The sequence below is a fragment of the Glycine max genome, chromosome 8 (assembly GCF_000004515.6).
Source record: "Glycine max cultivar Williams 82 chromosome 8, Glycine_max_v4.0, whole genome shotgun sequence".
NCBI classification, from domain to species: Eukaryota; Viridiplantae; Streptophyta; class Magnoliopsida; order Fabales; family Fabaceae; genus Glycine; species Glycine max.
This window is the reverse complement of record NC_038244.2, coordinates 33,923,306-33,992,319: the sequence shown is the minus strand read 5'-3', so window position 1 is coordinate 33,992,319 and position 69,014 is coordinate 33,923,306. Positions and strand designations below refer to the sequence as shown.

At 34.8% G+C, this 69,014-nt stretch overlaps 1 long non-coding RNA gene and 1 pseudogene across 1 annotated transcript; one reads left to right on the top strand and one right to left on the bottom strand.

The window, feature by feature from the left end:
* The first annotated feature begins 27,480 nt into the window (after window positions 1-27,480).
* On the top strand, window positions 27,481-65,799 carry LOC100803359 (probable isoprenylcysteine alpha-carbonyl methylesterase ICMEL1; annotated as a pseudogene).
* Window positions 43,321-43,580, bottom strand: LOC121175327 (uncharacterized). The gene is made up of 2 exons (XR_005892658.1): window positions 43,518-43,580; window positions 43,321-43,420 (listed from the first exon to the last, which is right to left on the bottom strand). It is a non-coding gene; the product is annotated as an uncharacterized lncRNA (long non-coding RNA).
* Window positions 65,800-69,014: the final 3,215 nt, after the last annotated feature.

Genomic DNA, 69,014 nt, shown 5'->3' with positions numbered 1-69,014 from the left:
TTGTTGCAGGTCTTCACATTGAAGATAATGAGTTGAAGGAGCTTTGTCTTATAGAAATTGAGAAGCTACTCAATTCGAATGGAAGATATTTAAAAGATTATATTTCCCTAACATGTCCAAATAGTTCTAACTTTGATTTCTATGGAAAAAAATTCATTGTAGAACAACTCAATTACGACACAAATGAGTTAACTGAGCTTCATGCTACTCTATTGAAGTTATTGACAGAGGAGTAGTTAGATGTCTACAGTCAGATCATTGAAGTCATGTTTTCTGATCATGGCCAGTTTTTCTTCCTTTATGGCTATGGTGGGACTAGGAACACCTTCCTTTGGAATACATTGTCAACTGCTATTAGAGCACAAAAGAAAATTGTTTTGAATGTTGCATCCAGTGATATTGCCAATTTGCTTCTCCCTGGTGGAATGATAACTCATTCTAGTTTTTCAATTCCATTGTTAATGATAGAGGAATCAACATGCAACATAGCTCAAGGTAATCTTTATGCAAAGTTTCTTATTTAAACCAAATTAATTATTTGGGATGAAGTACTAATGTTGAATAGATATTGTTTTGAGGCTTTGGACTGCACTTTGCGAGATTTGATGCGTTGTAAGTGTGAAGAAAACTAATACAAGCCATTTGGTGGAAAATTTATTATTTTAGGAGATGATTTTATATAAATTCTACCATTTGTTAGAAAGGGATCAAAACAAGATATCCTTAATGTAGTAATTAACTCATCAGATTTATGGAATCATTGCAAAGCGTTGAAATTGACAAAAACCATGAGATTGACCACTGCCAAGACAAATCAGACAACTAATAAGATCAGGAACTTTGTTGATTGGATTCTTCAAATTAGTAATGGTGACATGGATTCATATGACAAAGGTGAAGGTGACATTGAAATACCAACTGATCTTTTGGTTTTAGACAATGATAAACCACTACTTTCATTGGTTGATTTTGTGTATTCAAACATATTGGAAAATTTGAATTTTCCAAATTTCTTTGAAGAGAGAGCAATCCTCGCTCCAACATTAGAAATGTTGAAGAAGTAAATGAATTTATACTATCTTTAATTCTATGGGGTAAAAAACAGTATTTAAGTTCAGACTCTCCTTGCCATTTTGATGAAGATTATGAAATACAAGGTGATTGGTTTACACCAGAATTTCTGAATGAGATCAAGTGTTCAGGAATTCCAAATCATAAGTTACAACTTAAAGTTGGAGTTCTTGTGATGTTGTTAAGAAACTTGGATCAGACCAATGGATTATGTAGACTACAGGTCAAACAGTTAGGCAAAAATGTCATCATAGCTACAATACTAATTAGCAAAAATTATGGTGATACAATTTTTATTGCAAGAATGGATTTGGTACCCTCTGATCCTAGCTTCCCATTCAAATTCCAACATCGACAATTCCCTCTAACTTTGTGTTTTGTAATGACTATAAACAAAAGTAAAGGAAAATCATTATTTAAGGTTGGATTGTATCTTCCAAAGCCAATGTTCACTCATGGTCAACTATATGTGGCAATATCTAGAGTAAAATCAAAGGATGGGTAAAAGATGTTGGTTTTGGATGAAGAGAGAAAAGTTTGTACGTCATCCAAAAATGTTGTACACAAAGAAGTTTTTGAAAACCTATAGTCAATATATATAATAAGTTATACACTTTTTTTTTGGTAGAGATGAACGTATATTCATGCATTGTGTGTAGTATGATTATTATTGGTATATGTGTAACTAAGTTGAACAGACATGCAACTATATGCTTATTGATTTTTTTTTTTGCAGAACTTCATAAAAAATTACTACATTTCTTTGTCAAAAGAAAATAAAGGAACTATGCATCACTAATAATTATGGGCAGAATAGTTATGGCCATGATTGGCAATCTTTATCCTTAAGTAGGAGTCATTATAAATATCATCAAAAGCAAATAACAAAGCAAGGAAACTTTCAATAAAAATCCTTCTAGTACGTTCTTAGCAGTAGAATTTTGTACCTTTCTCTATGAGAATCTGATGACAAAATGTTGACAGTAATACATAATTTTTATTCAATGACAAAACTATTGGTATACACAGCCATATACATGATAATACCTACATACATAGTGAAAAAATACTAACTAATTGGCGGTATGAAATTATGTACAATTAATAATACTGCACACTTCCTAATATAGGTATTATGTCACTAATTTGCAGAACAAAAAGTTCCAAGTACAAACTATTTTCAGTATTTTGAACAATCATATGCTAACATCCTTTATTTCTAGGGAGACCTTTAGTAATTTGGCTTCACTCGGGTCTGTAGTACAACAATTGGTTGATCCTACAACCAAAAAACAAAAAGTTTTTGAAAACCTATAGTCACTACCATGATTATCAAACTCTCGACTTAACTCGCTAATTCTTACGAGTTTACGAGTCCACTTACCCTCTGTGAACTAACTCGTGTGTAAACTCTTTTTTTTAGTAGACTCTGGGTAGACTCAATAAACTCTAAGTAAACTCAGTAAACTCTCGAGTTTACCACCAAGTCAACAAGTCAGCAAGTTAAAAAAATTAGACCATAATGTAAGTCATTTTGGGTATTTTTTTGTCTGTTTAGTGTCCAACATACCTCCATTTAGTTTGTTGTTCCTGAATTGAAAAATTCTCATCTCTAATAACATCTGTAACATTCCAATTTTTGTAATCTAGATTAAAAAGGATTGTTATTTATAAATAAATAGAGTTTTAGAAAAATGATGAGATTTTATAAATAAATAAATAAGGAGATATAATTATTAATTAAAATAATGATTTGAGAGAAAATAAAAAGGGTATTTCATTTATTTATTTGATAGAAAATAAAATAGAGTTTGTTTTTACAAAATAAATAAATATAGAGCAAATAATAGGCTGAGTACCCTAGGTATAAATAATTATGTTAAGTCAGGTGCCTCTTTTTGGCCTCATTTTCGTTTTTCCCCTTCTCCTCTCCAAAACCCTTTCTTTTTCCCGCAGCCCACAAAACCCGTCTCAGAAAAACGATGATCTCGAACTCATTCACTGTTGGATCGTCGTGAAATTTGAGTACCACGTTCGCAACCCAATTTTAAGCATTCTCATCGTTGGGAATTGCAAAAACATGTTAGAGATAAGAGAAATACCCTTCGCATCGTAGCTTTCTCTTTTCCTGCAGAAACCCAAAATGGTCTCAGTAAAACTATGATCCCGATTTCGTTAACCGTTGGATTTTCATGAAATTTGGATATGTATTCGAAATTCAATTGCGCACACTTCCACCGTTGGGATTTTTGAGATAATATTTGTGGAGGGAGAAAAAGGAATCGAATGAAGACAGTACAAGTGGAGGTTTCAATCTCTTCTCCATCTCTCTGACGTTTGGGAATTCTATCGGAGCAGTCGGAGGAATAACTGAAGGAATCTCAGGGAACCGCTAGAGATGTTACTATCGCTGGCTGAAGACACGTGAGTCCGCTCAGAGGTAAGGGATGAGTTTATCGCAATTGGGGGTTAGAATGAACATGTGTAGGAACCCTTAGAGAACTAAATTTAGGTTTATTTTGGGATGTTTATTGAATTATAATTTTTCCTTTATGATTATAAATACAATATTATTGTGTTCTATGTACCAATTGATGTCCTGATGAGAATTGATTGATAAACTTGAGTGCTCTTGATGTCTTTGTGTTTAACCCATGATTTTGATTAATTGATTTTGATACAATTGTGAGAAACTATTTAAGAGGTTTTACACCCCATGTCGTGATAAAATCTTTTGTATAAATTGTTATGTTTAGGTTATGAAATGATGATTCAAACTGTGCGTATGTGATAAATTGAACATGTGATGGATGATGAAATACATGTGCATTGAGATGAGATGTATGTATTGAATTGTGAACTATGAACTGTGCAATCACACAATTGTAAGACCCTGTAAGGGCGACGAGTATTGTGATGGGATCCACTGTGGGAACCCGATGAGTTAAAATGATTTTGAAAACAATTGAGTAAATGTGTGTATTGCATAGTTCATAAGTAAAGTGTATATGATTCAGGAGGTGTGATAACATGTTAAATTGAGATTATACCATGGTGATTGGGATTAAGTGTATGTGATAAATTGAGTATATATATGATTGAGATATATATGTGCATTGAGGTGTTGTGTACATTGAGTTGTGAACTATGAATTGTACAATCACACAACCATAAGTCCCTTTAAGGGCGACGAGTTAATGTTAAGTTCCTTTTAGGGCGATGAGTTGATGCTAAGTCCCTTTTTGGGTGACGAGTTAATGTTAAGTCCCTTTAAGGGCGACGAGTTAATGATAAGACCCTTAAAGGGCGACGAGTTAAAATTATTTTGAGAACAATTGAGGAGTCGTGTGTTTTGTACAGTTCATAGATAGAGTCTGTGTGCTAAAATGTTTTATGGGTTGGACCTAAATCAGGAGGGAGAGGCCCTGACGGACTCTTCGAAGTGTAGGCCTTGGGGGTCACACGATTTGAGTTCTCCTTTAAGCCTATGTTGATCCCATATGGTTTGAGCATTCTCGCAAAACACTGTGACCCTGACTGGTCTCCCTATGATATTACCTTGTGAGAGTGACTTGACTTACTATTGTGTGGCTTGTCTTGTCATGTACTCCTAGGCGCTCGACGAGGTTTTTCACTGACATGGTACCACATTGCATATAGGCTTGAGTCTTAGCATAACTGTTGCATACGCTTGCTAATTGTTTATTATGAAATTGATGTGTTATTATGTCTTGATCGGAGTGTGTGATTCCTGTGTATTATGATTGATGATTGAAAAGTGTGATTGATGAATGACAAAGTGATGAAATAATGTGAGATATGCTAAGTAAATTGTATTTGGCTACTATATGTTGTGTTGTTTATCTCTAGTAGTTAGAAATGTGATACCTCACTCCCGGTTTGCTGTTTGTGTTTGGATCCTGTGATGATCTTGAACTTTGTGTTCGGGGGAGCAGATGAATAGGTGGATGACTAGGAAGAACCTCATGCTAGAGGACACGGGAACACCACGCTCTGATAGGATGTGACATTAGGATATAGGTTCTATATTAATTGTATGAAACTTAGATGGCCTTGTTTGAGCCGAGATGACTTTATTATTTATTTGGACAAGTTTGAATATGATGTAGAAGAAAGTGAATGTGAGCCTTTTACCTATTTGAAAGGCTTGTATTTAAAAATGTTTGAAAAATACTTTTAATTAATATTTGAATTTTTATTCCTTTATTAATATATATGTGAGGGGTAGAGGGTGTCACAACATCAAACCCTTGTTCTCTAATAACATTAAACCATCAATGAGAATGCTCAACCATTACTATAACATCTTCAAGTTATTATCTAATAGTTATGCATTGCTAGAATTGGTTATTTAAGTATTGTGAAATTTATGTTTTACTATTTTGCTTTATTATATTGCTGAAATGTTTAATTGGTATGTTATTTACAGATATTTTGTTATTATTTTTATATGGAATGGACTTTTATGAGTTTACAAATTGAGTCCACGAGTGGAGTCTATGAAATTCTCACGAGTCTGTGTAAACTCTCAAGTTTGATTAACGTGACTCACTACATTTAATAGGTTATACATTTTTTTTTGTAGAGATGAATGTATCTTCATGCATTGTGTGTAGTCTGATTATTATTGTTATATGTGTAGTAGTTGTGCCATGAAAAGCAACACATCATGTTCATTTTAGGCATACAAAGGATTGACATGTCCACTTTTGAGAGGGCATGGACTAAAGGATTTTTTTTATGGTTATGCTTATGTACTTTTGGAATTTGATTGCCAAAGAATCAATTACTTATTAACCCTTACATATAGATTGATTGACAAATTAATATATTTTTAATGCAATCACTATCCTTCAATATCAACATGTATTAATTTAATATTGTATTTTTTAGTATGACTTATTATTATTATTATTATTATATCAGACTTAAAAAAATATAGTTTGAATACTTTTAAATATTTAGTTGTTAGATTTTGGAGTTATTGTATGAAAGTTTTGATTAATTTATCTATTATCTATAATCAACAAAAATGTAACTGAAATAATTTTATTAGATTAATTTAAAAGATGCAAAAAAATGCGTTGATCCTTTATAAAGGAAAACTGAATATGAATGGTCATCACTCTTTGTACAATCTCTCCTATATTCTCAAACTCACGCACGCATGAGAACACGAAGGAGCAACAATGGACCACGAAGCATTCAGCAGGGACCATGACAACACCATAAGTTTGTCATGTATCCTTTGAACCACATTGATGACTTACTCAAACGGCCACCGAAAGAAACATTTTCAACCATTGATTTCGCATATGAGGTATTTTTTCTCCTGAACCCATATTTGCTTCATCATTATATGATTAGTAATTTTAGGGTTCATTCATGTAAGCTGCGATTGAAACTTTTGATTCGAACTTCATTTTAATACATATTTTTTGTTACATTGTCATTGTAATACCCAAATATTTAACATGCATCCATTCTTTACTAGACATCATAGTCCTCTGAAGAAGGATAGGAGAATATAGTGAGGAGTTTTCGATATTTATTGTTTGGATTCACTATTAAGTAGTTTCTTTTTTCTTGTTTAATCTTTTTGTATATGATGATAGTTGGTTAAAAAGGTTATAAATTATAATGAAACAAGACTTTGTTCAAATTCCAATAATGTTCTGGTTAAAATTTAAGGAAGAACTTTCAGATGTCTGGAAGTTAATTGATAATTATAAGAATGTAGAAGAGGTAAATGTTGTAAAGACTAAGAGAGAGACCCTGATCCTCGAAAATGGATGGCGTCAGGTTAAAGTCAACAATGAAGTGATGGAGGATAAAGAGGTGTATTTTAGATATCTAGGTGACTCATATTTTCACATTAGTTTCAACAAAATAGATGAAGAAGAGGCTGCAAAGAAAGTAGAATTGGAACCCAAAAAACCTAAAAACTTGGGAAATAGTTCTAATGTTCCCAAAACTGGGCATCATTCTAAGGGAAAAACTCCTGCTTTGTTTGTTCCACCTAAAAGAAGAAGTGCAAAGTCCTTATAGCATAAAGGATCCACAAGCCATTTTGTAAATTTAGATTATTTATTATAATGAAGTGGTTCCAGTTATTTTACTTATGTTCCACATTAAGCAATTTAGTGAGTTTGAGTTTAATTCAAAAAATCTGGTGTTGCTTAGATGACAGAATTCAAAGGAACTTTGACTAAAGATACAGTAACCAGTAGCAAAAGTCCACATCCTTAACTTTAGTAATGTTATTAATTTTGTGGTTGTTGTTGCTGCAAATCATGCATTTCTACATATTGTACTAGCTTTCACAACAACAATTTGGATGCGTATTTTCAAATTCTCCAAAACCTGCGTAAAAATTTTGCTACATTTGTTCATCAAAAGAAGATCAATTGACTACACCTGACGAATGGTTATGGAAGGGTGCATAAGTGTAGGGTTAAAAGAAGGGGATGAGCTTGCATTTGTCTTTGACATTGAAGAAAAGGAAGATTATGTTGATGTAACTGTGGAAGCAATGACTTCCAAGATTATTTTGATGATGCCAAAGAATCAAGAGTTAAGAAAATTCCAAAGATTCAAGAATCAAGTTTCAAGAATCAAGATTCGAGATTCAAGAATCAAGATTCAAGGATAATTAAGATCAATATTCAAGAATCAAGAGAAGACTCAATTAAGATAAGTACTAAAAAAGTTTATCAAAACATTGAGTAGCACAAGAAGTTTTCACAAAATCATTACCAAAGAGTTTTACTCTCTGGTAATCAATTACCAAAAGGTAGTAATCGATTACCAGTAGCCAGCATTGTTTTCAAAACTGATTTACAAAGTTGTAATCGATTACTATGAGTATGTAATCGATTACCAATGTTTTAAAATGTTAGATTTCAAATTTCAAGAGTCACAACTAGAGATAAAACATTTTCAAATCATTTTAAACTTGTGTAATCGATTACACAATACTTGTAATTGATTACCAGTATTTCTAAACGTTTTGATTTTCAAATTTAAACATGAAGAGTCATATCTGTTGATGTGTAATCGATTACACCTTGATGGTAATCAATTACCAGTGACTGATTTCGAAAAATAAATTTCCAAAAGTCACAATTCTTAAAGTGACTTGTTTCTGAAGATTTTTTCAAAAGTCACTACTTTCTAAGTGACTAGTTTTCAAAAGAGTCACAATTTTTAAAAGGTGACTAGTTTTAAAGAAATTGCCAAGAGTCACAAACTTTAACTTGAGTCATCAAGAGATTATAAATATGTGACCATGGCATGAATTTCATAACAATCTTTCAACAAGTTTCATCAAAACCTTCTGATTCATTTCTCTTCATCTTTCTAAGAGTTTTTGTTCAATACTTTTTCTTTCAAGAAAAATTCATTGTTCAAAAACTTGTGCTACTCTTCTTCTTCATTCACTTCCCTCTTTGCCAAAAGAATAGAAGGACTAACCGCCTGAGAATTCTTTTGATTCTTCTCTTCTCCTTAAACAAAAGATCTCAAAGGACTAACCGCCTAAGATATCTTTTGTTTCCCCTTACAAAGATTCAAAGGATTAACTGCCTGAGAATTCTTTGTCTCAACACATTGGAGGGTACATCCTTTGTGGTACAAGTAGATGGTACATCTACTTGGGGGTTTTTATACTGAGAACAAGAGAGGGTACATCTCTTGTGGATCAGTTCAAGTGGAGGGTACATCCACTTGGTTATTCAAAGAGAACAAGGGAGGGTACATCCCTTGTGGATCTTTGGCTTGTAAAAGATTTTACAAGGTTGAAAGAAATCTTAAGAACCGGTTGATTGCTTGGGGACTGGACGTAGGCACGGATTATGGTCGAATTAGTATAAATCTTGTGTTTGTCTTCTTCTTCCCTACACTCTTTAATTTCCGCTGTGTACTTTTAATTACCACTTTACTTTTGGTTAAGTTATTGTTCTTTACTTTCTTAACTTAGTAGTAAAAGCCTAATTGAATCTAGTAACATTAAGAAGGATAAATTTTAATTAGTCAAGGCACATTAATAATTAATTCAACCCCCCTTTTTAATTATTCCGAGGCCACTTGATCCAACAGTAACAAAAGTTTAACTACATTTAGTAGAGTTTTTATTTATTTATTTATGTACATATTTCTGACAGCGTGTGGTTACATATTGAAATGTGTAGTATTAGGAGAAGTAAATATCATGGTTTGTTAAAACCAATGACAACAAACACTTATTATATTGGTATAATATATTTTAATTATATATTATAAATTGTATGCATGAAATCTAATGGTTATTTTTATTTCTGTTATCTAGATTATTTCAAGATGATTTTTTTAAGTTTCATTTTATTTATCAATATTTTCAAACAACTTACATTTGGTATAAACAAATTTTCCAAACACTATACACAAAATTTAAAAATCATTATAATAAATTTTATTGATCTAATAATTTTTTTTCAAAATATATAAAATTTGGCTAAAAATCATATAACGATATTTCAATATGTATACCTCATGCGGATTGACATGTGTATAGGCAATACGTAAAAGTATTTTTGTTTTTTTTTGTGTCACTGTTGGGTGTATAAAATCGTATGATTGGGTGCAGGAAGAAAATCTCTTAACCAAACTGCAAATCTATATAGCCAATTTGTAAGTGTATTTTTTATTTTTTACTTTCACTGTTGGGGGTATAAAATCAAATGATGGGTGCATGAAGAAAATATCTTATCTAAGATAAATAATTGTTACCAAAGCCCATGACTACACCATGGTGTGTCAAAACACATTGATGATCTGTATCAGCAATCTGTAAGTGTATTTTCAATTTTTGCCTTTGGCTGCAGGGTGTATAAAATGCTATGGTGGGTGCAAGAAGAAAATCTATTAATCAATATAAATAATTGCTACTAGAGTCCATAACTACACAATTTTGTGCCAAAACAGCTTGCCAATCTATCTGAAAGGGCATTTCTGATATTTGGTGTATTAGAGCTAGGTGTATCAAGTAATTTGGTGGTGTAGCTAGAAAATGGCTCAAACAGATAATATCACTAATATATTTTGGCCCAAAATGTAACTGAACAACTGAACACTTCAAACTTCTGAAAACTTCTCAAAACATGTAGCATATTGAGAATATGAACCATATTCTCAAAAGCACACCAAAAAAACGTACAGGAAGAAGACCAACAAAGAACAACAAGAACACCATGGCTGATACTCCAGGAAATGACGACTTTCTAAGAGACGCGATGATAGTCACGACATTTGATTTCTTCCTTTGGGCATGTGTTCTTCCTCATAATGTAATCCATTTCATGTAGTTTTTTTACTATAAAAGTGAACCAACTATTGTTTCATTGTTTCATTTCAGAAGTATACACAAATTTTCTTTTAAGGAATATAGTAAGAAATTTTGCAATGAGAAATTAGGGTCTCAAAATTGGTTTCAATAAGTTGTTTTTCACTATAAAATATTATGCCAACCATAAACTGAGTATAATCATTACCATTTTTGTATTGTTCAAATGTAATCAATCAATGGTATAGTCGATTATATTGCATCCCTTAAACTCTAACAGTGTAAGAGTCTGAAATTAGGAGTATATTATGTTGAAATGTATTATTTGTCAAATAGTAATAAAGCCTAAAACAGAGTACTAATGAAGTAAAAAAATTCAAGTTTGTTTATTTATAGGAAAGTATAAACTTGAATTGGAAAACAGTTAATTAAAGTTATGGAACTGACTGGGATTGTTGGATGAGTTGAGTGATCAGTACTAATAGTGATTAAGACTGAAACAAATTAATTTCTTTTATTTTGGAATATGCTGAGATAACTAAAGATCCACACAATGGCACAATGTAGTTTTTACTCATGTATTTGTCCTAATATAACCTATTATATTGCTTTTGATTAAGTTCATTATATTGCATGTCTTGACTGTATACAGATTAAGCAAAAAATAAAGTCATTTTCCAAGATGTCATTAGTATTAAATTATCATTCTACATAACCCTTTAAACATACTAAGATAAAAGTTACAAAAATGAAATGTATAATATTTGGTTCTGGTGCATATGAAACAAGATACTCTACATTTCTGTTTGGTTATAATTTAGCTACTCAAATGCTTATCATGAATGTGAATAGTCTCTTGAGTTGTTTCTGTACTTGTTATTTTTGTTTTTCAAAAATTGTATACATTGTTCAAAAACCTATACAAAATACATTACTATGTAAATGACATTTTTGATATATCGATTTTTGAACATACTTTCCAATGTCAATGAAATAGGTCTCTCTCTTTGTTTGTCCAAAGTTTTGGAAAACATTTAAGAATGAAGTTTTTATAGACTAGGAGTTGATTGATAAGCAAGGGAGGGTATTAATGGTCAAAGTGCTTGAATATGATAAAGATTCAATTCTCATCTACAAAGGTTAGCCTAAATTTAGAAGACTAAATGAAATTTACAGTGAAAGGGAGATAATGTTTACTTATGTGGGTGACCATAAATTCCATGTTAGGTTCTTCAAACAAGATCTAAAGCTTGCAAGAGTTAATGAGCAATTCAATAAAAAAACTGAGTTGTTGACATTAATTATCAAAGACTATCAACGTACCAATGAGGAAGGAGGAATTGTGAAGACATGCTCAATTCAAGCAAGGAAATGATATTTATTCCCTATCTGTAATAGAAAACAGATTTTGTTGTGGTCATATTTTGATGGTTTAGATGTGGATGTTTATACAACTTCTAATTAGTTCTCAACTTTTGTGTTATCTATTATTAGTATCTTTTGTGAACAAATATTGTTTTATATTGATAATTATTATAAATGTTCAACTATTTGCATTTTGTTAATTTTCTATGAAAGATTGAATGTGATAGCAGCAGAACCCAAATGGGTAGCATGCCCAATATAATGCAACAAATAAAAGCTTATGTAAGCAATTATACGTAATCCCAGCCAAGGGGATATTCCATGCTTTGTCAGCAAACCTACAACAAACTTACAATATTTTCCAATCCTTTTATTTTTGTCCTTTATGTTGTTGGCCATGATTAGCAATCTTTGTCCTTAAGTAGGAATCATTATAAATACCATGGAAAGGAAATAATAGAGCAAATAAAATTTTAGTAAAAATCCTTTTAGTATGTTCTTAGTAGTAGAAATTTTCTACCTTTTTCTATCAAAATATGTTGCCAAAATGATGGTGTTGCAACCTACCCTTCGGCGGGAGGGCGACGCGGGGCTCACGGGTGCATCTTCTAAGGGAAGAAGGCGCGCAGAGTCGCCACCAACATTTATTCGAGGAAAACGTCGGAAAAACTGGAATGTGTGGTCACAAGGGACGTAGAGTCGCCACCAACGTTTATTCGTGAAAGGTTCGGGAGTTGTTTTTACGCACAGGAAAGGTATTAGCATCCCACGTGTCCGTCACAAGGGACGACAACCTTCAATCAAGTGTGCAAATATGACTTCAAAATTATGTATTTTTCCCTTTTTATGTTTTTTAGCTTTTTATGGGCCTCTTTTTATTTTTTTGTGGTCGACAAGGGTGTTTCCCTTGCTCCTACGTATTCCTCAATTGCGATGAGGAAATAAAACCTACGTAGTTCTTTTAAAACTAAATGTTGGTTAAGTTGTTTTTATCCCACGTGTCCGTCACAAGGGACGACAACCTTCAATCAAGTGTGCAAATATGACTTCAAAATTATGTATTTTTCCCTTTTTATGTTTTTTAGCTTTTTATGGGCCTCTTTTTATTTTTTTGTGGTCGACAAGGGTGTTTCCCTTGCTCCTACGTATTCCTCAATTGCGATGAGGAAATAAAACCTACGTAGTTCTTTTAAAACTAAATGTTGGTTAAGTTGTTTTTATCTTTTTTCAAAAGATATATTTTAACCGAACAAAAGGTCATTTAAGGCGTTGGACCATTAAACGATCTTTTGATTTTTGAAAGGAGAGAAACGTTAAGGAGTTGGACCATTAACGATCTCATATTTTTGAAAGAAGAGAAACGTTAAGGCATTGGACCATTAACGATCTCTTGGTTTGTATGAAAAGGGGTGGTCGACAAAAGCGAGGCTTTGGCTCCTATGTATCCTCGATTTGTGATGAGGAACTCAAACCTATGTAGTTCTTGCAAAAGCGATAAAGTTATGTGTTGATTTTATACTTTGAATGGTCCATTTTAACCAATAAAAGCAAAGAGAACCGTTTTAAGGCGTTGGACCTTAAAACGGTTTTGAGTGACTTTTGGGGACAAAACTTGGTTTATAAGTTGATTTTAACCTTAGTTTCACTTTGATTATTAGTTAATTCATTCAAGGAAACTTTCAAAGAAAAACGTCTGATTCATTTTTTTGATTATTTTTTTATTATTTTTTTCTAGATATTTTGGTTATTTTATTATTATTTTTTTAAAGATATTTTGATTATTTTATTATTATTTTGCTTTTTTTTTATTTAACCAAAGTTACAACGTGAACGATCGGTTGGATTTTATTTTAATAGTGATTAAACGAGATTACAACACAAATGATCGGTTGAAATTCATTTTATCAATTATTAGGCGAGATAACGACTTAAATAAACAGTTAAAAGCTCGTTAAAAGCGGAAGAAAAGACAATCGAAAGTGAACAAGATGAAGATGAAAGCAAACAAAACAAGAAATGAAAGCAAACTTACCGGATGAAGACCAAAGAACGGACGAAGAACGGTGAAGAACGACATAAAATCTTCATGGATTTGCTCACGGAAACGTCTTGGAAGCACCTAGACTTGGATTTTCTTCATGAAAACATGTTTTTTCACCAAAAAACACCTAAAATGCATAGCATAGGGGTCAGGAATCCTTGAAACTCAGCCTCATCCCCCTATTTATAGGATAAATGGGGATGTGCTTGCTGCCCAGAGGCTTTTTAAGGAAGATTTCTGAGCGCACCCTAATTACTAAGTTCACCCCCTTTTTCGTACTTTATGGAAAAGCTACGAAAGCCTTACGAGAGCGTTTCAGACTTGATTTTCCTCTTTTTTTCTCTTCCTTTTCACCAATATTAAGTGAAATATGCTAACCCAAGGTTTTTAGAAATTTAATAGAAGTATTACGAAAGCCCCAGATTCCATTTTTTAACAACATAGAGGTGGTTGTCGCTCAGAGGCTTTTTGAGGAAGATTCCTGAATGCACCCTGTAATTGATAAGTTCACCCCCACTTCTAGAGTGTTCTGGATGAAGTTTCCTAAGTGCACCCCCATGTTTGATAAGTTCACCCTTCACTTTTGTGTTTTTGGCTGTTTTCTTTTCGAAACGTCCCAGAACTTTACGGATTCCATGGCAATGGGTATTAAACATTTTGAAGTGGTCAAACAAAGGTCGCATGCCGACAAACAATGGTCCTCGGATGAAATTAGGGTATGACAGTTGGCAGTAATAGATATTTTTTATTCAAAGACGTATTTATATACACAACCATATACATGATAATACCTACATACATATTGAAAAAAATACTAAATGATTGGCAGTATGAAATTCTGTACAATTTATAATACTGTACATGTCCTAATACAAGTATTATTACACTAATTTGCATAACTGAAAGTTGCAAGGACAACCTATATTCAATATTTTGAACAATAACTTGCAACCATCTTCTATTTCTAGGGAGACCTTTCGCCAGTTGGCTTCACTGAGGTCTGTAGTAATCATAATAGGTTGATTCTGCAACCAAAAAGAAAATATGTGTTGGACAGACATGCAATTATATGCTTATTGGATTCTTTTTTTTGTAGAACTTCATAAAAAAAATGCTGCATTTGTTGGTCAAAAGAAAATGAAGGAACTACACATCACTAATAGTTATGGTGAGAATCGATATGGCCATGATTGGTAATCTGTATCCTTAAGTCGGAGTCATTAAAAACACCATCAAAAGGAAATAACAAAGCAAGGAAAATTTTAGTAAAAATCCTTTTAGTATGTTTTTAGCAGTAGAATTTTGTACTTTTCTCTATGAGAATCTAATGACAAAATGTTGGCAGTAATACATATTTTTTATTCAAAGACAAAACTATTGGTGTACACAACCATATACATGATAATACCTACATGCACAGTGAAAAAATACTAACTAATTGGCTGTATGAAATTTTGTACAATTAATAACAATGCATAGTCCTAATACAGGTATTATGACACTAATTTGCAGAACAAAAAGTTCCAAGTACAACCTATTTTCAATATTTTTAACAATTACATGCTAACATCCTCTGTTTCTAGGGAGACCTTTAGTAATTTGGCTTTACTCGGGTCTGTAGTAACAGCAATACATTGATCCTGCAACTAAAAGAAAATAAGTTTTGTACAAACATGCAATTATTTACTTATTGGATTCATTTTTTTTTTTGTAGAAAAAGGTTATTCTATTGGTAGACTTTCTTATATTCCTAATGGTGTAGGCGATTTATACTACATGAGAATACATCTCACAATGTAGGGGGCTGACTTGATTACCACAATATCACAACTGTAAATGGAAAAATTTATGCCAGTTTTGAATGTTATTCATGAATACAATGACAGAACCAGATGTGGTATGGACTACCACTTGGAATTTGTTAGCAAATGGGATTGTCTATCAAAAGAGAACACAACTAAATATTCCACGTAAAGTTCATGACATTTTTAGTTTTATATATCTTAAATCTATAAATTGTTTATGTGGAGTTTTAATGTAGAGTTTATTGTTTGAGCTGAATATAGTACATAGATATCCACATAAGTCATTATGTTATAAACTGCTTATGTGGACTGTATTTGGAAGACAAATACCTACATAGCCTAAAAACATGAAAGGTGTAGCATGAAAGGGAAGACACTTGGTCTTGGTAGGGATGTTGAACCTTTCCACAATCAATCAAAAATTCATTTTCCACTGAAATCTTTGAGAAAATTTGATGGCTATTTAGTAGTCTGTACTTGCTGAAGAAGTGGAGTTATGTAGGGAGGGCTCTTATGTTTTGTTTGTGTTTGTCTATTGTTCTTTGATAACAAACAAAAATCATTATGCAATGAATATTTGGACAATGGTTGAAACAACAAGTTGCAAATAAAATTTATTGATGGTTGACACTAATGTACTCTAAACAGGTTGCATTGGAAACTCAGCAAGATGTGCAATATCAACAATTCAATCCTCCTCAGCCCATTTAGTAGTACCTTCAGTTTGTAAACATAGAAAGTTTATAACCATAAAAGCTATTCTATATAGACGCAATGCAAATGTATTGAAAAAACATGTTTAGAACCAACAATATTAGTCTTTGAAAAAAAGCAACAATAAAATGTTAATAATATAAAATCAGTTTGCTCGTGCATTGCTCGGGATCTAATTTTAGAGTTATAGATTTGGGAATGAGTTGGGTATTTTTTAACGGTCGCAAAAACCTGCCACAATGTTATACTTTTTTTATAGTGAGACTCTTATTTTTGAAAAATACTATTACATATAGGGGTGGTTTTTAGTTGTCCCTATATTAAATAAATTATTTTAACATTTAAATGTTAATAGAAGACTAACATTTTAAACGAAAAATGTGAAAAAAGAATAAAATGATACATTTTAAAAACATAAAGAATCAAAATGAGACTTTTAAAACATAATGTACCAAAGCGAAATAATTGTGAAATATAATGAACCAAAAGTAACATTGTTGTGCTTTAGACATAATAGGCAAGTGAATCTAGTCTAATTATAAAAAGAAATAGTGAGCATTATCGTATCCACAAAGACTATGTGTAACATAAAGGGAATTAACAAATGATTTTTTACACACATTCACTAAAGAAAGTTGTCAATTTGTTGTGGTGAACAGGTTGAGTTTTAGTGTTTCAGAAAAGAAAGTTTTAGTGAGCCGTCAATTCGCTATGGCGAAACTAAACTATTTTTGGTTTTCAAACACAATTTTTTGAGCAAAAATGAAATCAAACAGAGAAAAGTGTTGCTAAGATGAAATCATAGAATTCTTCATATGAAACTCGTTCTTAATCAATCTCCTAGTTCAATGCAATCAAGATCCAAACTACAATGATAAATCATAACTCCTTAGTGATTGATCTTTGAGTTCCAAGACAAATTCTTAACTCCTTCGATGATTTAAACCTAGAAACTTAGAGCTATATCAATGGATCTCTACAAATGAAAATATTCGATCCATTCCTAGCATCAAAGCCTTATACAATTTCAATTCAAATATAGGATTTGAACTTGTTTTCACATAATCCAAATCCCTAAAAGCTAAATTAATCACTCCTAATGTGAATTTAAGCATAGAACTGAAATAAGATCACATTAACTACGAGAATTGATTAGAAAAGCATAAATGACATACTTGAATTCTACTTCAATCACTCAGCAATTGTGAAATTTAACTCATTTGGATCATGAAGGATCCTAATAGAGCCTCAAAATGGAAAAATGGAGGAAAAAAGATAAAGATAGAGAGAGACGAAAAGAGAAAAGGAAAAATAGAGAGGAAGAGTTCAAGATTCTATTTCTCAGAATTCATAAATGAATTAAAAGTTTTTACAAAGGATGTTACAAGCTCTTTAGATAGAGCTGAGGTTACATTATTTTTGTGCCTCAAAGGATTTTCATTGCAACGAAAACATAATTTACTGCAGTGAAACTACACTTAGGAACTAAAGACTCTGCACTTGATCTTCATGCCTTTGGACCTTATTCATTAGGGCAAATAGACAACTCTCTGTTGCAAGTTTTTCATGCTTCCAAGGTCTTCAGCTTTGTATTGCTATGGCGAATCTTAACTATTTCCAACAAATAAAGGGTTATGTTTTGCTGAGGCAAAATCTTATCTCACTATGGCGAGATCATCTTTACAGTTTATCATTCTATAATGATCCTAATCTATTTTTGTAATATTCAAATTTACACAAAAACACCATAAGCTATCTTTTTAGTTTATAAAATCTATTTATGCACTTTATTAACAAAACAACAATTATGTACAAAAATTCTAAAGAAAAGTTAAGATAATTGCTCACAAAATAAAGTGTGAGAAGTAATTATCAAACATTAAGCCTTTTTTTTAGCCAAAATGAATATATTTAAAAAACACCAAAGTCCTAATACTCTAAAATATTTCTAAATTATAAATATCAATTAAAATTAAAGTTTCATAATTGAATAATAATAATAATCAAAATTATAATAGAAAAAAGTTAATTAGATGTAACATCTTTAAACATAAAGTTTTGGAATGCAAACCATGATAACTTATATGTTAAAATACTTTTTTCAAAATAAATAAATTTTTATTTTTTTTAAAACCTAAGACATAACACGTTTGTTGATTCTATTTGTAGGACTAGGATCTATTGTTACAATGCAATTCTAAAATCTCTTTTCAAAATATTATTAATGAAATTAATAAAATATACACATTGTTTCCTCGTATTTAGGGTCTGCTTAATTTGATAAAATTTATGGTACCGAACAGGATAAATGTTTTTGTTTGTTTGATTTGAAAAGGATAATGGGACAACATAAATTAAATTGATGAACACATAATAAAAACTCAAGTTCTTGTTACTTAGAAAATCATGTGACAACTTTTTGTCTCAGATACAAAGTATTCAAAAGAAACATATACCTCTCTCTCTTAGCTAATAGTTACAATACTTTTATCATGCTATATATTTTGAATTAACATTATCTACTAGCTAGCTTACTTATCACTACAAAAAAAAATCACTTTTTACGACATTGATTTTACATCGGTTGATCAAAAACCGACTTAGAAAAAATACGGTGGCATTTTTATAAATAAATGCAATAGATTTACGATAGTTTTGCGAAAACCGTCTTAGAATATTTTCCACTATTTTTAATATTTCATTTCTCCATCTACTCTCTCGTGCTTTCACTCTTCAACTTCCCTTCTCACTATTCGACTCCCCCTCTAGGGTTCCCAAGCCGTCATTGCCAGCACCCTCCTCCCCCATGGCATCCACCCCACCGTTGTCTCCAATGCCCTCCACAAGGTTGCCGTCAAGGCCTTCGATGTTCTCACCGCCATGGTCGTCCCCATCGAGCTCTTCGACTGCGACTCCCTCGTGAAGTCCGCCAACACTTCCCTCAATAGCAAGGTCGTCAGCCAATACTCCACGCCCATCGCTCCCCTTTATGCCAACGATGTTCTCTTCATCATGGATGTCGCCAAGCCTGACATGGTCAATCTCTGCGATGTCAAGATCGTGAAGAAGCTCGATGACACCGTCAATGACATTGAGCTCGTGAAAGATCTTATCTTTGACAAGGTCAGCCATGCCGCTGGGGGATCCACCTGCATGGAGAACGCCAAGATCGTCGTCATCTAGTTCCAAATTTTGCCGCCCAAAACTGACATCGAATAGAGCATTATGGTGAGTGAAGAGCGTAGTTATATTCTCAACATGATTTTAGATCTATATATATGTCATGCCTCTTCATAGTTTCCATGGTTATCTAGTATACCATTTGAGATTTTGAATACTATTTGGGTTTTGAGTGTCATTTAATAGGAGTGAGGACTAATCCTTTTTCTTATGTATCAAATTTTGCAAAATACTACCTAAGTGAGATACTTCGATTTAACTCCCTCTGTTCATGGCTGAAACTCAATTGAAGTGATTCACTGGAATACTTTGTCCTCTTAGTATGAGGTTGAAGCTATTTAATTTCTGAATTTTTGCGAGTTTCTTAATCCCTGAGTATGGCGGGGAGCCAAGATCAGTTAGAAGTCAAGTTTTAGTGGAGTGATGGTACGAATATTGGCCCCAAAAGTTATTTTGGTGCTACTAGTATTGTAACCCTAAAAGAAAGTGTTCATTCTCACAGGCCAAAAGGTTAGTCGTGTGTCTTATTTCTTTTTTGGAATCTCTTTTGGTCCTCCTATTAATACTAAGATGTCAATGTCAGAAAGTGTTATGTTGTTCCTATTTGTTAGTGTTTTTTTTGTTGTTTGTCACTGTTTGTTGTAATGAACTCTACACTGCATAGTAAGAAAGACTAGCGGTTGGACAAAGTGAAAAGCATGAAGGTGTAGGACTATTGGTGTGATACGATTCATAGAAAGAAAATGTTGATGTAGTAGAAAGATATGTTGTCTTGTAGATCCTTGTGCACATGTATATTGAGCATATCTTTTTTTTTTTGTGCCATGGTTTACTGATATCCCTTTTTTCCTTTCAGAAATTGAGGAGGGTTTGCATTAATAGCATTAGCGAGACATTTGCTTCATAGCAAGGAACTCTTTCGGAGCATGTAATTTTCATAGAAAGGCTTTAACAATAGAAGTCTCATATAACTGTTCCATTTTTCTCAGTGAGTAGTTTGTTAAATTTAAACTCCACCTCTCTGGAGCTCTTTTATTCCATGTTGTGTTTGCTTGTTCGTCCTTACAACGACATTGTTTATGTCATAATATTTTATCAAAACCATAAACTAATTTTTTTTAAAAATAAATTAAGGTGGTTTTAATTCCTTTGTAATTTCTCTAGAGTATGCTTGTAGCTAAGGGTTCATGCCATGTGATTTTTCATGTGTTCACGTACTATTGACAACTAAGCTTACCAGTCCCAAATTTACTACAACCTTCTACCTTGCTGGTAGATAGGATACAAAGAAAATCACATGCATTAGCCGAAGAAATGTTATGATATTTTAACTAGAGATTGTGTTGTCATGCATTCAATGATCTTTGTTTTTATTTTTAGAGATATATATGAGATCTGTAAGTTTTTGTTTCTGTTTTGAAGATAAGGAGTATGGACCAAGAACTGTAAAAGATTTAAAGTTAATTAGTGCTGGAAAAGTATTGGAGAACAACTAAACAGTGGGAGACTGTCAGAGTCCATTGTGTGATCTACCTGGTGGAGTTACAACAATGCATATGGTTGTGCAGCCACCTTCTATGGAGAAAGGTTTAGTATCACTAAATATTATTTATTTTAAAGGCATGCCAAAAGTTTGTTTTACTTGTATATACAGTTTCAAGATATAATGTTATTCTTTTAAAGTATGATTGGATTGAGTTCAGGTTCTTTTCATAGCTTCTAGCTAAACATATTCTTTTCAAATTGTGAGTAGTGGTCTAATAACTGATCGGTTTACATTGGAAAAACACTTTGCTTGTAACACCAATAGCAGTGCAAATTACTCCCAAGTGCAAACTAATAAGTAAAAACTAAAAACTAAGTATGTGTGTGTAAGTAGTTGAGAGAGCTTATAAAAATAACTTATAATGTGTTCACAAGTTGTTTTCAACTAGTGTCTGAAAATAGTTTAACCTAATTTCCTCTTTAATTGTTGAAACAACTTATAAAAAAGAGCTTTTATGGTAAGCACTTAATCAATAAGCACTCTAATTAAGTTGTTTATCCAAACAGACCATAGATATAAAACTTCTACACGTATGTGCGACTAAACAATTTTAAGTTCATTTGGTTGTGGTGTTTTATCTCATCCTTTTTTTGACATTCTGGTTTTTTGTTTCTTTTGAAACAAATGTTAGACCCTAATTTCGTCCGGGGACTATCATTCACTGATATTTTGATTCTCGCTAGTCGAATTACGATGTTCGACACCAATTACCGTACAAAGCAAGGAATCACTTAGTGTTTTGATCAAGAATACAAAAAGATACCAAGGAAGGGGGCAAAAGGGTCTTTTTTTGGATTTTCTTAGACCTAAGCTCGCCCAGGCTAGCATCTAGCTCGCCTGGGTCATGAAATAGCTTCAAGGCTAAGCTTCAGCTCGCCTAGGCGAGCTTCAACCGCCCCAAAATGGTTTTTTCTCTATAAATAGCCATGATGAGGGGGGGGGGGAGGGGGGTTAAGGGGTTGGAAGGTTCAACACTTGAGGGAATGAGAGAATTGAGAGAGAAGAAGAAGAAAGAAGAGGAAATGAAGCTGAGGCGCTATCGAATCGCGACCATGATCATTCCCTACGTCATTTCTTGTTATGTGTTCTTCGTGCGACAGTCGGTTAGTTTTATTTTTAAGGATTGAATGTGATCTATGTACCCTTAGGGGTCCCCTTTGTTATTATGTGTACATTCATCTTCTCCATCTATCATCGGTAATCTCATTTTTTTGTAAAGTTTAATCTTAACAGATCACTAGTTTCGTAAAGTTATATTTAAAGAGATTGAAAGTTAATAAACAAAACCAAAATAAAACTAACTCATAATTGAATTTCTCTCCATCAAAAGTCACTTGAGATTGTTAAAGGTCCAATGCCTTAACGACCTTTTTGTTTTTGTTAATTAAAATGAATCTTTCAAAAGCATAAAACCAATTCAACATACATACTTTCTCACTTTAAAGAACTACGTAGGTCTGAATTCCTCATCGCACCTGAGGATACGTAGGAGCAAGGGCACCCCTTGTCGACCCCAAAAAATAAAGAAACATAAAAAGAGAAAATACATAATTTTGAAGTCACGTTACGCACACTCGATTAAAGGTTTTCGTCCCTTGTGACAGGTGCGCAAGGTGCTAATACCTTCCCTGTGTGTAAACAACTCCCGAGCCCTTATTTTCAAAATTCGCACATCTTTTTGGTTTTTTTTAACGTTTTCCTTAAATAAATGTTGGTGGCGACTCCTACGCGTTTTCTTTTTGGAAGACACACCTTTTCTTTTCGCCTTTCGCACCTCCGTCGTAGGGTAGGTTGCGATAGATGACGACTCCACGAGAGACTTGTTAGAGAGTTAAGCGATTCGATCAGTGTGCAATGTTTTATCGTGATTTCTTCTTTATTTATGTTCCCTTTTTCTCTTTTATCTTTCATTTTGTCCATATTTGTATATAACCTTTGCTATGTTATTGTGTTTGGTGTGTGTCTGCTTATCTATTACATTCGCAGTCATAAATATTTTTGTTCTATGCACATATGGCACTACACCTTTGCACAAATGTTGAGATATTAGGCCCTATACCGAGTTTGTGTGAGACATAGGGAGTGGAGGTCGATCTGTGGTCATGCTAGGTCTCCGACTCGCTTGATAATAGTGAAGCCTCATATACAGTTTTCCTCTTTTGGTGATGCATTGTCGCTGGTAGTCCCTACCGCCACAATGTTGTTACCAAAGAGGATGATATCTCTAGAAGCCATTGAAAGTTACATACAACCACCCTTGGGAGTTGTCACTGCATAGCGAACTTTTTGATCGTTTCCATTAGGTTCATGAATTAGGGACATAGAATAAACTCATTATGTTTTGTTTCCTTGATCAAATCATGTATATCTTTATAATGTCATAATAGTATATATCATTCCTATATTTACCATTTTATTATGTTCACACGCATTTTGCATAAATCATTACATTGTCATACTAAAACTAAAATCATACACATCAACAAGATTAAAACTCAATGTAAACATCAACAATCATAGCAAAATTATCCAAACTATACAAAGCATTCTCAAAATCAAAATTAAATTGTTCAAACTTAACAAGGATTAGAGAGAGCAAGAATAGATGAATCATTTTGTTTTCCTCCTTTCATTTATCATTTTTTTCTTATTCTTATTTTTTTTTCAAAATTATTCAATAATTTAAAATTAAAAAAATTAAACACAAATAAACATACACGTACCTCAATCGCTTTTATCATTTGTTGTAATGCGAATTAAGAGGCCTGCTATCTTTGAAATGCTTGCTGAATTAAAAAAAAAAGTTCTTTATATGATTAGAATATGACTCCCAGCAATGTAAAAAAACATATTAAACTATCATAGTACCATAAATAATTGAGACAAAAGAAGTAAAAAAAAGTTAAACTACAATTTCGGTCCCCCTAGTTTCCTAAATACATGATTTTGGTCTCCATGATTTTTAATTGTGACATTTGGTTCCTCTAGTTTTATAAATTGGTAATTTTGGTGTCTCTGGTAGTTTTTTAATTAATAATTGCGATTAATAGAGTTATTAATTAATTATAAATTAAATAAAAAATTTAATTTTTAATTTTTAATTTTTAATTTTTTTAATAGAAGACTTATTATCCTAATATGGTGTTGTTGTCAATAGAGTCACATGTGGCAGAGGAGGTGGAAGAGGTGTTTGCGGAGAAAAGGGTGAACATAGTGTTGTGGAGGATTAGGGTTAATAATATTTTATTGAAGTTTTTAATAATTAATGATTTCTTGATTAATTTATAATTAACTTAGTAATTATATTAATCAAAATGATTTGTTAATCATCTTCTAGGGGGACCAAAATCTTAAATTTATAAAGCTAGGAAGACCAAATGTTACAATAAGGGGGACTAAAATTATAGATTTGAAAAAATAAGGACCAAAATTATAATTTAGCCTAATATATATATATATATATATATATATATATATATATATATATATATACACATATATTTGGGAAAAATAATAAACTAAAATTAATACATACATCAATACATAATAACATAAATTTATAATTATTAAATTTAATGAAATAAATATATGAATATGCATGCGCGACAATTATCACACATGCATTTTCGTTAGTGATAAAAAAAGGTTAAATTAGTTTTTTAATCCTCTAATTTATTTTTTATATTCAATATCACCATCTAATTTTTTAAATTGATTCAATTTGATTTTCTAAGTATTTAAATTGATTCTGTTTGGTAATTATTTTTAAATTGTAAAAAATCTCATTTTTTTGTCATTCAAAACTATCACTAAATGATTTAAATTGCTATAAAATGCATATTTTTTAAAAAAGAATTAATTTTAAAAATTAGATGATCAACTAAATGATTTAAAAGATCAAATTGAATTGATTTTAAAAGTTAGAGGATTAAATTGAAAAAAAAACAAATTATAACTTAAATAATAAATTAAAGAAGTAAAAAAACCAATTTAACCTAAAGAAAAATAGTAAATTGAAAGAAAGAAAAAAACAATACAAATGCATCGTTGCGAAAACTTTATTACGAAGTATTTGAACTGGACTTATGTGTTGTAGTGTTGTAGTTGTAGACAGTAGACACCTCATTTGACAAACTCAAAAAACCCACTTGGGCCCCACATTTTGCCAACCTAAGCCAATCAAGACTTTTCGTTCCGTCTCCAATTTTCAAATTTTCAATTTCGAACCCAGCCACCTTCTCACGTTTCTGCCAATTGTGACACCCTCTACCTCTCACATATATACTAATAAATGAATAAAAATTCAAATATTAATTAAAAGTATTTTTAAAACATTTTTAAATACAAGCCTTTCAAAGGGGTAAAAGACTCACATTCACTTTCTTCTACATCATATTCAAACTTGTCCAAATAAATAATAAAGTCATCTCGGCTCAAACAAGGACGTCTAAGTTTCATACAATTAACATAGAACTTATATCCTAATGTCACATCCTATCAGAGCGTTGTGTTCCCGTGCCCTCTAGCATGATGTTCTTCATAGTCATCCACCTATTCATCTGCTCCCCCGAACACAAAGTTCAAGATCATCACAGGATCCAAACACAAATAGCAAACCGGGAGTGAATTATCACATTCCTAACTACTAGAGAAAAACAAGACAACATATAGTAGCAAAATACAATTTACTTAGCATATCTCACATTATTTCATCACTTTGTCATTCAAAATTCACTTTTCAATCATCAATCACACCTTTAAATCATCAATCATAATACACAAGAATCACACACTCCGATCAAGACATAATAACACATCAATTTCATAATAAACAATTAGCAAGCATATGCAACAGTTATGCTAAGACTCAAGCCTATATGCAATGTGGTACCATGTCAGTGAAAAACCTCATTGGGTGCCTAGGAGTACATGACAAGACAAACCACACATTAGCAAGTCAAGTCACTCTCACTAGGTAATATCATAGGGAGACCAGTTAGGGTCACAGTGTTTTGCGAGAATGCTCCAACCATATGGGATCAACATAGGCTTAAAGGAGCACTCAAACCGTGTGACCCCCAAGGCCTACACTCCGAAGAGTCCGTCAGGGCCTCTCCCTCCTGATTCAGGTCCAACCCAGAAAATATTTTAGCACACAGACTCTATCTATGAACTGTACAAAACACACGAATCCTCAATTGTTCTCAAAATAGTTTTAACTCGTTGCCCTAAAAGGGACTTAACATTAACTCGTCGCCCTTAAAGGGACTTAACATTAACTCGTCGCCCAAAAAGGGACTTAACATTAACTCGTCGCCCTTAAAGGGACTTATAGTCGTGTGATTGTACAATTAATAATTAATACTCAATGCACACAACATCTCAATCACATACATACGCAATTTATCACATACACTCGATCTCAATCACAATGGTATAATCTCAAAATAGCATGTTATCACATCTCATGAATCATATTCACTTTACCTATGAACTATGCAATATACACAACTACTCAATTATTTTCAAAATCATTTTAACTCGTCAGGTTCCCACAATGGATCCCATCACAATACTCGTTGCCCTTAAAGGGTCTTACAATTGTGTGATTGCACAGTTCATAGTTCACAACTCAATACACACATCTCATCTCAATACACATGTATTTCATCATCTGTCACATGTTCAATTTATCACATAATCACAGTTTGAATCATCATTTCATAACCTCAACATAACAATTTATACAAAAGATTTTATCACAACATGGGGTGTAAAATTCCTAAAATAGTTTCTCACAATTATATCAAAATCAATTAATCAAATTTATGGGTTAAACACAAAGACATCAAGAGCACTCAAGTTTATCAATCAATTCTCATTAGAACATCAATTGGTACATAGAACACAATAATATTGTATTTATAATCATAAAGAGAAAATTATAATTCAATAAACATCCCAAAATAAACCCAAATTTAGTTCTCTAAGGATCCCTAAACATGTTCATTCTAACCCCTAATTGCGATAAACTCATCTTTTACCTCTAAGTGGACTCACGTGTCTTCCAATAGCGACAGCGGCATCTCTAGCGGTTTCCTGAGATTCGTCCAATTTTTCTTCCGACTGCTCTGATAGAGTTCGCAAACATTAGAGAGACGGAGAAGGGATTGAAGTCTCCACTTGTACTGTCTTCATGAGATTCCTTTTTCTCCCTCCACAAATATTATCTCACAAATCCCAACGGTGAAAGTATGCGCAATTGAATTTCGAACAACATATCCAACTACTTGTGATCCATTCCAATGAAACCTATGATCTTTTCCTCCCATCTTTCCCCTTTTACCATCCAACCAATCTTATAGCTCCTTTCGACAATGGTGACGATTGATCCATTCCAATTCCAATTCATAAAAAAATGCCATGTCAGATCCTTCATACACCCAACTACCACCACCGTGCCTTAGATTCGGCGATTCTGAGTCATCTTCCTTCGATATTGCTCAGAGCCAAAGAATACAATGACGATGACATCGACAATGACCATTCCGTGAGTCTCTTGCAACACTCTCTCCCTTCCTTCAAAGAAATTTCCTTCAACAAGCCAACATTGCCCAGGGCCTCCAGCTTCGCCATAACCCGCAACAAAGCCTCCCGAACCCGCCATTGTTTCTACCAGAAACAGCTCAGGCGTGTCGCCTGACAAGATTCATTGCCCTCCGTCTCTGTTGACACTGCCTCCACCACCACCACCGCCACCGCCACCACCACTAGGTCTTCCCTCGGCCGTGAGGTTGCCTCTGAGACCTTTCTCTTGACTCGCCTCGGCTTCAAGATGCTCCGATATCTCGAGTACTAACTTTATGTTTTTTGTTAATTGTTTTGTTGGAGATCTTGAATCTACTAGTGTTGGGAAAAACTCGATGGGAGGAAATACCAGGGAGATTCCTGTGGACCACGAGCCACCACATAAAAAAACCTGATACCACACTCTAACCCAAAACCTTAAGGCTTAGGTTTATGAGTCTTCTCTTCACTTATATGGTGCTCAGCCTTTCCACTTCTACCCGATGTGGGATTTCACCTCACACTTGTACTCCAACACATCTCTCCCTCAAGTGTGAGTCTCTTCCACATGGTAGCCTCCCCCCTCGAGCGAAAGTCATCATCCACGAGTATAGCCATTAAAGCCTACATGCTCTAGCTACCTACGGTACTTGCACCGCCGCTCCATCTGCGGGACACGTTGCCTAGATTCACCGCCAGGAAGACTTTCGATACAAGGGATACCCAAGGCTGAGATCCATCACCGCCATCTTACTCGTCTGAGTCGGTCACCAAGTTGAACCATCTAGCTCTGATACCACTGTTGGTGTTTACAAATTTGAAAAGTGGAGAAGAGCCATGCAAGAAGAGATGCAATCCTTGCATGAGAATAACACTTATGAATTGGTGGAGCTGCGAAAAGGGAGAAGAGCCTTGAAGAATAAGTGGGTGTATCAAATCAAGACCGAAGGTAGTAAATCAAAGCCTCGTTATAGAGCTCGGTTGGTTGTCAAAGGATTAGGTCAAGAAAAAGGCATTGACTTTGAAGAAATATTCTCTCCCTTGGTAAAGATGTCATCCACCGAGTTGTCCTTGGCCTAATAGCAGTGCAAGATTTGGAGATTGAACAACTCGATGTCAAGACGACGTTCCTTTATGGTGATCTAGAAGAATAAATCTACATGGAGCAGCTCGAGGGATTCAAAGTTCCGGGCAAGGAAAACTTAGTGTGTCGCCTCACGAAGAGTTTATATGGCCTTAAGGAAGCACCAAGGCGATGGTATAAGAAGTTTGAAGCTTTCATGGAAGAACATGATTTCAAAAGGACGAAAAGTGATCATTGTGTCTTCATAAAGAGGTATGCAAGTGGTGACTTTCTCATACTTCTACTCTATGTGGATGATATGTTGATTGTTGGACAAGATCGCATAAAGATAGGTTCTTTGAAGAAAGATCTAAGCAAGAGTTTCACCATGAAAGATTTGGGATCGACTAAACAAATCCTTGGGATGAGAATAACTCGTGATAGGACAAAAAGACTGTTATGGCTATCCCAAGAGAGGTATGTTGAGAAGGTGTTGGAAAGATTCAACATGCACAAATCAAAGTCGGTTATCACACCACTTGCTGGACACTTCAAGCTGAGTTCGAAGCAAAGTCCCACAAGTGAGAAAGAAATGGAGGAAATGAAGAAGATTTCATATTCATTTGTAGTAGGCAGTCTCATGTATGCAATGATATGCACAAGACCAGGTATCGCCTATGCAGTTGGAGTCGTCAGTCGCTTCTTAGCCAACCCGAGGAATGAACATTAGGTTGTTGTCAAATGAATCCTCCAATATCTACGTGGAACTTCCAAAAGATGTCTATGCTTTGGAAAAGGAAAACCTGTGTTAGAAGGATACACAGATGCAGACTTGGCCGGTGGTATTGATTCAAGGAAATCAACATCAGGATACCTAACTACTTTTGCAGGGGGAGCTATTTCCTGGCAATCAAAGCTGCAAAAGTGTGTTGCATTATCCACCACTGAAGCTTGCAAGGAGATGTTGTGGATGAAGAACATGTTGCAGGAGCTGGGAACAGATCAAGATAGGTATGTGTTGAAGTGCGATAATCAAAATGTAATTTACTTGGCAAAGAACTCATCATTTCATTCCCGCACAAAGCACATTGACATAAGGTATCATTGGATCCGAGATGTCCTCAAGGAAAAGAAAGTACATCTTGACAAGGTTCACACAGACGAGAACTGGTCAGACATGATGACCAAAGTACTAGCGACAAAGAAGTTTGAAGATTGCTGTCAAGGTGCCGGTTTGCTACTACACCCCAATTAAGTCGGGAGGGGGAGATTTGTTGGGATCCCTCCTTAATTGGAGAGGTTCTAGAAAATTCTAGAGCTTTCTAGAAAAGTGTAGAATTTTCTAGAACGTTCCGGAGAACTCTAGAGTAATGTAGAACTCTCTAGAAGCTTGTGGAAGAATGTTGAAACCTCTAGAATATTCTGGAGATGTGTGGAACCTTCTGGAACCTTATGGAAGGATATGGAAGGGAGTAGAAGAGTGTAGAGACTCCTAGAATGTGTGGAGCATTCTAGAGAATTAATCTCCACCCTAAGATACAAGTAATCTCCACCATTCATTGTGGAGGTGGAGTAGTATAAATAAGGGTAGAAGCCTTCATTCCTAACCATCCAAGTAGAGAGCCTCTCTAAGAGAGTAGATAAATAGCTTGGGAAGTCTCTATCCTCAAGCTTGAGTGAGCCACCGTAGAGTGAGTCGATCCAAGAGACAAGAGTGAATCCACTCCTTGGAGTGAGAAAGCTAGAAAGTTAGAGAGCCTCTTTGAGAGAGAAGATAAATAGCTTGGGAAGTCTCTATCCTCAAGCTTGAGTGAGCCACCATAGAGTGAGTCAATTTTGTAAACACATCCTTGTAATCCTACTATCATTTTGTATAGTGGAAGAATCTTCATATTGGAGAATTATAATTGTGTGCTCTCATTACTACCTTTAATTATTAAGTGTCTATCTTAAACTTCACGAAGCAGGAAAGTTCGAGTTTTCCCAACAACTAGTAATATGACAACCAAAGTAGAGTATACAAGTGAGAGGATGGGCCCAATAGGAAGTGAGGTCTAAAACAAAAGTTGAGGCCTTTTAGTCAACATGTGAATTTAAAGCTCAAGTTTTAGTTGTTTTACTCTTGAGTTGGCCTTGGTTTGAGGTTTATTTACTATAACTTGATCCAACTGATCTGAATTGGTAATGCAATTAATATGAAATCTTGCTATCTCTCTTATTGGAAATACAAATTATATATGTACACATAATTCTATAATGTTTGGTTAAATACTAAATTGATAGCGTTTAAAAAAAAAACTTAAGCAAATATTTCACAAACTAAAAAAAAGTTATAAATGAGCTAAACAAGCCAAACTCAAGCTTTAATTTTTTTTAAACAAGTCAAGTCCAAGCTTTTAGTTAGTTAGGTTTGTTTCAATAAATGAGTAAAGATTGAGGCACAAATTTTTTTCACAAGCTAAGCCTAGATTTCTAGTGCGTGGCTTGATTTGACTTATTTTCACTCTTATAAGGCACCTTTACTCAATGTCAAATGGTTTAAGTTGAAATTTAACATCCTGCTGTTTGTTTGTTTTACACGAATATCTTCGCATGTACCAGTTATGGACGCTTTCTGATCATTTATTTCTGTTCAGGGTAGGCTATAAATGGATTACAAGATTTCTTGCCCTTGGTTGTTATGCAGTACTGCTTTTCCCAGGCTTTATTCAAGGTCTGAATTCAGTGGTCTATAACATGATTCTGATACGTATAATTATGTATGTCTAGATTCTGATTTGAAATGCATTAGTATCACACATCAATATCACATATCCATTGCTCTTCTGTTTTATAGTTGGATATTACTATTTCTTCTCCAATCAGATACGCAGAAGCATAGTTTATGGAGATAAACCACGAAATAGGTATGCTTTATCTATATTGTCAATTTGTCATTTGTCTCTCCATATTTATAAATTCCTACAAGTGTTGTAATTTTGATTAATAGCTTATTTTCTTTTGCAGGCTTGACTTGTATTTACCTAAAAATAGCAATGGTACCAAACCAGTTGTTGCTTTTGTTACTGGTGGGGCCAGGATTATTGGGTAAGTGATGCCTGTGATTAATTTCAAATTAATGATTTAATGGAATTAGGTGTTAGAAGGCTTTGATGTTGTTTTTTGATTGAGAGGATATTCCTTAGCCATGGAGTTATTATCTGTTGGTATATGAGCTTCAATTCTTATTTTTATCACCTATTAGAAAGAGAAGTTCATTTATATGTATACTCAGCATTAAACTTTGTTAAAGATGATGCATTGTCGATGTTCTACTACATCATGGTGGTGGCAAAAAGGTTTTCATTTATTGAGATGCATCAGGATATTGGTTGAACTAATTAGGTTTGGTAATTGTGTGTCAAATATTGACCACATACACGAGTATTTATATTGACAACTGTAATTGTACAATGATATCCCTAATAAAGGCTAATTGTAATAAAATCTTACACATTAACATGATCTAGAACTAGTATTTACATGTGCTATATTTAATACTCCCATTCAAACTGGAGCATATAGATCATGTGCACCAAGCTATTCAACCTGGGACCCTTTGTGGGATTTGTTGAACATGCCAACAAAATTGATCACTGGAATTGATAAAGCCAGTTGTAATTTTGCCTGCAAGAGCCTTTTTTCGAATGAAGTCAATCAATTTTTATGTGCTTGATTGTCTCGTGAAACGCTAGATTAGAAGCAATGTAGACAGTGACTTGGTTATCTCAAATCAACTTCATTTCCTTGACATCTCCTAACTTTAATTTTGGAGTTAATTGTCAAAGCCACGTTATTTTACATGCTATACCTGCCATAGCACGGTATTTAGCATTCATATTGGAAATACAAATTATGTTTTGTTTCTTGCTTCTTCATGAGATTAAGTTTCCCCCATGCCAGTAGCCTAACGTGGATCTTCTATCATATGGAAATATTGCCCAATCACCATAAGAGTAGCTTACAATCTTGGTATCACCTTTGTACACACAAAGCAAACCTTTTCTGGATGCATTTTTAATGTATTTGAGGATGCAAACATGACATCCTAATAAGCACGACAAGGAGCATTCAAGAATTCACTAACCACATTTGCAGCGAAGGCAATATCAAGTCTAGCTATTGTAAGGTAGTTAAACTAGGTGCCAATATTTTCCTGGGTTCTTTCCATTCCTCCTGACCTGGGTTTAGCTTGACATTGGGATCTATAACTATAATCATATCAAAGTTTGCAATCAATCAGTCTTGTTTCCTCAAAAATGTAAAAAGCATATTTGCTTTGACTAAGGATAATGCTAGAAGCAGATTGGGATACTTCAATACCCAAGAAGTATTTGAGAGGACTCAAGTCCTTGGTTTGAAACTGAAGGATCAGATGTTGTTGGAAACAAAGAATGCCCATGATCATTTCCAGTGATGACAATGTTGTCAATGTAAATCACAAGATAAATGCAAGTACAAAGTGCATGTTTGGTTCTCCGTTACAAAATTACTTTTGAGGCAAAAGTAATTTTGCCAATGGATCAGGACCCTTGTTTTTGTGTTCATTTTGTTTTTATCCTTTTGATTTACATTGAAATGTTCGCCGCAATATTTTCAACTGCAAACCAAACATGCGCTAAGACACCAAAATTGTGTAAAGGAGGTTAAGGTTAAGGCAGACTGGATCAAACCCTAAACTACTAATACCATATTAGTTTTGGTAACTGTGTCTAATGTTGACCACACACGTATATTTATATTGACAATAGTAACTTTGCAATGATATCCCTAATAATACTAATTGTAGTAAAGTCATACAGATAATAATGTGCTAAAATTACACTTGCTGCATGAGCTATATAAATATTTAATATAACTGTATAATGTCTTATTAAGTGGGTAGTTTCAACCTGAGGACTTTCTAATTCTATACCATGTTTTTCTTTTTTGAAATTTATCTTACCCCATGCAATCGGATGCCATTAATTTTATTATTGAAGTATTTGATGTGTTTGTGTGTGTCTAGTGTACGCAAACACACATTCACTATTTACCAATTCTGTTCTTACTAGTTTTGAAGTATTTGCATTGTATTTGTGCAGTTACAAAGCATGGGGTTCTCTTTTAGGTCAACAGTTATCAGACAGAGATATCATTGTGGCATGCATAGATTACAGGTGATATTTTCTTCCCCAATTCTCATTAGTATTTTGCTCTAGGTAATAGATATACTATCTGGCAGCATTAAATTTGTTATGGAGACAAATCCTTATCTGTACTACTAATGAAGAAAACTCTTTATTCCTGGGTTCTATTTCAACTGTATCATCAATTCTCTATCTTTTTTCTGTTTTAATTTAGGCTTTAGGCCAGGTCCTCATGTTTTTAGATTGTACTGTCGGTTTCTTCTTGTTATATTATATATTGATGATAAAATAAAAATTCTTTGATGAGGAGTGCTAGCAACACACTCTTTAACACTCTATATCATTGGTTAAAAACTTAAATTTTATTGAAACTACAAAATCATGAGTCATTAAATAATGTCACACCATTAACTTTTATAATTTCTAATAAATTTCAACCAATAAGAGTCTGTTTAAAAGGATGTGTTAAAGTGGGTGTTGCTTGCATTTCTCACTCTTTGATGGTTTTCCTTCTTCTCTTTTTGTTTCGAAAATTCTTTTGAGAAATATAAAATATTGTTATATAATTAGGAAAGTCTTATGTTTAAGCAAACCATTATTTGTAGTGAACCCCCTGAATAGCCAACTTTTCCTAGAGTTTTATGGCGACTCCTGAATGGCTCTAATATCTCTAATGTGCCTCTTTATGCAAGTCCTCTTTGAGTTTTAAAGCACAGACAAATAGGCAATGCACATTGCACTGGCCCATCTTGTGCTGAAATTCAACTTTCATGTAGAAGAATGGATGTGGCAAGAATCTAGCACTTGCACTTGATCATAGAAGCCTGATATCATGTCAACGACCAATTATCTTAAAAGCTTTAGCTTGTTAGATGAAGGGTCATTAATAGCGATATATATATATATATATATATATAGCTTACCCGAAGTAGAGTGTATAATTTTCTTTTGGTTTTATTAATATAAAGAGTAGTATAAGGTCATTATTTTGTATCACAACTATCCAAATTGAATTAGTGAACATAGTTGTTTGTGTTGATTCTCTATCTCATTCTTGCCTTTTCATCTCCTCCTAAAAGTTGAACATATTAGTCATACCACCCGTATGACCAGTGTGTCAGCTGTTGGTTTCATCTTGTAGCGTTCCTAGCATATGGATAATGGAACTCCTTTATTAGCGACTTTTCATACTGTTGTTAGAGTTGATCATTCAAAGTTCACTATTCACTATTATCTGAATTTCATTTCCTTTTTCTGGTTTCAAAACCCTTGGGAATTTGAGATTGAAAAATCGTCATTACGATTAAATTGTTTCCCAACAATGCCAGAATAACATCATTTATTGCAAGAAAACTTTCCCATATCCATTATCAGAATTGCTAAATAAATTAATTAAAATATATAAACAGTGTTTTAGATGATTTGAATCATATTTTTGTCTACTTCCTCCATTTCTATATGTTAAGATATATAATATTGGCTAGGAATATGACCAGAATATTCCTTATAGGACTCGAGCAGATACCTCTTCTCTTGAGCTAATTTTGGAAAGTAAATTAGGCTCAGTTAGTTTCTATGACAGCTTATCTAGTCTTGACATTGGGCCACTCAGATAAGTTTTACAAGTTTCATGCTCCAAATGTCCAGTCCTTTTCATGGGGAATGTGTTCTTAAGATGTCCCACTTTAAAAGACTTGAGCAACCCTCCTCCCTTTAGCTAGTGTTTAGGAGTGAGTCTACTTCTAATACTGTCATTTTTACCTCTGCGTTCTTCTGTTCTAACCCGCTTGATGCCTCCACTCTCAAATTGTTTATTCATTTATTTTAACTCAATAAATTGCTCTCAAAAAATTACTAATGCTGGGTCTTTTTTGTAACATGGTTTTGACTTTTGAGTGTTAGTGATGGCCACGAAGACCAACAGAACAAACAGAGAATGTACTGTTTTTTACAGTATAGGGTGCAAAACATGGTCGGAGTCCTAAAGATCCACTAAATTCTATCCTATTTAGTGCAAATAGTAAACAGGGGGATTGTTGAAATGGAAAAGTCCAAGCCAAAATGAAAACTGGTAGTGAAAACAGTAATGAAGAAAACCAACACGAGGAAATCAGTGGCTTTTATTAACCTCATCACAAACTACTAAAAGCACATGTAATTCAAATTGGCTCTGTCAAGCTGCATGAGATTCACCTAATGATAAATAGTCTACTAAATTGAGTGTTACTTGCTCTGTTGCTGTGTTATATAACATCTCTTTTCTTGCAGAAATTTTCCCCAGGGAACCATCAGTGATGATATATGATGCTTCTCAAGGCATCTCATTTGTGTGCAACAATATTGCAGAATATGGAGGTGACCCTAACAGGTAAATAATCATTCCCTTAACTCCAAAGTTTTCTCATTTCGACATCCAACATGTTCACTTGCTTTAAGGGTAATTGCTTCTCGTGATCAATAATGATGCCTTTTTCATAGAATTTACCTAATGGCCTGGGGCAGTCAGCTGGGGCACATATTGCTGCATGTGCAATTGTGGAGCAGGCAATCAAAGAGGCAGGTGAAGGAGAGAGTACTTCTTGGAGTCTTTCCCAAATTAAGACTTATTTTGGTTTATCTGGAGGGTAAGTACTTGCAGAAAACCTCTTTCAATCTTGGTATGCTATGCTGCGTTAAAAAAAAAAAAAAAATCTATACTTTCTCTAAAGTCAAAACATAAAAAAAAAAATTGTCTTATACGAAGAATTTAAATATAAGTAAATTTTACTAATTTCATCTTATTTAATTGTGATTTTATTTTTAATGATTTTTTTTATTCATGATATTAACGGATATTTTAAAAATAATATTATTTTTTAATTGAGATTTATAATAATTAGTGTGAAATTAATTATTTTTGTATATATTTAAATTTTGATAATGATGCAATGACCGGTTAAGAAAACTCATTAGTGGAAAAAAAACTCATAAACCTTAGGGTTGTGGTTAAAAATGTGATTTCTAGCCCACAAGTGCACTTTGCTAAGTCCATTGATGGCGTTGTTTCCGGCCAAGCCCTGCGTCTTTTGTCGGGGCATACCCACTTTTCTATTTTGCAAGTACTTTGTTGGGATATGCTAGGTGCACCCAGCAATATTGCTGGTGCACCCAGCAATTCAATGAAAGGTCAATTTTGCCCTTCATTTAAAAAAATAAAAAGCATTTTTTTCCCTCTTTCGGAAGCATTCTCTCTTTTTCACTGTGTCTCTTCCGCAAAAGCTTATTCTCTTCTCTCTTCCCCGACAAGCTTCTTCTCCGCGAGCTTCTCCGACAGCCCTTGGACCCATTTGCTTTCGAGGTAGGTGGCCTTCTTCTTAGCTTTGGTTTTGTTATGCACTACATTAGGGTAGGTTAGTGTAACGTTAGGTTAGTGGAACCTTAGGGTAGAAGACGGAACCTTAGGGTAGAAGACGAAACCTAGGGTAGAAGACGAGAGGGGAGAAGACGAGAGGACGCCGGAAAAAATGGCACAAAAGGCTGACGACGGCGTCTTCCGGAAGACCCGTTAGGGGTTCTTCCGGAAGTTCCGGAAGAACCTTTTCCGGAAAGTTTCCGAAAGAAGTGTTCTTCCGGAAGTAACCAAACGTCTTCCGGAAGAACACTTCTTCCGGAAGACTTCCGGAAAACCTCTTCCGGGAACTTTCCGGAAGAAGTGGTTCATCCGGAAGAATTCCGGAAGACGCGCACTTCCGGAAGAACTTTCAAAGTTCCGGAAGACCTTTCCGGAAGAACCCCTTCTTCCGGAATGTTTCCGGAAGAACCACTTCTTCCGGAAGTGGTTTTTTTGTTTTTTTTTTGTGTTTTTTTTTTAAAATTTTTTTTAAACAGAAATTGTTTTGTTTTTTTTTAAATGAATTATTTTATTTATTTTGGTTATTTTGTTTTTTAGATTTTATGAAAAATGAAGTTTGGGTTTTTGATGTCATATTTTTTTTATAATTTAAATTGTGTATTTTTACTAAATATTAATTTGTAAATTAATTTTTTTTTATAAAAGTAGTTGTGTTTGTTTTTGTTTATTGTTTTTTTTTAAATTAGTGTTTTTTCTTTAAAAATGAAGTTGTCTATTTTTATAATTAAAGTTGTGTGTTTTGGAAGTTTTATAAAAATACTAATTTTTTATAATTAATTAGTTTATTTTATTATAAATGAAGTATTTTATTTACTAAAAAAATTGTGGATGTTTACTAAATAATTTTTTTTTACATTAGTTGTTTAATTTTTTTTAAAAATTAAGTTGTGGATGTTTAGTAATGAATTATTTTTATATTAGTTGTGTTTTGTTTTTATAAATGAAGTTGTTTATTTTTTTTTTAAAAAAATTAACTTGTTGATGTTTACTAAGTAATTTAGTTGTGTTTTTTTTAGAAATGAAGTTTCTTATTTTTTTTTAAATTAAGAGTTGGATGTTTACTAATTAATTTTTTTTACATTAGTTGTGTTTTTTTTTATAAATGAAGTTGTTTAATTTTTTTTAAAAATTAAGTTGTGGATGTTTAGTAATGAATTATTTTTATATTAGTTGTGTTTTTTTTTTATAAATGAAGTTGTTTAATTTTTTAAAAAAAAATTAAGTTGTGCATGTTTATTAATAATTTTATTTTACATTAGTTGTTTTTTTTTATATAAATGAAGTTGTTTAATTTTTTTTTTAAAATTAGGTCGTGTATGTGTGAAAATAATTTGATTTAAGTTAGTCTTATTTGTTTATAAATAAAGTTGATTTTTTATAAAGAAAATTGTGTATATTTTGACCGAAAAAAATACGTGTTCGACATGATTTACAGATCATGGCCAGAACACGAGGTTTAGGTCGTGCCATAGGTAGAGTTGTAGGCAGAGATAGAGCTGCTGACGAGGATGCTGGCGATGTTCCCGAGAGGCGTAGGCCTACTGCCTCAGCCCGTAGGCTACGCGTTCATCAGATGACTACGGAGGGACGTGATATGGCTGAGGACGTCGCTGACATGACTGATGATGTCCCTGAGCAGCCTACGGAGGCACCTGAGATGCGTGCGGACGCACAGGATGCTGATAGTGGTGAGGGGTCAGATGGTGATGATGCTGCAGAGGGATTCCCTGGTGGTCCACGTGACCCGTCAGTGCTCACATCATTTGCCGAGCATGTTGCACATGCCGTGTGGAGTGGACAGGTATTTTAATTTGTTAATCATTTGTCATTGTTTATTTATTTGTTTATGATTAATTTTTTTTAATAATTGTATAATTTGTACTTCAAATCAGGAACGTCCTGATTTGAAGTTAGTGTCACATGGGAGGAAGCTGACACTGATTGGGAGGCCAGTGCCTGAGATTGAAGGCCTGGTGGCTGCCACAGGATTAAGTCCACTGATAGATTGTTCAGTTATTACTGGCGATCCTGGACTTATATCCGCATTTGTGGAGAGGTGGCACAATGAGACTAGCACCTTCCACCTTCCAGTAGGAGAGCTGACGATCACATTGGATGATGTGTCGTCCATTCTACATTTGCCCATCACTGGCGCCTTGCACAGTTTCCACGCTCTTTCTACGGAGGAGGCCAGATTCTTGCTCACGGAGTTGCTGGAAGTGTCTGCGGAGGAGGCCAGAGCCGAGACAGCACTCACACGTGGAGCATATGTACGATTAGGATGGGTTCGTGACATTTATGAGACCAGATGTCAGGCCCGGCGGTGGATTGTCGCAGCTCGCGCTTATTTGCTGCACCTTGTCGGTTGCACTCTTTTTGCTAATAAGAGTGCAACATACGTGCATGTGGTCCACCTTGACGCTTTCCGGGACCTCGCTCATAGTGGTGGTTACGCTTGGGGGGTTACCGCGCTTGTTCATATGTACGACCAGTTAGATGAGGCTTGTAGGACCACCACCCGACAGCTTGCGGGGTACTTGACGCTATTTCAGGTAAATTTTGTGTTTATTAATATGTTAGGTTCGATTATGATTTAAACATGTTTTTATGTTATTTTAACCTCAATTATTGTGTAGTGCTGGATCTATGAGCACTTCCCTAGTGTGCATCAGTGCGTGACTGACGATACATACCAGGAGACGTCCCCACATGCTTCCCGGTGGTTGACGTCGAAGGCGCACATGAAGGGCATCACAGGAGCATCCTACAGGGCACGTTGTGATGGTTTGACCGTCACAGATGTGTCCTGGTTGCCGTACATGGAGCATCGGGGTGTTAGGGCGTTTCAGGAGATTTCATCGTTCCAGGGTCAGCTCAGATGGGGTCCTATGATCGTCGCAGTTCGACCGGAGAGGGTGGTACGCCAGTTCGGTTACATCCAGAGCATCCCTCCGCCGCCTGTTAGTGCACGATTGTCACAGGATCAGATAGATGACAGGTGGATGGAGTTTGCGGATCACTTACTACCTGCGGGTCAGCCTTGTTTAGTGCCTGGGCAGGTATCTGCGGATTACATTTAGTGGTTTTTCCGCATATCTCATCCTTTCATGACACCGACCCAGGCAGCTGACCAGCAGAGGGATGCACCAGCTGCAGACCCTGAGGACTACATACAGCCGCCCAGCCCCCAGGTTCCAGTGGCATTTGACCCCCCTCCATATGTGGTAAGATTATTTGCGCGTTTAATGTTTTATGAGTTGTTGTTTATTTTGAATTTCATAATAAATGTTTTTACTGACTTTGACAGGATGATTATGAGGGATATGAGGCGATTGCACACAGGTTGGAGCGTGTGCTCAACCTTAGGATAGTCACTGCAGGCACAGAGTTATATGACATTATGCAGGACTGCCTGACGATTGCGAGAGGGGGACCCAGTGCTGATGGGACGGTCAGGGCTCGTCAGAGACGCCGCACGGACCATTGATCATTGTATTTATTTTGTTGTGTTGTAGTTGACATGAATATTTGTAATTATTACAGTTTTTGTTTAATATAGTTGACGTGTTTTGCACAGTTTATTATTTTATAATATAGTTTGTTATTCCAATTGTTTGTGGTCCTTAAGCGAAGTTTACGGTTGTTTTAAATTTATTTTTAAAAAAAAGGAACCTAGAATCATGAGTTTTGTTTGTCAGAATTACATAAAAAATAAAAGTTTTTAAAATGATTAATAATTCATAAGTGAACCTATTTTCCATGTTCAAGTACCCATGTTTGTAAGAATTACATAAAAAACATAAGTTTTTAGAATCATGAGTTTTGTTTGTAAGAATTACATAAATGAATATTTTTTCCATGTTCAAGTACCCATGTTTGGGATTTTTTTGCGTGGGTGTGGCAGTGCCCTGAGACAACGGAGGACGGCAATTTCTCATGTTTGGACGTCAAAGAATCCAAAAAAAATAGTCCCGTTCCATGGTTCCGTCAACTAACACGTCAAAACAAAGCCTCAAGATCCAAAAAAATACGAAATGAACCCTTTTTCCATGTTCAAGTACCCATGTTTGGGATTTTTTTGCGTGGGTGTGGCAGTGCCCTGAGACAACGGAGGGCAGCCATTTCTCATGTTTGGACGTCAAAGAATCCAAAAAAAATAGTCCCGTTCCATGGTTCCGTCAACTAACACGTCAAAACAAAGCCTCAAGATCCAAAAAAAATACAAAATGAACCCTTTTTCCATGTTCAAGTACCCATGTTTGGGATTTTTTTGCGTGGGTGTGGCAGTGCCCTGAGACAACGGAGGGCGGCCATTTCTCATGTTTGGACGTCAAAGAATAAAAAAAAAATAGTCCCGTTCCATGGTTCCGTCAACTAACATGTCAAAACAAAGCCTCAAGATCCAAAAAAATACAAAATGAACCCTTTTTCCATGTTCAAGTACCCATGTTTGGGATTTTTTTGCGTGGGTGTGGCAGTGCCCTGAGACAACGGAGGGCGGCCATTTCTCATGTTTGGACGTCAAAGAATCCAAAAAAATAGTCCCGTTCCATGGTTCCGTCAACTAACACGTCAAAACAAAGCCTCAAGATCCAAAAAAATACAAAATGAACCCTTTTAACAATTAATTTTTTGGACCACTGAAACAACGCATTCAACTTTATTATGGGAATTAAACACGCCGTAAACATATAAAGGTTACATCAACGAAAAAACAAAAAATTAAACATGACATTCAGTTCTTTAGCGACGTCCCACTGACCTCGTCTTCAACATATTTAGTAAAGACAGCTAAAATTTCTATTGGTCCATATTTTTTCCAGTAGTTAGATTGTACTAACACCTTCAGCAGTTCTTCGTTGGTGATCAGCTCATTTATTTCATATTTTATAACCATATCTGAATACTCAAACCGAGCTGGTTGGCGGAAAAACAATCGTCTTACCGTTTGTGATTCGTGAATTCCAAGAGGGGGAATCCCTTTAGGTGCAACTTGCTTGATTAAATTCTCCAGTTCATCGATGGTACATGTTGAAGGAATTTGAAATTTCTTAGGATTTTTTCCTGTGAACGCGCAACCAACAAATTTGTTCTGCGGTGGCATGTTCCATTTGTCGTTGTAATACAGGATCGCGTCATGAATACGAGGCATAGTGCGTTCAAGTAAGTTTATTATTCCATCTGGTGTTCTTCCAACGGTGCATAATAACTCAATCGGACCAACACAAGAAAATTGATCATTACACATTAACATTGTGTTGACATCGTCATCATTTATCAATTTGATACACTCAAAGCGAATTTGGTTACCTGTATCGGTGAATGGCTTCCGGTAGTGAATTTCATCCAAAAATTGTTTGTCGGATAGCTGAAGGGTATTGTGTATTCTGGTTTTTAGGCTTGCAAAATCACACCTATTTGGTACTCGAATGGGCACCGGAGTTGAAGTTTGGAAGTAAACCCCAGTATCATTGTGCATAATCGATCCATTTGGATAAATGAAAGCCAACCTTGAGTTGACAATCGTCTGACTGCTAGTTTCTCCTACAAATGCCATAGTTTGTGTATCAGTTGGGAGATTATTTGAAAGCAAGATAATGTGTGATTTAGTAGCCTAGTCTGCCATATATATAGATGGTTGTGACCGAGCCTTTGTTTAACTTTGTTTACAAAAAAATAGACACGCGTAAATGTGTAGTCAAGTCAGCCAATGTGTTGTCGCTAATGTGTAGTCAAGTCAACCAATGTGTTGTCGAGCGACTGCTAGTTTCAAAATGTGTACTGAAGTCAACCAATGTGTTGTCACGCTCAAACTGTAATACGCATGCATGTCATTATGTGTTGTCAATTATGACAATGATGTATGCTGCACGCGTAAATGATTTTTGTTGGACCAACAATTTCCTTGCTTAACCAAACGAGTAGTTGATAATATTAATTGGTTAGTGACGGGTTACAACGAATTATATCGCATAATGAATACAAATAAATAAACAATGAATGTTTAGTCTTCATTTAGGTCTACATAGTGTGTTTTGAATGACATCAAGCTTGTGTATTCCTGCATTCTACTAATATATGGAATTGCCCATTGCTTTGCCTGAGAATAACAATTGGTTGACCACAACAGCGCTGGGGGCGGCAACGGACAATGGTCTTTCAAATAAACCTGTTGTACATGAACAAACATTATATCATGCGCTGACCGTGCCAAACGAACCAGCGAAGTCATTGCATAATTGTTACACTAACTATGTTCAATGTACCTGAACAAAATGATTTCCAAACACGTGACCGACACATATGATGCGGTGGCCAGAAGAGTCAGGTGGTGGTTGACTTCTAAGAGGGAAAAATGTCATGCTTTGTTGTTGGGACAACGATACAAGGATTACGTTATACCGTGAAGCAATCACATATCCCATGTCTGTTATATCCATCCACTTGTCCACACTAACCTGAATGAACCAAACATACACATGTAAGTAATTTAAACATTGTTATTAAAAAAAATTAACCTAAAAACATACCTTTGAAAATCCATCAATAAGTAGGGACAACTTTAATTGTTCAAATCTCTCTGTCCCACCGAAGAGGTTCATGTACTCATGCGACCACCTGCCAAGTTCTTTAAGCAATTCATTACGCACTAACGGCCACGAATCTTCCCCCATACCTAATAAAGCGCCAATGGACCGATATCCACAGTTACCGTCCGTTTTCACATCCACAACGTCACGAATGAAACCTTGAAAGAATGACGCAAATTGATCCAACATCGGGATGATCCTTGTTGGCTGACGCGGTTGAGAACATGATGCACTTTGTTTCACTGGAGAGTTGCTGCTTTGAACAGAATGAAAAGCATCAACATACTCCCAGTAAGACGGATCACGCTTTGTGGATGTTTGACTTCTTTTCATCGGTTTCTTCGGTGCACCTTTAGTGTTCACCTTTGATGGAGGAGGGCACATAGAGTTATGATCAGGGTATGCGATTTCTCGAAGTTTACTCTTCAGATTCACTTTGCCAGCCACATCAAGTTCATCAAACCTTTTAGATATGACCTCTATTTCTTCCTTGATGGTGACTTCCGTCTCACATAACCCTTGGTCTGAAAAGCAAAGTCTCCTCCAAAAAAGATGGACTGACTCCAATGGGATGCTGGTAGCAGTATACCTAGAAAGCTCACATGTACAAGGAAGCCCGTGCGTGCTTCTCATCACACAACCACAAGAAGAGAGATTGTTGCCGAGATAACGTAGACGGTCAATCTCAGAAGCAATCTGATTTAAAGCATCCCTCGAAACCATCCCAAGAAGCCTCTTGTATAAGGTTTTTTTATATACATGGCCAACCACATGCGTACTGGTTTCAAAGGATGCTTTAATTTCGACGTGTTGCAGCGTGATCATGTTGTTCATGGCATCCCAAACACTACATAGGTCTCCAACGCTATTTTGTAGTACTCTTTTGAGAGCCCAATGAGCTGATTCAACCCTAAATTTAAAATACACAACAAACATGAAAATATACAACAATTAAATACCATTTAATATTAATCGTTACTAACAAATAAAATCAGTTGTTAATACCTGTTTGTTGTTGTGTTGCCTAGGTGCATGACCTTATTCGTCCATGCTGTAATAAATTTTTCCTTGTGGGGGATAATCCATGTGTCGTTAACATAGTCAACGAACATCGGCCAAGGCGAACAAGCAACTTGAAACTTCTGATATGACTCATGGAACTCGTATTCGGACGGACAATCAACCAAAGTACCCCAGTTATCCATTACATAGTCCCACGCATTTTTTTCCCCGATTAAAGATTTGCACTTCGCCTTCACATTCTTATCAATATGAAACCTGCACAACAAATTAGTAGACTCGGGAAACACAGTTTTCACTGCATTCATCAGTGCTAGGTCTCTGTCAGTGACAATAACAAGAGGGAGGCGATCGTGTCTTAAAAATAGGCCTCGAAATCGTTCCAAAGCCCATATAATATTATTAACACGCTCAGCCTCCAGATATGCAAACCCAGCAGAGAATGTCATCGCCGTTGGTGTCACTCCAACAAAGTCAAGTAGTGGGAGTCTGTACCTGTTTGTTTTGTAGGTACTGTCTATAAAAAATACCAGATGACATGCATTGCATAACTTTACTGCATCTGGGTGACACCAAAACAGATCACGCACCACAACTTCATCCTTCAATCTATGCCAATGAATGTATTGATCACGTTCGAGAAGCTTCATCAGATGCTGCATTTCGGTATCAGCTCCTCTTATTGAAGAACGATATGCACTTCTTGCATTGTAAATTTGCTTTATCGTGGTGTAACTGTCGGCATTGTGTTCCTTCAACGTTAGCAAGATATTTTTCGGTTTCACCATCGACTTTGTCATATCAGCAATAATTTTCTTTTCTTCCTTAGTCAATCGCCCGGCGTATGGATGTCCAACTAAGGACTTCGCCAATTCATGATTATGAATCCCACAGATCAACTTCACCATCCAACCTTCCCCTCCACGCACTGGTTTCCCACGAAGCCTGAAGGGACAACCACATTTCCTACTCCCGGTGTCTTTTCTAACGAATTCTTTATTTCTACACTTGTACGTACCACTCCTTTCACACCCAATTAACACAAATGAACTTCTTCCTCTGCTACCGGTCTCTGTGTCAGATCTCATAATCACTGCAACAAATCCATTTTCATGGGCAACTGTTCGAGCCCATTGCAAAACATCATCTCGAGTAGCGAATACCTACAACGCAACCCTAACACATTAATTTTCATACAAACCATCAATTCAACCAATGACTCAAATTATCTATGATTACCTGAGATGTATTAAAAGCATTTGAACAATCGACATGTGGTTCATTCACTCCACATTCTTCTTGATTATCATAATCCATATGAACTTCTTGTGACATCGCAAAGTCATACCTCCATTGATCTTCGTCCATCTTAAGGACATATGCATCATACACAAGTACATTCAAATTATCATATAACCACATCCAAAAATTTACTACACCTTAAATAACAAACATATTAATAGGACATATGCATCATACACGACTATATTAAAATTATCACTATATTCTAAATTTATAACTACATTATTTACTTAAACTAAACTTATCACTATAATAAACAACTAATAAAACATTTTTGTACCATTATACATTTAAGTTACCTAAATCATTTAATATTATACCATTATACCTAATTAAATCAATAATCCACAACATATATAAAACAGAAATAAAAAAAAATTATAAAACAGAAATATATATATATATACCATTATAAAACAAAAAAATTATAATCCACAATATATATCATTATACCTAATTAAACCAATAATTCATTATTAACTAACAGAAATATATATATATATATATATATATAAATTATAAAACAGAAATTAAAAAAAATTACTAATAATTTAACATTACGGAAGAAGGTCTTCCGGAAGTGGTGAAGGCCAATTCCGGAAGAAGGTCTTCCGGAAGCACTTCTTCCGGAATTGGCCTTCGTAACTTCCGGAAGACCTTCTTCCGGAAGTGGTCATTCCGGACCTTCCTCCTTCTGTGCCTAAAATTTCTTCCGGATACACTTTTTACTGTTTTTCTTCTCTAAAAACTAACCGGAAAATGAAATAAACGCGTACCTCCGACAAAATAGGAACAACAGCCACTAATAAAACTTCAAATACGAAACACGGGACCACCAAATCTTCAAATACTTCACTTCACGGGACCACCAACAAACTGCTGAAGGGACCACCACCGAAACAACAGCAAACGGAAGAAACAAACAAAGCAAACGGAAGAAGAAACAAAGCAAACGGAAGAAGAAACAAAGAAAGCGCAGTAAAACACAGCCTGAAGACGTTAATTTAAAGAAATTTACACAAGGGCAAAATCGTCATTACATACGCATTAAATATTATTTTATTTTTACTTATTATTATAAAATAAAAATTCTTTTTTCTTCATTTTGTTATAAAACAATAATCACGTTTAGGAATTAATTAATTTTTATGGTTTAAATTAATATTTGACATGCGCGTAAAAAACAAATTATAAATATTAGTCATAATTACGTTCACTAATTATTTAATTATTTATGCATAATAATATTAATTATTTAATTATTTAATTATTTATGCATAATAGTATTAATTATTTTATAAATTAGTTTATGCAATTAAAAGTAAATTATTACAAAATAAAATATTTGTTAAAAAAAAAAACTAACTTCCGGAAGAAGCTTCTTCCGGAAGACAATGGAATTCTTCCGGAAGAAGATTCTTCCGGAAACATTCCGGATGACGTTCTTCCGGAAGTTGTCTGTGAGTACTTCCGGAAGACACAAATTATTCTTCCGGAAGAAGATTCTTCCGGAAACTTTCCGAAAAAATTATTTCCGGAACTTTTCTGGGAGAACCTTCTTCCGGAAGAATAATTGCTGAAGGGCAGTTTCGCCACTTCACTGTTTGCTGGGTGCCCCAGCAATAATGCTGGGTGCACGTAGCAACTCCCTACTTTGTTCTGTCAATTGGTAATACATTCTCTATTCTTTTCTGTTCTCACAACGGGTCGTGGACTTCCTCTGCTGGCTGTTGTGTGTCCTAAGTCCGTATTCTGTTTTACAGCCTACCCTTTTGTTTCATCCTATTCCTTGTGTTTTGTTCTAATAGGTTTTTCTTTGGTTTAATTACAATTTTTATTCCTAACTTTTCAATTTATGGAATTTTATCCCAATATATTAATTTGACTCATTTTATTTTCTATTTTTAACAAACTTATAAATTTTAGCTTATGACATAATTAACTTTTTGTCCCAATTTTTTAATTTTTTTGGCAAATTTTAATCCAACTTTTTTTTTAACAAATATTACTCCTAACTATTTATTTTTCTTGGAAAAATTTATCCTCAACTTTTGTGTTTATTAGTGGATAGATGACAGGTAAAATTTATAAGTTTCTTAAAAATAGAGGGTAAAATTCACTAAATTAATTTGTTGTGGTAAAATTTATCAAAAAATGGAAAAATTAATTGGAGTAAAAAGTATAATTAAGTCTTTTTTTTCTAAATAAAAAAAACTTTATTGGTCACACTTGAAGTCACCGTAACATCATCTACACTCATTTAATTTGGTTTTTGTTATTGATTTGTGCCTTTATCCGAGATTGGTAACCATGATGTTTATCCACATTTGAATGAGTCTTCTTTGTTGCGTCCTATATCGCTTTAGCTGTGCTGTAGTACGTGATGTTCTTCTCTTCAATCTCATTGGTTATGTTTATCAGAAATGAATAAGGTCTAACTCAACCCAAAAAAGATAGCTAAAGTGGAGAGAGGATTGTTTAAGTCTTAACACATAGGACTGAATATCTTGAGTGTAAGCCGTAAAGTCTGTAGGACTAAACATCTGTGACTGGACCTAACTCAACCCAAAATCAAGGGATGAGGATTGTCTATTTCTTATATAAGGATTAATTTGGCCAACATGGCTAATGTTGAGAAGTAGTGTTCAACAATCACGTCATCGGAATACTGTTTTAAAGCTTCCATTTGTATTGTTGGGTCATCTTTCTCCACTTGTTTTGCATCCCTGGTTATATATTCTTCTTTTCCTTGGAAAAAAGGTTTAAACTTCGGATGAAGTTTATCACTTCAGTTTGTGGCCAAATGATAGGAAGAATAGGTCCTTCCAGTCAGGCTGGTTGTTGTCTCCAATATAGATACTATCTCTGATTTGTTAGTCTTTTGTTTGTTTGCCATGAATGGTGCAACATGTAGTTTGAAATCAAAGATGGCTCTTCATATTGTGCTTTGGTACCAAGCAGAAAATATTGTATTTTCCTTGATTTGATTGTTGGAAATTTTTAATAAACCTTATAAAATACTAAATGAGCACCAAAACACATTATGTCAGATTATCAAGAGGTTTTAAGGAATACCTGAATCCATAGAGTTTGGTTAACACGCAGCGGAATCTGACAGTGGTCACGAACAATTGATTTAATGACCTTTCTCAACCAAATCGCCTTCTTCCTTATGGGACCTTCGTTTTCTCTTCAGATGGGGAGAGGAGAAACTGTTTTATGATTTGGTATATTGGGGACCATAACCATGTCTTATGTTTTAAACCTATTAGGGTTCCCATTATCCCCTAATGGGCCAAACTGGTTTCTGCTCATTAAGCCCATATCCATTATCTGTTGGCAGTCTAATGGGTTCACTTAAATAGATCACTTTATATTAAACTCATTTAAATGTAAATAACTAATATAAATGTTATAATATAATATGTAGCCCATATTAATTAATTAGGAATTATAAAATTCCTAACAATCTCTCACTTGGGCTTCATATTAGCCTTAGACATTTATATCACAAAATTCTTTAGGTGCGCAAACGTATGTTATTTACTTTTAGACTCCTTTTATACAATCTGGTCCATCTCATATAGCAACAGGAAACCACTGCAGTTTTCATCACAATTTAGTTTGACTAAGCCACAATGATCACCACTGTTACTCATACTCGATGACATAGATCAAATATGGATAAGCGGCATGGAAATTACATACAATGTGATCTTAATCATGTCTATTTCCAACTAGTCCAAACTTTATTCTTTATAGAGATCAATCCAAAATGCAATACAAATATTGCACACAAACAAACTCATAATGAAATGATAAACTTCAACTTTATTTCTACAGAAAATCCAAATAACAAGATGTTTGCAAACCGTAATATATAGAACATGAGTAAGACTCCCACTAAACTAAGGTACTATCAGGAATTACACCCATATGAGCAGTGTGCTCGTGAAAAAAAAACTTTAGTATCATACCTTTAGTAAGTGGATCAGCTAGCATGGAATGAGTTCCTATATGTTCTATACAAATTTATATTTTCTGGATTCTTTATTTAACAATCAAATACTTTATGTCAACAAACTTTTATTTGGTTGAATCCTTAATAAGACTGCTAAGATATTGTCTCAATAAACACCTGATGGCTACTTAATGTTGGCGACAACAGGCAAACCGGTTACAATAATTTAGCAATCATAAATTCTAGTATAATGTCTCATAGCAAAATATTAACTCCACCAACATGGTTAAATGTGGATCCTTATATAGAGTGATTGCTATTAAGACATTTTGAAAAATCAAAGTCAAAATACCCAATGATCTCTAAACTTCTAGACTTTCGATATGAAAACACGTAGCTTCTTGTTCTCTTCAATTAACGCATAATGCGCTTTACTACTTCTAGTGTTACATATCAAAATTACTCATATATCACCTTAGGACTCCCTTTTCAAACTCTAAATTTTAAACATGCAGATTTGGAATTCAATTAACGCATAATGCGCTTTTCTTAAAATTACACAATTTAACCAAAATAATCCTTTAAAGATACTAGAGAAAAGGTTTCTTTATAGTCAATGCCTTCCTTCTTAGTAAAGCCTTTAGCAACTAGACGAGCCTTATATCTCTCGATATTACCCTTTGAATCCTTCTTGATTTTAAATATCCATTTACAACGAATAGGTTTCACACCTTCAGGAAATTCAATTAGATTCCAAAATTCATTATCATTCATAGACTTCATCTCATCCTTCATGGCATCAATCCAATTTTGAGAGTTAGAACTGTGCATAGCTTGACAGAAGTTGATTGGATCATCCTCTGTTAAACCAACACCATCCTTATGTTCTTGGAGAAATGTAATATAATCATTTGAGATTGCATTTCTCCTCTCTCTAATGGATCTCCTTAATGACACTTCTTGAGGTTGTTGAGGTTTCTCTAAAGGTATTTGAGGGGGAACCTCATTGTTGTCTTGTTCCGAAACAATATCAATAGTTTGAACATTGTCTTCTATTACTGGAGTTGTGTCTTGAACAATAATAGGTATGAGGACTTGATCACTGTAAATAACAGGTTCTTCCTCAAAGACAACATTCTTTATGTTCTCTTTCTTCCCAAACTCAACTTCCTCAAGAAATCTCGCATTTCCCATCTCGAAAAAAGATCTTAAGGAGGGATTGTAAAATTTATAGCCTTGAGAGAGTTCAGCATAGCCAACAAAATAGCAGCTAATTATTCTTGAGTCCAACTTTCTTTCATATGGCCTATAAGGTCGTGCCTCAGCTGGACAACCCCAAATGTGCAAATGTTTAATGCTTGGCCTTTCCAAGAAGTTGAAGGAAAAGGCCCACAAATGTCTGTATGCACTAGTTCCAAGACGTCTTTAGCTCTTTTGGCACTTAATTTCCTTATGTTTGTTCATTTTTCCTTTATGCATTCAATACAGACCTCAAAGTCTGATAAATACAAAGGGTCAAGAATTTCATCCAACACAAGTCTCTAAATTCTTTTTTTAGAGATATGGCCCAAACGCTTATGCCATAAGGTGGCTGAATTCTCATTCAATTTTTTCATTTTATACCATGTGAACTTATTTGCAGTATTTCATTATAGGAACTAACAACATCAAACATGTAAAGATTATCAATTAAAGAACCAGAACCAACCATATTTGAATTTTGGTAGAGACTAACTTTATTATTTCCAAATGAACAAGAAAATCCAAATTTGTCCAAACTAGAAATAGAAATCAAATTCCGTCTAAAAGACGGTACAACAAAAGTCTCAAACAAATCCAAATAAAATCCAGTTTTTAAATGTAATCTAAAAGTTCCAATAGGTTCCACTGTAACCTTTTTGCCATCACCCACAAAGATGAATCTTTCATCATCACTTGGTGGTCGGCTCCACAGGCAACCCTGCATAGTCATACTTATGTGAGTAGTAGCACTAGAATCTACCCACCAAGTATCTTTAGGTACAAAAGTCAAATTAACTTCTGAACAAACTAGAGTAAGAAATTTACCTTTCTTCACACGCCATACGGCATACTTGGGACACTTTTTCTTCATGTGTCCCGACTTCTTGCAGAAGCAACAGGTAAATTCCTCATCTTTATTTTGTTTCTTTTACTGAGAAGTCTCTTCTGTAGCACCCTAAGTCTTCTTCCTTTTCTTATTTTGAAAGGTCGAAGTCAAGTGAGCACTTTCAGTCCTATCTCTTTACAGCCTCTCTTCCTCTTGCATAGTGAGATATAAGCTCATTGAGGGACCATTTGTCCTTCTGAGTGTTATAGCTCACTTTGAATTGCCCAAAGTGTGCAGGAAGTGAGATCAAAATCAAGTGTATGAGCAGGTCTTCACCAAGCTCTAACTTAAGTGACTTGAGTTTTGATGCGATTTTGGACATCTCCATAATGTACTCCCTTATGTTTCATTTGCCTTTATACTTCATGGAGATGAGTTTAGCCAAAAGGTTACTCGTCTCCGCCTTTTCATTTTTGGCAAATTATTGCTCAATTTCCTCAAGGAATTTCTTTGCACTTTGACTCTTAGAAATAGAGCCCCGAAACGCCCCTGGAATAGAATGTTTCATGATTATAAGGCACATTCGGTTGGACCGATCCCACTTCTCAATTTTTTTTACCTCATTAGAGGTTTCCGGAGTGGAAATGGGTCGTTCCGTCCTCAATGCCAAGTCCAAATTCATACAGCCAAGAACAATTTCTACGACTTCCTTCCAGACCTTAAAATTTGTCCCATTCAGCATTAGGATAGAATTCACTTGGGCAGTAACATTTGCAACACTGGTAATATTAACTGAACAGAGAACAAAAAAAAACACGTTCACAAATAATCAAGCAAGCCATATAAAGTATATATATAACAAGACATACAAATATTTCCCATAACAGATCCATCACAAGATACCTAGCACAACATTAATTATAGTCTTTGGACAGAGAAATTAATTTGTAATTGGTACTCTCAATGCAATGATCAAATATTGACAATTAGTTCTGACAAATAATAGTCTTTCTTTGGACCGACTATTATTCTCATGGAAAAAAAACTTAATAATTGTCACATATTTATCATCGCAGGTATGTTATTATTTGGCCAAATTGCGTCTTCCTTTGGGTCGAACACAATTCGCATAAATAATTCCATACTAACATCCATGCAATTTAATTAAATCAATTTACACAATAGAGGTTACTTTGGCAACATAATGGTTCAATCAATTTAATTAAAATTACTGGACACACAATCAAATGGAAAAGATCTGTAATGATTAAATTTGCACAAATTTGCACCCAATTGTGATAGCAGTAAATGTTTGAAAAACTACATCATGGTAAACTAATTATGCACCCGAAACAAACATATCACGATACTATCACAAATTTATACCAACCACATGAATAACATAAATTATCAGCTTATCACCGTTTCATAAAAAAAAAACAGTTGGCAAAAAAAATATATATATATTTGTATAAGACAAAAGACCATTGTCTTATTACTTATTCATATAAACAAAAAATATATATTTATGAAATTGTGTCACATACTAAATGCCAACACCAAATACGTAGAACCTTTATCCCAAATAGAATAATATGTCAGCAAATGCAACACAAAAAAAAAATTGTGCAACCTCGTAAATCAAATGCAGAGGCCCTTTATTAATTCCAAAGAGGAGAAAAACTTTATGGCCATAACACATAAATTTAGGGGTTTTACAATTTTATTGATCAAAATAGTTTCTCCCCAAAATAAAATTAGGGTTTATATAACTAAAAAGATCCAGATATAATACATATTAAGTAAAGCTTTAAATCCCAATAATCTAACAGTAATGGTGACTCTGATACCACTTGTTGGGAATTTTCAATAAACCTTATAAAATACTAAATGAGCACCAAAACACATTATGTCAGATTATCAAGAGGTTTTAAGGAATACTTGGATCCATAGAGTTTGATTAACATGCAGCGAAATCTGACAGTGGTCACGAACAATTGATTTAATGACCTTCCTAAACCAAATCGCCTTCTTTCTTATGGGACCTTCGTTTTCTCTTCAGATGGGGAGAGGAGAAACTATTTTATGATTTGGTATATTGGGGACCATAACCATGCCTTATTTTTTAAACCTATTAGGGTTCCCATTATCCCCTAATGGGCCAAACTGGTTTCCGCTCATTAAGCCCATATCAATTATCTGTTGGCAGTCTAATGGGCTCACTTAAATAGATCACTTTATATTGAACCCATTTAAATGTAAATAACTAATATAAATGTTATAATATAATATGTAGCCCATATTAATTAATTAGGAATTACAAAATTCCTAACATTGATTGATTAGAGGATGGTAGAATAAATAGGGAATTAGGGTACTAACAACTGTACACTGATCTAGGATAGGTAATATGAGAGGCACTTACACTGCTTTAGTTTTACAAATATTAGGATTGTTACACTGCTTTACATGTTATTGAAGAAAATATAGCTCATGCTAATCATGCATGTATTTAATCTTTTTCAGATTTTAATGACATAAATAAATGTACCCAGAAGATATGCAAGAACTAATTCTTCCAGTTATGGTTTTATTTTGCTTCTTATGGTAAATGGAATGTTATTTGATTGAGATTGTTATTATATTGCATATCCCACCAATGATTAACACAATTTATTTGCTGTCTTTCCTTCTTATATCAATGCAGATATAGTTTGTTTAACCTAATAGATCACTTTCACAGTAGAGGTCTTTATCGGTCCATCTTTTTACGGTAGACACTTCATTGATCCTCAAGTGAGTTAATTTTTAACTCTGCTTTTCATTGTATTAGACTTTTAAATGACTACTTTATCTTACAGCATAATGGAAGAGGAGGAATCCCTACGAATGTTTTCTCCAGAAGTAATGATTCAAGATCCAAACATTGGAAATGCGAATTCTCTTTTACCTCCTGTAGTTTTTTTTCATGGATCTGGGAATTATTCCATACCATTAGATGCCTGGTTTGTGCCCATTTACAAGGGTTTTACATTTTTTGGTAACAATATAAAACAGGAATTTTTATATTGATTGGCCCATTAATTTGTTATGGTTTAGTTGGGAGCGTAGTGAGTGATAATTGTTTCATGGAATATTTAATTGCCAAGCTGTGTAATGGCTGAAATGCTGAATAATTTTACTTAGCAATGAACAACTTAATTTAACTCCAAGTTATTGATAATCATACAAAAGAAACAACATAGAACGACCTATGACAGTTCCTTGTCCCCTGATGATGTAAGCTCCATTGGAGCTTGTAGGCCTTGGATCTTCTTCATCAATGGATTCCTTTGCTTCTTGGAAGATAAATGGCAGCGGAATGGAGAAGGAAGAGAGAGAGGAGACGCCACTTCAAGGAGAAGATGAGTCTAGAAGAAGCTCACCACCATAGGAGGCCGTGGATAAGAGCTTGGAGGAAGAAGGAGATGAATGAAGGGAGAGGGAGAGAAAAGCACAAAATTTTGTGCTCTAAAAGAGCTCTGAAATCTGAAGTTAATATTCAAATGATCAAAGTTTCAAAAAAAATGCACACACATGACCTCTATTTATAGCCTAAGTGTCACATAAAATTGGAGGGAAATTTGAATTTCAATTCAAATTTCACTTGAATTTGAAATTGAATTTGTGCAACCAAACTTTGGAGCCAAAATTTCACTAATTAGGATTAGTGAATTTTAGTTATGGTTCAGCCCACTAATCCAAGATCAATTCCAAGATTCTCCACTAAGTGTGCTTAGGTGTCATGAGGCATGTAAAGCATGAAGGATATGCACAAAGTGTGACTATATGATGTGGCAATGGGGTGTAGTAAGCAAATACTCACCTCCCCCTCTAAAATTTAATTGGATTGGGCTTCTACCAATTCAATTAAATTTATTTCCAACCACACACATCAAATATTCACTTAGTGCATGTGAAATTACAAAACTACCCCTAATACAAAAACTAGTATAGGTGCCCTAAAATACAAGGGCTGAAAAATCCTATATTTCTAGGATACCCTACCTACAATATGGAGCCCTAAATTCAAGGACCAAATATAATGACATCCTAGTCTAACATGTACAAAGATAATTGGACCCAACTTTGGCCCATGGGCTCAGAAATCTACCCTGAGGTTCATGAGAACCCTAGGGCCTTCTTCAGCAACTCTAGCCCAATCCTCTTGGAGCCTCTTGCTCATGGCTCTAGTGACAGACAGGTCCCTTCCTAGGGAGGATTGCATCATCCCCTTCCCCTTGAAGAGGATTTGACCTCAAATCTGTTAGTTCCTCCTCCTCAATATCAGCTCCACCTGCAAAAGGAATTAAATCAGAAATGTTAAAAGTGGTGCTGACTCCATACTCTTCTGGGAGGTCCAACCTATAGGCATTGTTATTGATCCTCTCCAAAACCTAAAAAGGTCCATCCCCTCTAGGGCTAAGCTTGGATTTCCTTTTAGTAGGGAATCTATCCATCCTAAGATGGAGCCAAACCCAATCACCCTCATTAAGAACTAGCTCTTTTCTTCCTCTATTGCCTTTAGTTGAATACACCTTTGTTTGGTTCTCTATTTGGTTCTTAACCCTCTCATGCAACTTCTTTACAAACTCTAACCTAGATTCCCCTTCTTTATGTATAAAAGAAGTGTCCAGTGGGAGGGGAATGAGGTCTAACGGTGTTAGGGGATTGAACCCCATAGACAACCTCAAAAGGGGACTGCTTGGTGGTTCTATGAACCCCCCTGTTGTAGGAAAATTCTACATGAGGAAGATACTCATCCCAGGACTTATGGTTGCCTTTCAAAGAGCTCTTAAAAGGGTGGATAAAGACTTATTCACTACCTCTGTTTGCCCATCAGTTTGTGGATGACAAGTGGTAGAGAAAAGAAGTTTAGTTCCTAGCTTAGCCCATAAGGTTTTCCAAAAGTGGCTAAGGAACTTAGCATCTCTATCTGACACAATGGTCCTAGGCAAACCATGGAGTCTCACAACTTCCCTGAAAAAGAGTTTTGAGATATAGGAAGCATCATCCACCTTGTGGCATGGTATAAAGTGTGCCATCTTGCTAAACCTTTCCACCACCACAAAGATAGAGTCTACACCTCTTTGGGTTCTAGGAAGCCCAAGGACAAAGCCTATACTAATGTCTACCCAAGGTGCAGATGGGATGGGTAAGGGTGTGTATAGCCCATGAGGAATCACCCTAGACTTGGCTTGTAAACAAGCCACACACCTAGTGCAATGCTTATGGGCATCTTTCTTCATATGGGGCCAATAAAACTTTTCTTTGAGTAAGACAAAGGTCTTTTCTATCCCAAAGTGGCCCATGAGCCCACCCTCATGGCTCTCTTTCACAAGTAATTTCCTAATGGATCCTTGGTGTATACAAAGCTTTCCCTCTTTGAACAAATACCCCTCAGCCAAATAGAATCCATCTTGGGCCTTTTTCCCACAACTCTCGTAAATGGGAGAGAAATGTTCATCTAAAGTATACAAGTCCCTAATATTATCAAATCCTAAAATTTGAGCTCCTAGGGAGCAAAACAATGTGTGTCTCCTAGAGAGGGCATCAGCTACCACATTTGTTTTTCCCTTTTTGTATTTGATAACATATGGAAATTGCTCTAGGTACTCTACCCATTTTGCATGCCTCTTGTTTAACTTGCTTTGCCCTCTAATGTACTTAAGTGATTGATGATCACTATGAATGACAAATTCCTTGGAAACAAGGTAATGTTCTCAAGTTTGGAGGGCTCTGATTAAGGCATAAAGCTCTTTATCATAGGTGGGGTAGTTGAGGGTGGCACTATGAAGTTTTTCACTAAAATAAGAAATAGGGTGCCCACCTTGTAACAATACAGCTCCAACTCCCACTCTAGAGGCATCACATTCTAGCTCAAAAGTTTTAGAAAAGTCAGGAAGAGCTAGAACAGGTGCCTTAGTAAGCTTTTCTTTGAGCAAAGCAAAGGCTTGCTCTTGTTTTTCACCCCAGGTAAATGCCATATTCTTCTTCACCAGCTCATTGAGAGGTGATGCAATTGTAGAGAAATTAGGAATGAACCTTCTATAGAAGCTTGCTAACCCATGGAAGCTCCTAATATCTCCCAAACTTTTTGGGGTGGGCCATTCTTCGATGGCCTTGATTTTCTCAGGGTCCACTTGGACCCCATTTCTACCAACTACAAAACCTAAAAAAACTATATTATGTACACAAAAGGTACACTTCGCTATATTTGCATAGAGGGTGTTTTTCCTAAGGACTGAAAGAACTTGTCTGAGATGTCCTAAGTGATCATCTAGGCTCCTACTATACACTAAAATATCATCAAAATAAACAACTACAAATCTACCTATGAAATCCCTTAAGACATGATGCATAAGCCTCATAAAGGTGCTTGGTGCATTAGTGAGCCCAAAAGGCATCACTAGCCATTCATACAAACCAAACTTGGTCTTGAAAGCGGTTTTCTGCTCATCACCCTTTTTCATCCTGATTTGGTGATAACCACTTTTAAGATCAATTTTTGAAAAGATATTGGCACCATGAAACTCATCAAGCAAATCATCAAGTCTAGGAATGGGGTGCCTATATTTTACAGTGATGTTGTTGATGGCCCTGCAATCTGTACACATTCTCCATGTACCATCCTTTTTGGGCACCAACAACACTGGCACAACACATGGGCTTAGGCTCTCTTGGACCCAGCCCTTCTCCAACAATTCTTTAACCTGAGACTTTATCTCCTTAGTCTCCTGAGGGTTAGTCCTATAGGCTGGCCTATTAGGAAGGCTTGCTCCTGGGACTAAATCTATTTGGTGTTCTATTCCCCTTAAAGGAGGTATCCCAGGGGGTATCTCTTTGGGAAATATATCACAAAATTCATGTAAGAGTTCTTGGACCTTTGGGGGTAAGGTCTCAAATGTAGGAATTGTGGCAGTGCTAAGGGATGTTTCCCTTGATAAGAGAAGGTAGAAAGATTGTTTAAGAAGGAGTGCTCTTTTAATATCACCTTTTCTTGCAAAATGATTTTCCTTCTTAACAATCTTCTTGGAGGAATCCTTTCCCTCTTTTTCCTTCCCCCTGGCCTTTGAAGACAAGGCCTTACTATCCTTCTTTTTCTTTTGTTTTTCTAATTTTTCTTCCTCATCTCTCTTATCTTTCATAGTTAGTTGATCTTTGGCCACTTGTGAAGGTGTTTGAGGATGCAACACAAATTTAGTTCCAAGATGAGTGAGGGTAATCTCATTAGTTAGGCCATTATAAATTATCTTCCTATCAAATTGCCACGGCCTTCCTAAAAGAATATGTCCTGCCTCCATGGGAACTATATCACAATTAACTTCATCCTTATATATCCCAATGGAGAAAGGTACCTTCACTTGTTGGTTAACTATCATTTCCCCTTGCTCATTGAGCCATTGAAGTTTACAAGGTTTTGGGTGGGGAATGATAGTGAGGTTCAACATGGAAACTAATCTTGTGCTACAATAATTGCAACAAGATCCACTATCCACAATGAGAGAACAAGTTTTATCTAAAATTTTGCATCTTGTATGAAAAATGTTCTCTCTTTGGGATTGAGATAGATCACAAGATTGACCACCAAGGAGCCTTTTAACCATTAAGAGGTCACCTTCTTCATGGGGGTAGACTTCCTCACTAGACTCTTCACCCCTTACTTCATCTTCACTTCCACTAGAGGAAGGGCAAGAAGTAGTCTCCTCTTGACTACTATAAATGTCTTGACCCCTCATGATCATGGTTTTCTTTGTGGGGCATTGAGAAGCAATGTGAGCTCTCCCAAGACAGTTGAAGCATTTAATGTTGCTAGTCCTTTCTTGGGAACTAGTCTTAGGGGTGTATTTCTCTATGGTCTTACCCTTATCTTCTTTGGGTTTTGAAGGTGCAGCCCCCAAATTCCATGGGCTTGGTCCTTCCTTGGATAGGAGTGAGAGCCATAAGATTTTGAAGAAGGCTTTCTTTTAAGTTTTTGCTCCACTCTTATACAAAGTTAGACTAGCTCATCTAGGTCCCTATATGGAAGGAGTTCAACCTTGTCCCTCACTTCCATATTAAGCCCACTAAGGAACCTAGCTATGCTTGTTCTTTTCTCCTCCCTAAGTCCAGATCTTAAAAGCAGTAGTTCCATTTGTTGTCTATATTCTTCAGCACTCATACTCCCTTGTCTAAGCCTTTGGAGCTTGTTGTCATACCCTAATTTCGTCTGGGGATTATTATTTGATGATATACAACCTTTGATTGGCCGCTTCGAGATACTTGGCACCCTTTGTAGCACAATATGTGAAGTCCCGAGACGTACCGAAAATCAAAAGGAAGCAGGCTTACGCGATCCGTGAAAATTCCGTAAGGTGACGGAAATCGAAAGGAGGTGTTTTCCGCAATCCGTGAGTTTTCGTAACTTCTTCGAAAGCTAAAAAAGAGTAAATACATAATCCGTAAGGATTCGTAACCTTGCGGAAGGAAAATAAGTATCGTTACGAAATTCGTAAAGTTTCGTAACGTTACGGAAAAAGAATTACCAAAAAAGGTAAAGAGGGTGCATTTAGTAAAAAGGGGGGGTACAAATAGCAATCAGGCCCACTTGGGCCTTCCAGATTCTTCCTCCAGAAGGCTGTTGCTTCTGGAGGAAGCAACCTTGCTTGCCTGGGTGAGCTGGGTGGCAAGCTCCTGCGCTATTTTGCTATAAATAGGGGGAGGAATGAAGGGAGAAGGGGTTCAGCCTTCTTGGCACTTCTTATTCTCTCGAAATTGCTGAGGAAAATTGTTTCCGTGAAGAAAATCCAAGCCGAGGCGCTTCCGTAACGTTTCCGTGAGTAATTACGCGAAGATTTTCAACCGTTCTTCGACATTCATCGTTCGTTATTCGTTTTCTTCAGTCTTCAACTGGTAAGTACCCCAAACCGAGCTTTTCAATTCATTCTATGTACCCGTGGTGGTCCACGTTTTGTTTCATGTATTTTTATTCTCGTTTTCATTCGCTTTCTATACCCCCTTTTGACGTGCTTCAGTCATTTATTTAAATCATTTCTCGCCTAATCAAAAAATAAAATAAATTTCCACCGATCATTTGAATTGTATCATTCGTTAATTTCGGTTAAAATGAATTCCGACCGTTCGGTCGTGCCATAACCACGTTGGAAATCAAAAAAGAGGTAAAATAATAATATAATAATAAAAAATATCTTTTAGTAAAATGAAGCGAAAAAATCAATCGGACGTTTTCTCTTTGGGATTTCTCATTCTTAATTGGATTGACTAATAACTAAAGTGAAACTAAGGCTAAAATCAACTCGCCTAGTCAAGCTCGTCCACAAAAAATAGGGTTTGAAAGTTTATCATTTCAGTTTCTTACCAAGTAAAAAGGATCATTTTTAAGGTCCAACGCCTTAAAAATGATCACAAATTCAAGTAAAAAGAATCGCTTGATTCACTCTTAAGAAGAACTACATAGGTCTGATTTCCTCTTTGATGGAGGGTACGCAGGAGCAAGAGCCCCGCTTTTGTCGACCTCAAAAAATAAAAAGAAATAAAAGTTAAGATAACACAATTTCACAATTCTAAAAAATAGGTTGTTGTCCTTTGAGACAAACGTGAGAGGTGCTAATACCTTCCTCAAGCGTAAATATAACTCCTGAACTTAGAATTTTTATTTTGACCGGTTTCCTTCGGTTTTTCCGACGTTTTCCACAAATAAATGTTGGTGGCGACTCCGCGCATCTTTCCTCCTTTGGAAAGCGCACCCATGAGCCTCGCCTCGCTCGCCCGCAAAAGGGCACGTTGCGACACTTGTCCATAAGTTCTCTTTCATAGTAGGAGGGAATGTGCCTCTTCCTAAGGGCACTCTTAAGATCATTCCAATACTCTACTGTCGGATCCCCATGAATCCTTCGTTCCCTAACAAGGGAAGTTCACCAATAGAGGGCGTACCCTTGAAAGCTAAGGGTAGCCAATGGAACTTTTCTCTCTTCACTAATATGATGGCAAGCAAAGAGTTGTTCAACCTTCATTTCCTAATCTAAGTAGGCCTCAACATTATCTTTTCCATGGAAATATGGGAGGCTAATGTTAACCTCTTGAGGCCTTCTATCCTTTTCTCTTCTTTGGGAGTGATGTTTAGTATGTGAACTATGGCGTCCTCTATAATAGTCGCTAAGTTCTTCACTTAAACTCTTGCAAGAGTCATGACTACTAAAGGAGGCATGTTTTTCTCTTTTCATTTCTTTCATTATTTTTCTTCTTTCTTCCTCTCTTATTTTCTCTCTTTCATCTTGACTTATTTCTTCCACTCTTTTTTTACCTTTTTCTTTTCTCTCTTGTTTTTCTTTCCACAACTTAAGGGATCTCAACTCATCTAATATCTTATACAAGGGGTCCTTAGGAGTAGAACCCTCACCATTAACACTAGATGAAGAATGAAGACTCATGTTGGTTCCTAAGTTATGGTTCTTTCTTGTTGGGGGTTTGAAAAAAAGGTAAAAGAAACTATGGTTGAAACTAGCCAAAATAAACACTAAAAGAGGTGTGAAAGATAAGGTAAAAACTAATTGGTAAAAGGCAAGCTATCTAGGCGGTTTGACAATGGAGGATAAAGGAAATAAGCTATGAAAGTAAGCAAGAAATTAAAGTGCAAGAAATGCAAACTAGGCGGATCCTAAGAGTGTTTGGATGACCTCATTTAAGGTTCCCAACAAAACACTCACTATCCTAAGGGAAAATTGCCTAAAATTATTACACACAAATGGAAGTAGGGTGATCTATTGGAGGCTCCCAACTTACTTCCAATGAAAGGCCTTTTTGTTACAAAATTTGAAAGCAAAACAAATTGTCAATTACAAAATTACAAAAAAAAGTCCTCAATTGTGGTGGCTATTCTCTCTTTAGTATTTCACTCAATTTGGAGTGCTTCTTAGTCCAATAGCTCTTAAGGTGGTTGGCCCCTTGCTTCTTGACTCAAATTCTTCAAGATATGGCACCAATCCTCCTTTCCAATTCCCTATATGGCAACTCACAAGCAAGGAAACAAAGAGACAAGCAATAACCAAAGACCAAAAAAAATGAAATGAAAGCTAAACCAATATAGTTTTAACAAGAAAAATTTCCAAGGATTATTCAACAATTAAAGCAAGCTAGGACTCAAAGAGAAACCTAGAATGACTCTAGAGTAGAGTAGAAAAACTCTAAAAAAAATACTCAAGAAACCTCTAGTTTTGGCACTTGTTTTCACAATAATTTTCAATTGAAATTTCAGAACTAGGATTGGTATAAAATAGGCACCAATTATAGAACAAATTTTGAGCCAAAACAACAAGCACACTTTCCTTTCACTTTTTTTTCCTGGACACTGATTTTTCTGCCAACTTGTGCGATTTTTCTTATTTTTTCCTTTAATCCAAATCGCTTGGTTCTTTTTTATAATTTTGTTCCAGATGTCTAGAAAATTCAATAAAACTTTCAGCTCAAAAAACATAGTGACCAATTCCCAGTAATTTATACAGGTTCGTATGTTCAAGTTGCCAGCACCAGCGATTTCAACCTAGAAATCAAGAGTAGTGTTTATGTTGCTTAAGGCTTGGATAGTTACAATTTGTGTTTGCTTATGCTCAATTATCTTGAATAACACAATTCAAGAGAGCTTAAGACTTATTTTGATTCACAAATCCAGCCACAACTCAGCACCACAACTCAACTTCATCATAGGTATCATGTAGGAAACATAGAAAACAAAAAAAAGTTCAAGAACAAGACTACTTGTAGGAATTGATTTAGAACATGTTATGAACTAAATAACATGCATGAATTAGACTCAAAATTAAAAAGATAGGCTAAGAATGACAAGAATACATGAACAAATGTATCTAGAATGCAATCAACAAAATAAAATTCAACACAAACTTAGAACATAATGTGACAATTACTATGACTAAACATGACTCTAAGACAACATGGATTAAGTGATTTACACTTAGATTTTTGTGTTTTTTTTAATCAATATTTTGAAAGAACATTTAGATATAAGGTTCAGCACAAGAATATTATGAATGAAAAATGATAGAACCTAAAATCAACACAAAAACAAGATTCAAGAGTAGATCTACAAAATTTGAACCATAGAAATGCAAGAACAAGTGTAGATCTAAGATTTAATCGGTTTATTTTTTTTGAATCTACTCTAAACAGCACCAAACCACAAGACAATGGAGGATATACATGGAGAATAAGATGAATAACAAGGAATTAAAGAGAATTCACCGAACAAAAAGATAGAGGAAGCAAAAGAACATCACCTAGATGAAGATGCTCTTGATACCACATGATGTAAGCTCCATTGGAGCTTGTAGGCCTTGGATCTTTTTCATCAATGGATTCCTTTGCTTCTGGGAAGATAAATGGCAGCGGAATGGAGAAGGAAGAGAGAGAGGAGACGCCACTTCAAGGAGAATATGAGTCTAGAAGAAGCTCACCACCATAGGAGGCTATAGATAAGAGCTTGGAGGAAGAAGGAGATGAATGAAGGGAGAGGGAGAGAAGAGCACAAAATTTTGTGCTCTAAAAGAGCTCTGAAATCTGAAGTTAATATTCAAATGATCAAAGTTTCAAAAAAAAAATGCACACACATGACCTCTATTTATAGCCTAAGTGTCACACAAAATTGGAGGGAAATTTGAATTTCAATTCAAATTTCACTTGAATTTGAAATTGAATTTGTGGAGCCAAACTTTGGAGCCAAAATTTCACTAATTAGGATTAATGAATTTTAGTTATGGTTCAGCCCACTAATCCAAGATCAATTCCAAGATTCTCCACTAAGGGTGCTTAGGTGTCATGAGGCATGTAAAGCATGAAGGACATGCACAAAGTGTGACTATATGATGTGGCAATGGGGTGTAGTAAGCAAATGCTCACCTCCCCCTCTAAAATTTAATTGGATTGGGCTTCTACCAATTCAATTAAACTTATTTCCAACCACACACATCAAATATTCACTTAGTGTATGTGAAATTACAAAACTACCCCTAATACAAAAACTAGTATAGGTGCCCTAAAATACAAGGGCTGAAAAATCCTATATTTCTAGGATACCCTACCTACAATATGGAGCCCTAAATACAAGGACCAAATATAATGACATCCTAGTCTAACATGTACAAAGATAATTGGACCCAACTTTGGCCCATGGGCTCAGAAATCTACCCTGAGGTTCATGAGAACCCTAGGACCTTCTTCAGCAACTCTAGCCCAATCCTCTTGGAGCCTCTTGCTCATGGCTCCAGTGACTGGTCCCTTCCTAGGGAGGATTGCATCACCTGAAACAAGATTTAAGCAAACAATCAATATAGAAAGATAAAAAAAAAGAAAGTTAAATGCTCTAGTTTAAGTCACAAACAACATGGAATTTTTCTTATTTTTCAGCTGCTGGACTTTGATTAGTATATTATTTTATACAGTAAAACATTTTCCGAAGCTCTTAAAAGAATTGGAGTCATACTGGATCAATTATGTACGAAGGGAAGACTCATACAGATGTGTGTCTACAGGTATTTGACCACTCTGCATCTCATTGACTTTGATAAATCTGTTCCTTTTGACTGTAGAGACAATTGTATACCATTTTCTGCCTAAACTGCTAAATTTTGTTTTCAATTTCAATCAGTTTTCTACATTTTTTTTATCAATCTATGATATAAATAAAATTAAGGAATTATTTCACTTGAAGTCATTTGGTCCACGGTTTGAATCCTAGTTGGTCCTTGGATGTGAGATAAATTGTATTGGAAGAAAAATACCCATCTTGTGTGTGCGTTCAAGATCCCTAACGAAAATTTGTCACTGCTTTTAGCATAAACAACTTCATACAATACCATGCTTACCTAAAAAAAGAAAACTTGAACCTAATATTATTATTGGTTTAAAGCCGAAGGCATGATTGTCTAAGTTGATTAAAAATTAAAAAAATATATATAAAGACAAAAAGTAGTGGCGGATCCAGAAAGTTTCCTTAGTGGGAACAAGAAATAATTTATAATATTATCACACGAAAAAATATCACCAGCTATCACAAAATACGTAATATCATGACAAAAAAAGCCAAAATTAATATCGTTATATTTTTAATTAAGGAGTTGTTGTCTTAAAAAGTATTAAGCCTACTAATTTTTTTTCAATTAATAATAGTGATGTAATACTTATATGAAATGTATAAATTAAAAAATATAATAAATATAAATTTATAAATATTTAAATTTAAGTATCTATTTTTGTTATTATGAATAATATGTTTATATGTACTTGAATTTTGTGTGTTGAAAATTAATATTTTTTAAAATGTTTTTAATGCCAAAATTAAAATTTATTTTTAAATGACATTTTAATCATTTTGAAAATATTAGTTTTAATTATGTGATATTGTTGAAGTTATGAATTAGTTAACTTTATTATGGATTTAATTGAATATTATCATGTCTCATGTCGCCTATAGGATGTAGGTGATAAAGAGGTCTATAAGCTGAGCTACTTGATGGACTAAGAATTGCTCATTTGTTGCCTGACTCGTTTGTTAGAAGTCTTTCTTGTTGTTGGAGTCAAATTCATCTTTAAATTTTGAAGGATGGTGAAGGAAACTTTAGTTTGAGATGATAGGAGATCTCACTGGTCATGCCAATTTATGTTGATGTGAAAAATCTGTCGACCAATTAGTCTTTATGTCCTGATTAATTGCCATGTCGACTAACTACCAATGAGTGATTCTCTCTAGGCAACTGACTTGATGAAGGGATTTTGTTCCTCAATTGGGTTTCTAGTCCACTCCAAAGAGTTTTCTAGTTGTCGATGAACTGAAATTTCTATGCTAGGCTACTCCTATATAAAATTGTCGGAAAAGAAAGTTGTAAAAGAAAGTTGTGAATAGTTGAAAGGGCAAAGGAAATTTATAACGGCTAAAAGTGGTAAAAGGAAGTTATAAATGACTAAAAAATGGTGAAAGAAAAGTGGTAAATAAAGGATAAATTGAAAATAAATGACTAAAAAAGAGTAATTTTGTTGATTGATCATGGTCCTCTTTTATATCTGAGTTTGTCATACTTATAAAGTTTTCTAAGCAAGTGTTAGTTGCTTACAAGACATGTCAGTTGTTATTTTTAATAACTACCCATGATCCTAGATTTTAAGAGATCATGAATTACATGATTTTAATATCCTATGTTTTTGGTTTTTTGTTGAAATTGTGGCCCCACATTTCTAAGAATTGTTGCAAACAAACAATTGATATTTCCCAGTAACAACTTATCTTATTTTTTAGGAATCATGGATCTACATGCATTTGACCTTGAAAAACAAACTTGCAATTGTCTTGTTCCACGTTCAAATACTCCTTTAGACTTGGTCTACCACGAAATATGACTGATTCAACTCTTCTATATTAGCCGACGAAAATGAACAATCAGTTATTAGTCGACAAAAATTAGAGTTAGCCGCTAGCTGACATAAATAGTGGTTAGCTATCAAAAATAATCTTTTAGCTATTAGTCATTAGAAATGACTATTTTAGTCTCCAATCATCTTTTGCACTAAGATAAGTTAGAATCCATTGATCCACATTAGTCGATGATCATCTATTAAATTAGCCATTAGCTGACAATAAATAGTTAGCCTTAAAAGCATATTTTTTTTCTGTGTTAACAATATGTAATAATTAATTTAGAGCACTTATCAAGTTGGCAAATATATATAGGCTAATTAATGATTTTTTAAAGCACGAAAGTAAAGAATATTTTCAAATAAGTATCAAATAAAAAATAAAACAAATTATACACTCACATGCATCCTTTGAGGCTTAATAAAATTTTACCCAATATTCTTTCTTTTTTCTATATTACATTGACTTCCTTTTAATCTATATAATTAGGTTTAATTACAAATTTTGTCCCCATATTTTTCTATACTAGGTTGTATTTGGGTGCTTTGAAGTGCTGAGATGCAAATCGCTTCTGAAAGCACTGAGATGAGATATTCATCGGTTGAGCTAAGAGCAAAAGATGCAGGAACCAGCTCATATGAAATGCATAAAAAGAACTCAATGCATCAGTATCAGGTACACCTGAAGGACATACATTATAATATGAAATTACAATTTACAATAGCAACAGAGATATCAAAACTCAAAAAACGTCAAATTCCCATGAAAGGCAGCGACCCTCTCTCGGTGTTTCAAGATCAACCATCTTCCGTTCCTCTCCCGGTTGAAAGACGGTTAGGTCAAAGCTCTAAATCTGCTGTAAAACTAGCCTAAAGGTCATAGCAAGTACATTCTTAGACCGAGACCTGGAAAATAGATCATTAGGAAAAAACTTCCTGAGCTTAGCTGCTTTTTCTTTAACTTTCCTAGCAGGTAAGAATGTAATGTCAAAACAACAAGCTTTGAAATTCAATCCTCAAATTGCAATGCCACAATCTCCCACCAAAACATTTCAATAAACGAAATTACAAACACATCCCACAATTGCAGCCTAACACATACAAGCACCTTAAACATGTTCACAATTTCCTCGTCACAACATACACCTTGTTTCATCCCTAATGCAATCGTAGCTCAATATACAAAATTATAGTCCTGTTCGGATAAAATTTTTCATAAACACTTATATAGGAGAGAAATAATAAGAAGGTAAAATGAGTTAAGTTTTTCTCATGAGCTAACTTATGGAGTTAACTTTTATAAAAGCTGAAATGCGTAAGTGCATGCTTGACCCTTCACCAAATTAGAAAAGGATAGGACACCACT